Source organism: Apostichopus japonicus, chromosome 3, assembly GCF_037975245.1.
Source record: "Apostichopus japonicus isolate 1M-3 chromosome 3, ASM3797524v1, whole genome shotgun sequence".
Taxonomy (NCBI): Eukaryota; Metazoa; Echinodermata; class Holothuroidea; order Aspidochirotida; family Stichopodidae; genus Apostichopus; species Apostichopus japonicus.
Window position 1 is genome coordinate 20,667,414 of NC_092563.1, and position 72,089 is coordinate 20,739,502.

At 37.3% G+C, this 72,089-nt stretch overlaps 3 protein-coding genes and 2 long non-coding RNA genes across 6 annotated transcripts in view; 2 read left to right on the plus strand and 3 right to left on the minus strand.

Moving 5' to 3' along the window:
• Nucleotides 1-4,129: 4,129 nt before the first annotated feature.
• Nucleotides 4,130-7,437, minus strand: LOC139965409 (uncharacterized). Its single transcript, XR_011792238.1, has 2 exons — nucleotides 7,078-7,437; nucleotides 4,130-5,335 (listed from the first exon to the last, which is right to left on the minus strand). It is a non-coding gene; the product is annotated as an uncharacterized lncRNA (long non-coding RNA).
• Nucleotides 7,438-8,657: 1,220 nt separating this feature from the next.
• LOC139965410 (sacsin-like) lies at nucleotides 8,658-29,457 on the plus strand. 2 transcript variants are annotated; one of them, XM_071967737.1, is made up of 7 exons: nucleotides 8,658-8,773; nucleotides 9,424-9,507; nucleotides 10,165-10,259; nucleotides 11,576-11,686; nucleotides 13,620-13,767; nucleotides 14,830-16,383; nucleotides 17,381-29,457. In XM_071967737.1, exons 2-7 carry the CDS (start codon nucleotides 9,480-9,482, stop codon nucleotides 28,336-28,338), a joined length of 12,894 nt encoding a protein of 4,297 aa, XP_071823838.1. In that variant the 5' UTR covers nucleotides 8,658-8,773; nucleotides 9,424-9,479; the 3' UTR covers nucleotides 28,339-29,457. The 2 variants fall into 2 exon arrangements, with proteins under 2 accessions (XP_071823838.1, XP_071823839.1); XM_071967738.1 differs by having other exon boundaries at nucleotides 10,168-10,259.
• Nucleotides 29,076-41,945, minus strand: LOC139965412 (uncharacterized). Its single transcript, XM_071967739.1, has 5 exons — nucleotides 41,581-41,945; nucleotides 37,611-37,810; nucleotides 35,880-36,096; nucleotides 34,850-34,966; nucleotides 29,076-33,813 (listed from the first exon to the last, which is right to left on the minus strand). The coding sequence occupies exons 1-5, from the start codon at nucleotides 41,834-41,836 to the stop codon at nucleotides 33,236-33,238; spliced, it is 1,368 nt and encodes a 455-aa protein (XP_071823840.1). The 5' UTR covers nucleotides 41,837-41,945; the 3' UTR covers nucleotides 29,076-33,235.
• A 15,713-nt stretch (nucleotides 41,946-57,658) lies between these two features.
• On the minus strand, nucleotides 57,659-66,501 carry LOC139965414 (monocarboxylate transporter 12-like). Its single transcript, XM_071967742.1, has 6 exons — nucleotides 65,500-66,501; nucleotides 63,097-63,393; nucleotides 61,979-62,418; nucleotides 60,386-60,611; nucleotides 59,647-59,790; nucleotides 57,659-59,058 (listed from the first exon to the last, which is right to left on the minus strand). The coding sequence occupies exons 1-6, from the start codon at nucleotides 65,657-65,659 to the stop codon at nucleotides 58,853-58,855; spliced, it is 1,473 nt and encodes a 490-aa protein (XP_071823843.1). The 5' UTR covers nucleotides 65,660-66,501; the 3' UTR covers nucleotides 57,659-58,852.
• A 3,321-nt stretch (nucleotides 66,502-69,822) lies between these two features.
• Nucleotides 69,823-72,089, plus strand: part of LOC139965419 (uncharacterized) — a 4,133-nt gene continuing 1,866 nt past the window's right edge. The window contains exons 1-2 of the long non-coding RNA XR_011792239.1: nucleotides 69,823-70,062; nucleotides 70,820-70,979. This is a non-coding gene — a long non-coding RNA (uncharacterized lncRNA). The remainder of the gene's footprint in view (nucleotides 70,063-70,819; nucleotides 70,980-72,089) is intronic.

Here is a 72,089-nt window from a genome sequence, read left to right on the forward strand (position 1 = left end):
AAGAAAAAAGGAAAAAAGAGGATAAAAAAGAGGAGGAGGAGAGGAAGGAAGGGAAAAGAAAAAGAAGAAAGAGAGAAAAAGGAGAAAAGGAGGGAGTAAAAGAAAAACGCCAAGACACTGGGAAGAGAAAGAGGAACAATGACATCATTACAGCGCTGATCCCTATTATATACACAGGGTAGCCAGTGACGGATCAGGGATTTCGGAAGGGGCGTGTGCCTCACCCTACCCCTTACACCGACAAATCCATTTTTTGGCGTTTCCATTTTTCCTCTCTCACTCATGATCTATATATATACTATATATGGCCTACCATAACGCGTGTGTGTGTATATACGCCTGTATTGTAATTGTAGAATTGTGCTATGAAACCAACTGTGGCTGGTCTCGAACTCGACCGTGTCGTCGGGGAACATGACGCATTTCGGGAGGGGGGGCGATCGCCCCACCCATTTTTTTATGACATTGGTAGTAATTTCAAAATTGAAAGTGCTCAGATGCAACTAACAAGGCCTGGGAAGTGTCATTTCCAGTGATCTGGGAGGGATTTTCGGCCAAACTTTTCTTGAACGCTTCGCGCCAACTTATGGTGGCGCTACGCTTAGATACTTTGCAGAGCCGTATATGATACGGCTCTGATACTTTGCCTACAGGCTTCGCCTCTCCCTTGGCAAATTCCTCGCTATACGCGCCTGTTCGAATTTGTAAAGCAAACAGCAGATATCACATCATATCAGTGAGCATGAAAATGGCGTTCTAGGATGAATAGCCTCAAAACTGTCCGACTTGCCCAAAAAAAACCCCAAAATTTTCGCGCGCGAAGCGCACGTTCAACATGTCAATATCAATATCATATAAGCAAGCATCGGTTATTAGGCCTACATCGCGTGCCATCGTATACCGTACGCTCCGTCAAAGTTGCGCAGTATACCGCGGGATGCTAATGTAAACAACGAAATGTCTTACGTAGATAGAGAAAAAGCATGGAGGTCCAATTATGTCAAAACTATCTTTTACATTAGTCATAAAGAATTAGGGACTGCAGCCCCCCGCCTCCTACGCCTATGTGTGTAGTGTTTGGTTTCGGAAATATCTGCTATTTTTTCATTTCCTTCAACCAAGTTTTACAATAGCCGTTATAAGAGGTTGCAATATTTGTACACCAATAAATTAACTGTGTCGGAATTTTCGAAAATTTCTGACCATCATTCTTCATCACACTTCCCTCTACTCGTGCAATTTCAGCGCTCCCAACTGACCCGCAATTCGCGGGTTGGACCCTCATTCTAACACCAAAACCCGCTGACCCGCGCAAGCTTCCGAAAAACCCGCATTGTAATTGTCAAGTTTAGCCTACATAAAAAAAATGCATTTAATTTTGACTTAGCAACCATCATTTCTTTAGCATTTAGCATAATAGAGTATAAAACCTCCTTTACAGCATCATTTGAACCACAAATTAGCCTATATTTCTTTTCATTGGGGCGAGCAGCGAACCGATTTTCATGCCACGGGAAAGAATGAATTATCACCTATCAATTTATTGATGTTACACAAAAAAAAATGCATATTTTCTCAGAAAATTTTGGGTGACAATAGCCTTTCTAAGTGCCACCAGTTTACATGTAGGCATCACCAGGATTCGCAAAAAAAAAAATCAAAAGGGGAGGGGGACACCCCCTCCCCTTATACCCCTCCCCCAGGACGGCGATCCGTGGCATGGACCAGCATTTGCCTTCTCAAGAGTTGGGAGCTATGCAATTTTGACCGGTCTGTCAGGGGTTGATAGAGGTTTTTCTATATTGGTTGTCCATAGATGAAATTTTGTGTAACATCATGGGTATGTTTTGAAGTGAGTTTATTCACGAGAATGTGAATTTCAAATTCTGAAGAAAAATAATGGGCTTAAAACCTTGAAAAGTGGGGCTGACGGATATTGTGGGCCGCGACGTAGAATCACCTACAAAAGCAATGATCCACAGGTCATGCGATGAGGTCGAACATGATTTGTGACTGGTGATAATCTTCAAAAAGGTTATGGATGGAAAAAAAAAACCAATTGGGAAATACTTGGTTCTCAGGCAAAAAGTGTACATCTGGTTGGTCATTTTCAAGACCGAGAAGTACCATTTCCGGTGATCTGGGTGCATCAAAACCAGAAATTTTCTTGTACGCTGCGCGCCAACCGATGATGGCGCTACGCTTACGCGTAGATTAGCGCCCCCGGGTTAGAAAATCCTGGATACGCCCCTGCCCTCCTCCAAGTTCCTGGTATAATGTTTGTAGTTGTTGGGTATACGTTACAGAACGGGGTATAAGGCAACCTTTGTCATATTTGGTTAATATTCCAATCCCGAAAGAAGTAACTTCATGCGGGGTTCCAACATTAGCAGAAGGAGAGAGAGAGAAAAAGTGGAGCCTGGTGTGGTGTGGGGGGGGGGGTCGAGGGGGTGATTCAGTGTACTCTTTCACCTTTCCATGCTTCTATTTGTCCATCGGGCTTTGAAAACAAGCCATGCTGTCAGGTGGGGAGAGTTTAACTCAGCATCCAGCTAGTTGTTATACAAATGTACTATACAAATTGGGCGGATGCAGACCTTATCAATACATTGGAATTATCCCTGTTTTGCGAAATTTTATACTTGAATAAAGAAGTGTAGCAAGGCGTGACAGTTGGAAGTCTGACCCCGTGACCTCGAAGAATGATCAACGATCACGCATATCATTAAATTTGAATTTGCCCGCATTTAACGTAAAGTCGGTCCTACGTTTCACTCACAGAATTTACAGACATTGATAGTTTACAACTTACCGGAACCTCACAGAATGGATTAAAAGTAATTCCAATGTATGGTAGGGCAAAGATACCCGAGAAAAAATCAACGAAAACCTATGAAACAACGATTGCAATCCAACTTCGTCCTCACACATGTATTCCTAACTGACACAAAATAGGCCAAAACGAACCAACGAAAGAGAGTTACAGCAAAAAAGTTCTCCCATTTGTGGATCTTGTACTCTCCTACATGATGCTGTAAAGTTTCGGTGAAATGGTTGTCTAAGACGGCCAGTCACAAAACGATTACCTCGACTCGGCGATTTTGTTGCTGTCGCCGCCATTTTGAAATTAGGTAGACTTTCGCCAAGCCGTTTTCATGCTATGGGCTACTACCGACAAGACTTCATTCAAATCGTTTTCAATGTAGTGGAACCCATTCCATTAGTGTACGGTCTATTAGGAATGTTAGGTTTTGTGGCGTGAACCAAACAAGTAATTTAAGTTGTGCTAAGGTTTGGAAGAAATTTTGTCCCAAATTCTAATATATGATTAGGTAAAATGTGAAATTACTGAGAGCTGCGTATGGGTGGGGTAAGAGAGACAAAATGGGGGAGGGGGCAAGGGAGATGGTGTTTCCTTTCTAGCTAAATTAATGGTGGTAACTATTAAGGTAACACAAATTTTCCTGAGTCTGTTGTCAAAACTGAAGGGGTCATACCACATTGAATATACAAGGGTAACATGGCCTAGGCCAAACCTTATTTCTAGTTGCTTTCTAAGGAACTTCCAACAATTCCGAATGATTTATACCTACAATACCAAATGATTTATACTTACCCACTTACCATAATTCCACAGTAGCCCTTACTCAGTGAGATTCTGCAAAGCTGGGTACTCATCTGTTGCTTATATTCATCAATAAATATCAGTTAACAGTTTTCCAGTCAATATCAATCCTTGTTTGGTTCATGTATCACACTACATAACTGCTTGCCAATATTGAAGTTAAGTACTGTGGCTTGGGTAGGGGTGTGTTGTTTAGGGGAGGGGTGTGGTGTTTTTAGGGGTTTTGGGGAGGGAATGTGGTGCTTAGCGGATTTGGGGAAGGGTTTGGAGTTTCCCAGCTTTGGGATGGGTGTGGTGTTCACCAGCTTTGGGAAGAGTTAGGGTATTTTGGAGGGATGAGGTGGTTTTGCCACATATGGGGACTTTAATTAAAAGCTGACTTTCAGTACACAGGACGTGTTTGGATACATTACGTTCTATGGATACTCTGACCAAATATTTTGAGTAGGGCTGTTTTCTTTTTCTTTTGCACATGCATAGTAGAACATAAGTCAACAGTGGAAATAGAGTTGCCTGGTCTTTTATTGATTTTATAACTGTAACAATAAGGCACTTTAAGCAACAGAAAAAAGAAAACAAAAAACATTTGTGTGACACTCTCCATGAAAGAACATGTTTTAATGTCCTGTGAAAATATGGGCATGAAATATAAATTACTTCGATCACTTCAAAGTGAAATACTTTGTTCAAATGGAAGGAATAGCTTAACAAAATTTGAATACTTCTTGAAATGAAACACACTTCATACTGTGAAGACTTCATACAATAATGTTGTCTGAATAAAAATCACACACAATGTCAAGTGCATTATGACTGGAAGGGGTATTTCAAGGTGGCATAGTGAAGGCATGACATAGCAAAAACAGTTCAGGTGGCAGGATGGATAGTTTTGTAACTTTGAAATGGTGAGATATACCTGTGACATATAGCATAAGATTAAAATTAAAAGACAAATATATAAAAGTAAAAGGTAAGAGTAGAAAGTAAATAAGTAAGTCCAAACTTGACATATAACTTTAACAACCTGATCTTCTTCAGAAATAGGAGCACCAATAGCAGCCCAACGATCCATACTTCCTTTCATATAATTCAAATTATTTCCAACTGACTTGCCCTCTGCCATTTCAGTTCTGAGGTACTTTTTCTTGAGCTGAATTTTGTTGGTTAGAGAATCCTTTTCGAACAGAGTACGCAAGGCATCCTAAGCATCACTAGGTTTCTCACTTGTTGTAATTAATTCCAGCTGACTAGATGCTATTGCAAGCACAATGGTGAAAAATGCCAGTTGTGTCTTTTTCAAGTTTGCACTCTTCTACTTCTCACATACAGTAACCCCCAACTTTCCTGAGCCATCCTCATAGCCCACAGGCCTTTTGCAAGAAACAAATGTCTCATCTGGAAATTCCATGTCAGCCAGTTCGAGCCATCCATTTTGTTAATTTTCCACGTCATATTTTCTGTTGTTCCAGCCATATTGGTCAGTTGTCACGACTAAATTAACCAATTTAAGTACCGACAATTCCCAAGAAATGGTTCCAAAATCAGCACATAAATTCCAAACAACAATCTATTCTACACAGTTAACTTCCAGTGTATGTGTCTGGGCCAATAACCTGTTCGAGTTAGCTAGAGAATAGGCATGAGACTGCTGAGTATATTACAGCCTGTTGCTGCACACAACTTGTTCTTTCTATAAGAGTATAACAGAAACTGAGGAAAAATGTAAATTACACATATATAGAAAACAAAATTGCTTAAAGGTAGCACACTAATAATACAACCTGATTAAACAAACAATAGTTTGGAGCAGAGTTGTAACAACAGGCACTTAACTGATCCACAGGCTGCATTCCTTCTTACTACGGGTACATATAAGAGAGCTAGGAACTTAAAGATATATAGTATTAAATAGAATGTGAGACTACATTTATTAACAGATTTCTATAAATAAACTCTTATATGAAGACTTCAGATATGAGGATAATAAACATGAGGATGTAATAAACTCTGGAAGCTCTCTGGGCTAATACTTAATACCAGTGGAACTGCATTTTGCAATGTTAGTCATTATACATAACAAAACAAATCTAATAGTGAATGAAACTTTTCTTCTTTTTGGGAATAACTTTTTTTTGGTCATATGTACATGGGAAAGCACCTTAGAGAAATCTGTGTGTGACACACACACACATAGGGAAGACTGTACGTGAATGACTAACTAAGTACTTCTACTACTGTACCTATCATAGAAAACAACATAACAATAAAAAGATCGTAAACTCTCGTTAACAGCAAAACATGTTGTCACAAAATGATCCCTGATATTGTTTTAAGTCACCTGGAATTATAAGTAGCTATGTACAACTACATGGCTCTATGAGGTGCAATTGTTCTCAAGTACCAGCAGTAGGTCTAACTGTAATAGCAATAAGTATAAAGTGTAAGCAGTATAAAGCAAGCTAGTTTTATTTCTGTGTTACGTATCTTGCTCTACATATTAAGCATAGGGAATTGGGCCTAGACTTAAGTCATGGATCTAATACCGGTCTTGAACACTTGTAACAAAGTGACATTGAAATGGATCCCGATCCCAGCATGGCGGAAATTTTCACCCAGTCCAGCTTTAATAAAACTCATCATAAGCCATGATCTTAACTTATACATAGTACAAAGGCAGTCTACTTGTACTACTAATAATTTTTGTAAAATAATAATAATACTAAATTGTATCTTATGCAGTCCAAATCTTTTCAAGAACAGGCCCCTTAGAATTATTACACAAGGACGAGAAGGCGTAGGCTAAGAACTAAAGGTTATAGGCCTTAGTCCATTATTAAAATTGGACTAAACTATGCAGGTATTCTAGTATTACTAAAACTAGGCTAGGGCCTACCTGTAGTAAAAACTTGTCGTAGTATATTACTTTAGTAAATACAAAAGTACTAGGCCTATAGGCTAGCCTAGGCTTGTACTAGGGGCCTAGTACAGTAATATTACTGTCCGCTATGCCCTCGAAATTTTAAATTTTAACTATTTAGTAGCCATAAGTAGTACCGTGACTTATCAACTCCCTGATTTTTCCATATTAACGCAAAAAAATGAAGGGAATCTATGCCGAATAGAAAGATTACGAAAAATACGAGACGTTGCAAATCTAGCACTAGCTACATCATAGTCGACATATAGCGCTAGGCTGCACGTTATAGGATACGGTGCTTTCGTGTATATGTGTATTATGTACGTTAGGATACATGTATTAGGGGCAACCAAAAGCACATAGGAGCACCATTTTCGTTGACCAAAAAATCACACTTTTCGGGGGAGTTACAACTTTTCTGAAAAATATGAGTAAGATTCAAGCTTATATATTACAAAAATGCTATTTTTACGGTTAAAAGTTGTCTAAGACGCGAAAGTCACATAACGATAGACGTCGACTCGATTTGACTTACCTTTATGTTTTTGCGTTGGTCGTCGATAAGAAAATGCACTGTTCTATTGGTAAAATCTTCGTTTCTTTCCGGAAATGATCGTATTTGAGTCTCTAAAGTATCCTTTATCGAGCTACGATACTCGTAAACCCGAATGACATTGGGATGTTTGCGAATTTTACCGATTACATCCATACATGGAAGTAGCGAACCGAAGTCCGTAGAACCGGATTTGCGCGAAACAATTACTTCCGGGTCAAGTAGCTGTGCTCGAAAATTTGCTAGTAACGGTCATATATTGAGGTCAGACTTCCAACTGTGACAAGCAAATAATGAATAAAAATAGATAGCAGCTTTAGACTGCAGATAGTTGGAATTATCCCTCTGTTGCGAAATTCTCACTTTGCATAGACACACATTGCATGTATACATAACATATACGGACGCGTATAAAGAACAATACATGTACGACTGATATACATGTGCACACGTTAAACTGATTAGGAACCTCTAGTTACGTTATTAAACATTTATTGTCGTACAATATAAAATATCTGTTTCAATTCAAGGTCCTCGGATGTGATTTCTAAAGAGTCCCTGTTGTTCTCAGAATAATTCTATTGTTAAGGGGTGTTATTTTAGGGTTAGGGTAGGTGGATTTGAACAATGGAAGAAACATTAATGGGGTCCTCAGTCAGATGTGAAACACACCTGTGTGTGCGGGTGCGAGGGTGTGTGTCTGTAAATTGCCAGTTTGACAAGTTGCATAAATATAAATTGATTTGTAAACTATGAAGTGGATAGTTCACGAAATGTACAAAATGTTTATTTGAGTTGGTATTTGTATCCGATTAGGTCGGTAATTGGTTGATTGTGCCACAGCAATACTGACAACTCTTCGATAATCTTATACTTATTCCTAATGTCATTACAGAGGCTATAAAAAAAGATTGATCCATTCTCACTGATTCTTATTTAAATCCTTAACACACTATTACTAGCAGACTACTGCTAGTACCAATGTGACAGTGCAATATAGGCCTACGATAAGGCCTATTTAAGATGATCCAGCTTGGCTGTATTGAACTACATTGATAGAAATACTGATATAAACATTGGGAAAGTTGTTAGCCAGTCTGCCAGCTATGAGAGTGTCAACGGACGCCATCTAGCCCTTCATTTGTTACCATTTGTTACTTTTTATGCCGCTTATAAAATCTGGCAATACTTTTATTCAGATAAGATTATTACATTTTTTGATACACAGCTGGTACTGGGAAATAAACTATAAATATTGCACCATGCTACATCTATGGGGCTTTATCAAATCTAAAAATTTGTCAAAGGGGAGGGGAAGCACCTTACCTTACACCCCATCCCCCATGTATGTCCCCCCCCCCCGCTTCCAGACATCGAATGCCGATAATATATCTTATGGACTATCATAACTGTTCGTAGTATATGTCTATGAAATTTCTCACACCGACCTTGTATTAAAATGGTTCTTTGTATTCAAATTTATTATTTTACCATTCGTGATGGCGTTTATACGCTTCCGTAGTCTGGAAAAACACCTTCCTGCTGTTTGATCAAACTATATTGTACACTGTATCATTAAGATAACGTGCATTACAACAAGGAAGGTCAGAGTCACCAGGTTCAACTTTCGATAGTACGTGGCTGGGACGATAAAGGCAGGGGAAAATGTCTTGAATAGGTGAGAATTTAATGATTACCTAAGACATATGATTACCTTTGATACATTGTTTACCGTTAAAACCCTCTGGTATTAGTCAAAGTTGTATTTCTTTTACACTTTTAAGTTTTGAGAAATCGTCCATCAAACAGATGAGAAACTATTTTAATTAAGGGAGGGCTGATTGGCGAATAAACAGTGGATACCCTAAACTTTGGGAAACATCGCTATTGTATAAAATTTAGATTCGAGCTTAATGGTTACTTGTTTTGGAGCCAAATTGATTGCAACCACATATATGTTAGTATAGATTGAAGGATATCTAGTTAAGTGCAGTGATAATAGAACACATGGCTTATAATGCTATAGACTAGATAAAGAGTCCCTAAACGTGAGATGCATGCACCCCTTGTGAATACGAGGAAGGACTACAGGGGATGCTAAACTATATATAGGCATAAAACAACAAAGTTCCTGAAGGAGTAGTTCATGCCTGCATGAGGGGTTGCAGAGTACTGTTTAAATAGCAAAGGTCTGCGAGGCGTGGGACAGATTAAGAACACTTACTATGTTAACGTTAATCAACAGAGATTGCATCTTTAAGTTATAATCACAATCGCCATCACTTGCAGTATTTTTTTCTCTCTTTCTCTCCCGCAACTTTTGAATAGATCTGTAATACAAAATCTATCCGAAATTGTGGTACGTGTGAGGTACACACACGTTTATGGCCTTCATGGCGGCCGAAGGAGAGCGTAAGTATTTTTATAGTTCAAATTTAATGCTCACGAGCTTAAGTTTTTACTAAAATATGGCCCGACGTATCATTTTATTTCTTATTCATGAAATAATACAAACTTAACTATGTTCTTTACCATTACTTAAAAATGATCATATAATATTCTTTTGTGTTGATAAATTTGCCATTATAAATAATAAATACAATTTCATAAATATGTTCATATATTAATATATATATATATATATATAAATATACATATATATAAATATAAATATATATATATATAAATATATATATATAAATATATATATATAAATATAAATATATATATATATAAATATATATATATATAAATATATATATATAAATATAAATATATATATATATAAATATATATATATATATATATATATATATATATATATATATATATATATATATAATTATTTATATATATATATAGGGGGTGTTCAAGGATTGTGTGGGGTTGGGAGATAACGTTGAAGTTGCTTATATCAAGAAACTTGTTATTATGATATTAATTTTTAGCTATAATCCTCTCTCCATAACCTTGATGAATTTCTCATTTGAACGTCTAAAAGCAACTGTTCTTATTTGATTTCTGTAAATTATCCGAAAGTAAATCCCTTGTTTCAATTATGATTTATAGTAGGTACCGAACCCAATTTTGGTATTAGAACCCCACCTTTGCTGGAGTACTTACAGGGGATTTTGAGACGTTATTCGGATGGTCAAGTGTTGAAGGTGAGAACTTTGTTTTGTAAGCGATGGTAAGATACATGACTTGGAAATTAGAAGTAAAGTTTTAAGGTAAAGACAAAGACATTTAACTTGTGGCTTGGATGGTGAACATGCAACTCATATATATGCGATGGAATTGAACTAGTATACCTCGGTCAGTAATGGAAAAAGTTATTGAATTTTCCATGTAATTATGACAATATATCTCTTTGGTAGAATTCAAATGGCAAACAAATGTTTCATATATTGGAGATCACTGGTTCGAATCCCGCTAAATCAAATCTTAATGTTAAAATTCAAGTAAAGAAGTAATTACTGTATTGTGTTAAATAGGTAATTGATTAGTGAAAATGCAACACATACAACAGTTTTTTTTCAGTATTTGTGATAAAAGTTGAAACTGCTACTCGAAGGTTGAGCTATGTTCTCTTGCCACAAGTATGTTCATGGTGGCTTAAATAATTGACAATGCAGTCCTGAGATTGGCACACATGTGGGCCACCGTGTCTAATGTATGACAAAACCTTTTTTTCTGACCCATCGAAATTCCATTGCCTCCCAAACATTGGGTCGCGACCCATAGGTTGCGGACCTTCGCAGTATATGCAAGCAGGCACCCCAAAATAAAGTTTTGAACTATATACTTGTTATACTATTGGAAACTATGTGAAACCTTTGCTGCTTCATAATTTAACACCACCAAGATACTGTACACAGTCAAACGAGTTCTTTCCCACTGAATCGGTGCAAAGTTAACACGTGGACAATAGAATAAACAGTATACATAAATTGTATATTAAAGTATTCATAAAATAAAGATATTCATGGATGCAATTCTATCGATTTGTAAGTGATTAATGAATCGATCACAGTAACCGGCAGATAACCGGCAGCGGGCAAATATTAAGCGCTTGTTACAATTTTGCAAGCTATGTTGGGATATACCTCCGAAAATTAATCAAATACTAGCAAAAATCATGAAGGGTCAAGTTTCATCAATATATTAGATTAACAAGAGAATTTTTTTACTAAACAAATAGTTAGTAAGTAAGTAGTTTATTTTAAATGGATTATACCAAAATGTAATTATTATACCCTATAAAGTAGTAAATTGACTTTATTTCTATAGAAAGCAGTTCATTGTTTTGTTACGCAAATTTTTCAGTCACGACAGAGATTCAAAGGTCACGAGTTACACCTCATATTGAAAAGTTAAAAGTTATGCGAACAAAAAGACTTTGCTTTTCCAAAACTGTTCATACTATCTTCAAGCAAGGAAAATATAACTTGTTAATTGGTATTTTTCTTTTGTCAACAAGGAACTACTTCAAAACGCGGAGGATGCTGGTGCCACAGAGGTTAAATTCCTTTATGATGAGAATCAATACGGAGAAGACCGTCTTCTGAATCCACGTCTGAAAGATTTCCAGGTAAGTAATGCATCGGGCTATAATAGTAGCCAGGTTTAGTTATATTAACACATGACATTGTACTTGGATACTCAACTACTTTAACTATATGAGATGCATGTCACTGGTTACAACTACCTGTCTCTCAGTTTCTTGTGTGTGTGTGTGTTTGTATATCCTGTATGTGATGGCCAGCTTGTAAACACCTTATCTCAAGAAGAACAAGTTGATTCAATGTCATGCTGGTAGGAACATGCCCCATGATGTGTAGATGTGCCCTATTGTTTGTGGTACATACCTCGTTAATATGAATGAGTGGGCGGGTCTGAACATAACATACTTATAATGGAATATCTCTTCAACCGCATGTCCGAATTCAATCATACATGGTATGGTGATAACCATATATAGTATGTACATGTTCTTTGCAAATACAACTTTTACCTCATTAATATTCATACATGGGTGGGGCTTACAGTTTTGATTTCTGTGACTTGAATATCAATGAGTGTGCGGGGATTAACATACATTCGTAAAATGTCTATATCTTTTCAACGGTATGTCCGTCATTCTTGGTATGGTGATGCATATTAAGTACATGTTCATTCGACAACAATTTTTATCTCGTTGATATGCATATAAACACGAAATCTCAGCAAATACATATTCCCCATTCGTTTTGGTTCGTATGGTTATCAATGAGTGGGCGTGACTTATCATAAAATTGTTAAAATGTCAATATCCCTGCAACCATGTGTCCGATTTAGTTTATACTTGGTATGCTGATGTAACTACATAATATGTACATGTTCTTTTAATCAAAAATAAGGCCTGCATATTTTTGGGGGACTCTGTGGACCCCCAAAATTGTGGGCGCATTATTCGACGGGTAGGCCCAAATTTTACTTCCACCTCAAATGCTTTGGGATACGTTCTTTGGACCCGAATTTGTGGGCCAATATTTTTGGGACCGTTTCAGCATATTTTGGGAATCGGTTATTAAACTATTAATTGGATTGTATCCAAACTTGGAATACAGTTGGTTGATGTTGGTTAATAGCTAGCACCCGTGGACCCAAACTGTTTAGGCCTATCTGGGCCCAATGTTTTGTAGGGCCCATTTTGGGAACCAAACTTTTTTTGAGATATTTTGAGTCCAAGTCTTTTTGATCCAAGTTTTTCTGAACCGAATTTTGGATAGTGCCATTGGGCTCGTGTGTTAGCTTTACTTTACTATTGGATGGACTGACATATACAACACATTTATTTTCCATAAAGCAAGGAACCACAGTGCCCATTGGACTCTTGTTACACTATGTCACTAAATAGACTGTGTCAACATGATAACTGATTCCTGGTACCTTCTTTTATATGTTGCCGCATTAGTCAATGGATAATCCAGTCTTCATTTTGCTTTGCACATGTTCATGAATATCCACATGAATGGCTTACCACACTATATGTTTAGGCATCGGAACCACTAAATGTTTCGTTTTCTGGTTCTTTAAACGTTCGAGCCTGGGATCGTTATACTGTGTGAAAGCATCGGCTAGGCATACTGAAACTTTTTTGCAACACGCAATTACATGACTTTACGGAAATTAATTAGAGCACTCACCTATAAAAGGGTTATAATTGTAAAATTGAAAACATCCATTCTTCTTGACTCTTTTCTGGAATGATCCTAATTCATTCTAGTTAACTTATTCAAATACTTGTAAAACAAACAATTTCAAACCGATATTGCATATTTTGAAAGAAGCTGAAAGCTCCATGAAATTGATCATTGTTCAGTTTCAGTCTGTCGAGATGGAGTGATGTCTACATGAATTGAATAACTCTTACCGTCATTGTCATCGAAATGGTACATATATAGTAGCAAAATACTGTTCGAAATGCTTATTATGTAAAGGTGTACTCTATCGTTGGTATCCTCTGAATAAACTTCATGTAGGGACCAGCACTGTGTTCCTGGAATAATGCAGTCTTTACAGAACAAGATTGGAAAGGTATACAGACTCCATCTCAGAGTGGGAAGAAAAACGATGTTCTCAAGGTTGGAAGATTTGGGATAGGCTTCAGCTCTGTTTACCATCTGACAGGTAAGTGTAAACCGCCTATCCGTGTTCTTCTAGATTATGTGCAGGTGTAAATATTTCACTTCGTTATGTGGATTTCTAGCTCATTCAAGTCTAATAAGAATCCCGATTTACTATTCACATGTGCACAGTACATGACAATGTTTATCAGACAAATTTGCTCACTTGTTTCTCGCTATACGTATGGTTTATTTGAAACCTAGGAGGGTATCTTACTTTGATTAATCTCTCGTTAATGCATGTGAGCTTGGAAACTCGATATCATAAAGCAATTGAATCAAATAAATTGAATGGTCAAAGGCTAAATTGAGTGTAAAAGGTATCGTCACTTTTAAGTAAATGAAATAAAAAGAGTAAGAAGCACACATTTAAAGATAAGTTCTTTACTAAGAGCGGCATGCATGGTTTAATATGTAAATGATAACAGAGTTATTGCTTAGAACATTGGGATTCATTATACTTGATATTTTTAAACTTAATGAATACAATTAAGTTATAGACTTACCTGAACGAAAACTTCGTGTATTTACACATTCGTGGAGTGAATTCTAATACGCTTTGTCAAAACGAGTGGCACAGAAGACAAATGCCAAACTTTGAACGCATGTTCCCAATAAAGAAACTATATAAGAATGAAAACTGTGAACAAGGAAATGGCTACACGTCATATACTAGGTATATGGATACCAAATTTTGCATTGTACCATCCTATTGGTGAATTCGAAAATATCAAGTGAGGTGAGTAGACATTGAGAAATGTTATGATACGTACAGACAGTCACATTGTTTGATTGGAGGTTTGCAGAGGTGATGGCTAAAGCTTAACATCTTGTACATTTTAACCTCGAGAAGAACAACTAGTAGCAATGTCAGGCATGGCATATAGATATACAGTAATCAAGGAAATTTCAGTTTTTTGAAAGATGTCGACAGTAGTTCAGACTTAATATAAGAATATGCCACTTAAATTTGTTCGATCATTGTACCTATTACGACATCAAAATTAATATATGAATCGTTATATGAATCGTTTCTGCATTTATTGTTTGCATCTTATCCCATCAGATCTTCCATGCATTGTAAGTCAACGTTACATTGCTATGATTGACCCATGCGAGAAATATTTGAAAGACGTCGAAGGTCAAAGAAGTTCGGGTTCTAAATGGAACCTTGGAGATATTCTACACAAAACCAAATACGAAGATCAGCTTCTGCCGATTCGTAAAGCACTGCCAACTGAAACCGGATTTGAACATGAAGAAAGTCTCGATGGAACCCTGTTCCGGTTTCCTCTTCGCAAATTGGCGAGTAAATTGTGTTCTAGTGTTTACACTCAAGAAAAAACTTTTGAGCTGCTGGATGCATTTAAAGAAGATGCCAAGATTGTTCTGCTTTTCCTTCGCAATATTGAGTGCATCCAACTATGTCATCAATTGGACAATTCCAGAGATTCCAAATACTACCTGAAGGTGTCATTTGATTTTAATCAATTGGACACTCTTCGATCTACGCGTGAAACATTTTGTTGTTCCTTGAAAAAGTTAAAGGACACATCTGACGAACCTGTTGACGACATCGTCCTGTCCACCAACTTTGACATCATTACCGAGAATGAAGATACTTCAATTAACGAAAAATGGGTTGTTCATCAAGAGATTGTTTTCAACTGTTCTGACCAGATGAAGAAACTATTCCAAAAGCTTCAGTTCCTACCTTGGATAGGGGTCGCCATACCAATGTTTCAACAAGATGTTTCGATTGGTAGGACATTTTGCTTTCTACCTCTTCCCCCCGGAGAGGAATCTAAGTCAGGTCTTCCAGTTCATGTCCACGGCTTCTTTGGAGTGAGTGATGACAGGCGATCTTTGAAATGGCCTGGTGGTGACCAAATTCAAAATGAAGAAGCGGAATGGAACAAATTTCTTGTAGATGAACTGCTTCCTCAAGCTTACTGTAAAGCATTGGTAGAGGCGACAAAGGTCTCAGTCATAAACAGTATACACCCTGACGTTGTCTATGCAGCTTTTCCAGATACTAGAAAAGACTTAGGCCACTGGAAGACAGCTGTTGAAAGACTGTATCGAGATCTCGTTCACCATCCAGTGGTGTACTGTCATTCAAAGGATGCATGGATGGAACTAAATGAGGTTGTTATACTGCCAGAGAGTTTTCGTAAAACGCCAGATATTAAAGAAGCTGTGATGAAATGTCTTCAACTGCGTGAACATTCTGTTATTGAGACTTTGCCCGACCATGTTAGATGTGCACTCATCAAATATTGGCCTGAAGCAGAGGTTGTATCTGTTGACTTTGTCCTTAATTGTACCCGTCTAATTGCATTGGAAGAGGTTTCCCGGGAAAAGCGACTGCATCTACTACGCTACCTACTTGAAAACGGCTGTGTTGCAAAACATCTCAACGGTCTAGCCCTCATACCTACAGACGACGGGGAATTTGCTCAGTTTGTTGAAAATCCGACTAAATCTGACATTATCTTCATGGGTACTACAACATGTCCACAAGAGCTTCTCCCAAATATGCAGGGCAGTTTCCTACGAAAATGTGAGAATGCAGATCCAGCTGGTCTCTGTGATTGGTACCATACTATGCTCTCTTCAGGTAATTAAACAAATAAGAAAATTCATTTTTGTTTTCAACAAGTATATCTGAAAAGCATACAATTGCACTTCATTTGTAAATACGTCATATTAAGTGCAATACATTTACTGCCTTTGATTAGATCAACTTGACATTAATACGAATACTGATTACATGATTTATAAATACACATACTTCTCTACCCATTTCCACAACAAAACCTAAAAGATCTGCAATTATATTAAACGGTTCGTACAAATACATTCATGCATATACCCGCATGTCTTCATGTTCCAGTGGAGTAACACCTAACTCCACACACGCTCTTGTTTTACAACTTGTGATTAAAGAGAGTTGATCTTTTCCAGATTTTTATGACATGGTTTAACTGAATGACATTAGTATCATGTGTACCAACGTACCATAAGACACCCCATCGAGAATTTTCTAAGATGTAATACATAACTCTCACAACGTAAAAGTGCTAAAACTCATTTTTTCGGTATAAGTCAATGTCAATAAGCTTTATTAATATCAGTGTATTACAGATGTGTGCTGTGTAAAGAATAATTGCAATCTGGCCCTCTTACCAAAGTAACACAAGGTCAAAAATAGAACACCATGTGTTACGTAGGTATCGCAAATTTTGTTATGCAATTTTAGAAAGAGTGAATCGATTTACTGTGTGAGACATTAGTTACAAACAATTATATGTCGCCAAGTATATACTCACAAGAACAACATTTCATGGTTTTAACAATTACACTTTCGTTTTCATCAGTATTTCTGCACTAATTACCTCCGGTCTAAGACCAAATAGTGCTTCGTCTGATCATGCCTTAGCATGGTGCATGTGCACAGGTTTCAACCCAAAAGCTATCACACCCCAACCTCATGGAATGAACCATAAGTAGGTACGTGTGTATCCTCATGGGTGGACTTGTATGCTGGCTATATGTTGATAATATTATGCGGCCAGTGAATCAACAAAGTTTTATCGTTCTTTTCATTGAAACAGATTCGTGGAAACAATTTAGATACCTCAGTGCTGATGACATAACTAGCCTGCTCCAAACAGCGCTTCCGAAATGGTGGTCAGATGATGCTTATGAAGTAGGAGACTGGTCCCCAGCAGCAGAGTGCGAACCAAATGTAGGGTGGCTGCAACTTGTCTGGCAGTTTATATCTACTGAGCAGATAGATTTGCTCCAAATGCAAGGTTTGAAGCTTTTTCCTGTCACTGATATGACGATACAACCTATCAAAATGATGTCTGTCATGGAAAAATCTAAGATAATGCAAGAACCTACTGACGATCAAGAAACTCAAAGTTTTTCTGAAATGCGACATATTTTAGTCACACTTGGTGTCACCGTTTGCAATCTTCCGGAATTCGTATTAAAGTATCACCAAGTTTGGAGAAAGTGTTTTGTACATAATTTTAACCCTTCGGGGGTTCTCGGCATTCTTCATTTGGTTGGGGCTCGATTGATTGATGAAATTTGTAAATCCGATAGGGAAACGCAAAAACTTTTTGTGTCCAAATTGTTGCCCTATTTTGCAGGAATTACACTGTCTACTGCAGATAAAATGTTTCTAAAACAACTACGATTATTTCAAAACTCCGAAGGGAACGGTTATGAAGGTAAAGTTATTTCCCTAGATGAAAGTGATTTGATTATCCTCACTGACACAAAAAGTCGTATGCCAAATATCAGACTTTGCTCCGTATGGATAGAATTACCAAATAATGATGTACATTATATTGTGCAAAAACTTGGTTTTGAAACAATGTCATTTGAAGACTTACTAAAACTCACTTTGAGTAATGCGAAAGAAGGCGAATATTATCGTCATGAACTGGACGTGCTTTTTGAATGGATCAAAACCAATTTTTACCAAATTAAAAACGTAGATCAAGTTTGTCAATTACTTGAAAGTATTAAATTTGTCCCAAATATAAACAACGTACTGAAGAAACCGAACGAATTATTTGATAGTTATGATGAACTGATCAAATTATTGGTAATTGAAAAGGATTTGTTACCTAAAGACACCTTTCTAAGAAGTTGGCGTGACATCCTTAGGGAACTAGGATTGAAGAATCAAAAGGATATCCAAATTGATCAGGTGAGAAAAGCTGCTCAAAGTATTCTTAACCAGAAAAACCAAAAGCGAGCAGATGCCCTTCGGGATTATCTATGTCGCTTTCCCGAGTGCCTTTCAAATGATAACAGTCTGTGCAACTTCATTCGAAGTGTTCCATTCCTTGATTGTATTAAATATCCTCCAGCCTCTTATCCAAGCAGTATTCCTTTCTTCGATGCTAATACGTCGTTGTTAAAACCAAGTGATGTCTGTATCTACTCTGAAGATACATGTCATTTAGTAGGGGCTGTAGTGCCTCTTGTCAACAGCATTTCGGAAGAACGAGTAATTGAATTTCTTGGCATTCAAGTGGTCCCAAACATTTCAGACGTGTTAACACAACTTGAAAAATGTGTGGCTGGTCCAGTAAGTAAAAATCTAGAAAGTACACTGCATCACATTTATGGGTTTCTTAACGATTACGTGCCCACAAACAGGGACATTATTCAAAAATTACCTGAAAAATGGATCTTTATCGATGACCAATTCGTTGAAACGAAAAGTGTTTATCGTGAAGCAGGAATTGGTGGGCTAGACCTTCGGCCATTTCTTTGCGTCATACCCAGGGAAATGATCAAATATGACTCCTTGCTCTCAGCAGCAGGAATTCCACAGAAGGTTGATACAGATGTTAATCTCCTTCTGCGGGTTTTACAAGAACTAAAAGACCCCATTTGCAACTATAACATTGAGCCTGTAAGACAACTGTCCCTTTCCATGGATATTCTGAGAAGGTTGTTTGAACATCCTGATAACATATTGGTGGACGAAGAGATTCAGCAGCAACTGCTGATTCCAAGCAGGTGTGACCCTATTAAACTTTTACCGCCTGATGAGATATGCTATTGTGATATAGATTGGATGAGATATGGATTAAATCCTGAAGACCTACAAGTTGAAGATGATGAAGATCCAATATATATTGTCAATGACATCGTATCTTCAACAATGGCGGAAAGTTTAGGTGCAGTTCCACTAAGTAAGCGTTTGTCAGGTGCAGACGAGATAGGAGGTATAAAGCAAACTGGACAGTACGAAGCATTGACAGTCAGATTAAAGAATATTCTAAGAAATGGATATCAACCAGAAGCAATTCCAAAAGAGATGATCCAAAATGCCGAAGATGCGGGTGCTTCAGAAGTTAAGTTCTTACTTGATCTGAGAACAAACGAAACTAAAATGCAAAGATTGTTAGACCCGGCAATGGAAGCTGTCCAGGGGCCAGCTTTGTGGGTGTATAATGATGCTGTCTTCACGGATGAGGATCTAATTAACATAACGAAACTGGGCGGGGCAACAAAAAGTGAAGATGGCTCTAAAATTGGACAATTTGGACTTGGTTTCAATGCTGTTTATCACATAACAGATGTACCAAGTTTCGTAACGAATGATGTTATCACCATTTTTGATCCGCACAAACGTTATCTAAAGCGACAAATCCGAGGCGAAGGAAGCGGCATCCAGTTGAATTTCTTGTCAAGTCCTTTAAGATTGCGAAGATTTCGAGACCAGTTCTTGCCATACGACGGAATCTTTGGTTGCAAAATCTTGGGAGGTGGTACTGAAACACCCGAAAGATTTAATGGTACACTTTTTAGGCTACCTTTGAGAAATGAGAGCAGTGCACGTATCAGTGACATATGTCCTCAGAGTTATAACGAAGCAAACATGAAACCTCTTATTCGTTCTCTTTGTGAGTCGGCTGCTAAAATGTTACTATTTACTGAAAAGGTTTCTTCCATTTCTGTTTACCTCTGGGAAGACAAAGCAAGTGATACAAATCTTTTATACAGCGCAAATAGAACGACAGTTACAGACACCAATTCCTTTAAAGATGTTGTTCACAGGTCTGTGATGCACAACACAGACCTGCCATTAGACTTGTTAATTGAGATGAAACTTTCCACTTTCTTGAGTGAAAAATGTGTGGACTATCTTGATTTGGATGGAGGAAAAGGCCAGGTAGAAGAGGAATGGATAAAAGTTGCTAGTATTGGAAAAGGCCAGGCTTATGAATTGTGTAAAAGTGAGCTTGGTAAATCGTCGGGTTTGTTGCCTTGTGGAGGTGTTGCCTGGAGTCCAACTTCGAAAATCGCTGGCGATGTATTTTGTTTCCTTCCTCTTACAGTTCCTTCAAGTTTCTTACCTGTCTGCATCAATGGTGCATTTGCTGTCTCTGAAGACCGCAGAAATTTATGGAGGAGCACGGGGGGTTTGCAGAGTTTTATTGCCAACTTTAAATCAAATTGGAATAATGCCCTTTGTGAAGATGTTGTGGTCAGTGCCTATATAACACTTCTTTGTGACATCAACGTTCAAGGATACCGACCATCTAATGGTAGTTCATTCTTTCTGTGGCCAAACCCCGATAATACTTCATCTAAAGGAGACTACGGAAAAGTTGTGACAGGGCTCTTTCAAGCAATAGCTAATGGAAAATGTGGAGAAGACCCACCGAAGGTCTTCTTTAAAGATGGTCTTCCATTTTCCATTAATGAACTGCAATTTGGTGATGAGCTTATTCAGGATGATCAAAATATGTTTCCTGTTTTTGAGAAGGTAGTAGAACAGCTGACTAATAAGATCGTTGTCAAACTTCCATCTTGGGTGAGAAGAGGTTTTTCGGCGGCAGAATGCGTGCATGTGCAAAACCGCACTTACTCGTGGGTTACTTTTTTCTGTGATGTTGTCATTCCAGGTCTTCACCAGTTAATTGATGAAGATGTCAAGACTCTTATCGCATTTGCTCTGTCATGTCGGGATACACGTGTACTCGATTTATTGAAGAAACACCCATGTATACCATGTGCTTCCTCGCGTGGTTTCATCTGCAAAGTACCATCTGCACTATTAGATCCCACGCTGTTCAAAGAAATCTTTTCTGAGTTTGAGGAAGTTTATCCTGATACCTCCTTCCTGCGGCATCTAGACAAGTACCAAATAGAAACCCTGCGCGAAATTGGAGGTATGAGAAAAGAACTAACTTGTGGTGAAATAATTGAACGAGCAAGTTCTGTCAAATCACTCTGGTCAACTGATAAAGAAATGGCCAAGACTCGTGTAAATGGTATTCTCAAATATTTAGATGGTGAACTACAAACTGGTTTTGAGCAGAAATATCAAAGTTTGAAATATGACCTACAAACGACTATATTTCTACCATCAGTCCGAGGGACAGAGGATGAAGTTCTCCAGAGTCCCCAAAACATTTACCATCCTAACAAGAAAGATCTGGTCGGTGAAGTTTGCTTTATTCTTTCCGAAATGACGAGTATTGTAACATTAACAACAGTTTGGAATTTCCTAGATGTAGGTAATAAGCAAGTTAAATTTACAGATATACGAGAAAATGTACATAAACTACAAGGTTTAAACATGACCAGTGATTTGCAAGTTAAATGGACATCAATTTATAGGTACCTTCAAGAACAACTGCATGTACCAGAGGTAGTAGAATTTATACGCAGAGAAAAGTGTTTTCTTATCGACAATTATTTCGTTGAAGCCTATAAGCTTTCCAGAAACAGTGATCCTTTCGCACCTTATCTCTTTCAAGCTCCCCCTACTTTGAAAAAATTTCGCAAATTGTTGAACGCTGCAGGCGTGAAAGACAAATTTGAAGTCAATGATATAATTGTAGCCCTTAATTGTCTGAAAGACGATAATGACGAAAAAGCATTGGACGATGAAATGCTTGGTTCAGTTCTTACGAAGTTAATTAAACCCTTGTTTGACAAAGCAAACAAGATACCCACAGAAATGAGAGCTGATATACCACTTCCAGATTCTACTAACGTTTTGCGAGCCAGTGGAACCCTCAGTTTTTGTGACTTAGAAGAGTTTGAACATCTCGCTCGCAGCAAAAAGTACCATTTGTCACATAGTGAAATACCTTTAAGGCATGCGAAAGCACTAGGAGTAAGAGATGTCCGTGAGCAAATGCTCAAAAGTTATACACACAGTCTACCAGGATTTGGCGAGAGTCTTGGTGAGAACTTTGGACAGCAAGAAGAACTGATTAATCGCATCAAAAGGATCATGGAAGGATATCCTTGTGACTTTGCTATCCTTAAAGAACTTGTTCAAAATGCGGACGATTCAAATGCTACAGTTGTTCATTTTGTCCTAGATTATAGGCAACATCCACATAACCGCCTATTTTATGAAGAAATGAAACACCTACAGGGGCCAGCTTTACTGGCTTACAATGACAGACCATTTTCAGATGAAGATATTAAAGGTATCCAAAAGCTAGGAGAGGGGAGCAAAGGCGACGCCATTCATAAGACAGGCAGATATGGAGTGGGTTTTAATGTTGTTTATCATCTCACTGACTGTCCGATGTTTCTCTCTGAAAAAAATACATTATGTATTTTTGATCCTACATTGAACTTCATTAAAGATGCAACTTCCAACAATCCAGGAAGAATGTTTAGACCCGTTGATGAAGATATGATCGATTCATATGCAGATATTTTTAATTGCTTTTTGTCATTTAGTGAGACTTTTTCTTTAGAGAGAGGGTCTCTGTTTCGTTTTCCATTACGTAAAAACGACTCTGCTTTGGGTAGGCGCAAGACTGTGGAAGACGTGAATTTATTGTTGGATGAATTTCGCAAAGAGATGTTTGATTCATTGCTTTTTTTAAAAAGTGTACGAGAGATTTCTATTTCTGTCAGGAAAGAGTTTGGACCAGTAAACACTCCATACACAGTAAATGCACACTATTTGCACGGCGACGTCCTTGAACGTGAGAAATTCTTCCTTAAAATGTCAGAGCTTGGAATGAACCTGGATTTCGATGTCAACGATCTCCAATATGTGACCACTATAGGGGATAACTGTGGCAACAAGGAAGACTGGTTGGTACATCAACGTTTGGGCTTCAGTAACAAACATGTCGTCCGAGAGTCTGTGAGGCACGCAAATTCCTCCAGCAATTTGAAGCTTATTCCTAAAGGAGGTGTAGCCGCTAGACTGAACTTTACACAACATGCAAGGAAGGTAAATGGAAAGTCTTTCTGCTTTCTACCGCTTCCAGTCCGCACCAATTTACCCGTGCATGTTGATGGGTACTTTGCATTGGGGCATGAAGCACGTCGAAATCTTTGCGAGGCACCTGAAGGAGACGCAAGAAGTGACTGGAATTACTTACTTGCTAAGGACATCATTGCTAGTTCTTATGTTTTAGCTGTTCAGAAACTTAAAGATGACATAATTCGCTCATGCAGGCATCCTTTCGATATAAACATCGTGAACGCCAAACTTTCGCATTATCACTCCATGTTCCCTGTGTTTCCTCGAAATGAGAAAGGTCACCGTAGAAGTGCCTTGGAAGAAATTTGCCACGCTTTTTATAAACAGATTGCCACGAAAGAATCTACATTGTTTCCTGTATGTTTTGGAGATAATATACGGTGGTGTAGTTGTATGCCTCGTGCAAATGAAAAAGGATACTTTTACAGTGTACCTTATTATTCTGAACGAGAACACGATCTTCGGTTACTCTTACTAAAGCTTGGCTTTCCAATACTAGAAACACCGCTGACGATTTGCAAGGCAATGAAAAAAGCACTAACTGGGCAAGAAGAATTCACAGTCCTGGAAATAAGTCCTTATTTCGTAGTAGAATATTTGAAAACAGAAGGGATGAAAATGAATTTGTGCAGTACTCCTATCCGACTGAAAAATACTTTAATTGAAAATACTTATAACTTAAGACTTATTTTCGATTATATTTTACAACAGCAAAACTTCACTTTGAGTGGTCTTCCATTGCTTTTGACAAATGATGGTGTGCTACAAGATTTTAGGAGAGAAAGTCCTGTTTTTCACAGTAATTTTCTTGATCTACTACCAAATTGTTCTGGGGAATTTCTGCACTTTTGCCTTTTGCAAAAACTTTCTGAAGCAGACGATTGTTTTAAAACTCTGCAACTTACGGACGTTGTGGAAAGATTGGAAACTTACCTGCCGAAGACACAGTTTCAGAAAAGTCAATATATAATGCGAAATGAAAAACTACCCACCAATAGGTGGTTGGTACGGCTATGGGATTTCCTACAGAAAACAACACAAGAACTTACAAGCAGTAAGCTGCAAGTACGTACAAGTAGCAAAGAATACCTAATTAACACGTTAGGAAACTGGTGTATTTTCCCCGCACATGACCAAGAACAAAACTTCTTGGTTCCCATGGCGTTGACGAAAACTGTTCTTTCGACTCATCAAAATAACTTTCATAGCGATATGAGTAGGATTTTGAGAGAAATGAATTGTCCATTGGTTGACTACAAGGTATTTGATAAAAATGAGGAACTGGGTCAGTTTTTTATTCAGTTTTCAAGTGTCTTGGATAATATCAGCGACATCCTTGTAGTCTTAGAGAGGTTACTTCGTGTCAACACGCATTGCTTTGATGATTTGCGGGGAAGAGATCATGAGTCCATACTACGTTACTTCAACTCTGGTGTACTCTCCCTACCTAAAGAAAGTATTGATATTATTCGAAACTTACCGTGCTTTGAGAATATTTGCGGGAATCATGAAAAACTTTCAAAGAAGGCATATGTAGTTTCGATGGAAGATATTCCGGAGACAGACCTAAACAAGTGGGTTTCTAGGTGTCGTGTTCTGCTTTTAAAAAAAAGAAAAATCCCAGACAAAATTATTGAAGCTCTGTGTATCAAGGATTTAAGTGACAAAGATCTCTACAAGAAATTTGTGCTGCCATATTTTGCGGAACTTTCCATAGATGCACGATGGGATCATCTTCAAAAGCTAATGCAAATGGTTCGTGCGGACGATGACCCAGACAGTGTGGTACTACATCTTAATTTAAAATCAACCCCTTTAATCACAAATGAAGACGGAAATCTTAAGTTAGCAAACTTTTTCCACGACGATAAAAACCCTGTATTTAAGGAAATGTTGTCTGAGGAGAAATTCCCGCCCAAACATCCTGTACTTGATTTACAATACCTTTGGCTTGACTTTTTGAAAAAGATAGGATTACAAACAGAGGTCAGTGAAAGTCAGTTTGAGAGTTTTCTTAAACAGGTTAGTAATGAGGAGAACAGCACACGTAAAAGAGAAGAGATTCTGGTTAAATATCTGCTTCAGTCTCATCATCTTCATCAGAGTTCATATTTCCAGAACGTTGCCAAAATACCATTCATCACAGCGGCAAAGGTCGATAGTGATCATTCTGAACTACATGAACAATGTACGAAGAACAAGGTGGCATTAGCGGCTATATCAGTGGCACATCATGACCTCGTATGGTCAATAACGCCTGTTCGTCCTGTTTGGGTCAAGTTTCCTCTTTGTGAATCTTGTGGAGATGTTCTTAAACTGAAAATATCTGAGACAGATGAGCCAACTATTACACAAGTCCTTCGACATACACACAAATTGTTTGCAGCTATCAAAGTTTCCAAGAATGTTTCGCACTCGAAACCTCCAGTGACAATAACACATGCGAGTTTAATCAATCGAATTATTACTAAGATACTTGAGTTTCTCACAAAGAACTGTCAGAGAGCAAAAACGTGTGGAAACTGTTCTGCCAAAAATGACTGTTGCGATAACTGCCAAACGATATGCCAATCGTTAGAAGATGTTGCGATAATTCCAGTCGGAGATGGCGTGTTTTTTAAGGCGAAACGTTTGACAAGACGTCTACCCAAGTCCGAAAATGACAAACTATTTCTATTTCTAAAGGAAATCCCCGACTTCCTGGTGCCTCACAACTGTTTACTGTATTGTTTAGGTGCAACACAAAAACCCTCTTTGTCGCAGTATGCTAGTGCTCTACAGTTAATTGCTAAAGAAAAGAAAAACCTTAAGCAAAATCCACCTTTGCGTTTGGCTGCAGAACAGGCTATGAATGGATTTTTCACTTGCCTTTCGGACTCCGACAGTAAAGAGTTGGAGACAGTACGAGTGTTGTTTTTACTGACCACAAACAAGGGTAACCCAATAGTTAAAAGTAATCGTTTGTACTACAATGATGAACGTACATTTGCTCGGCGTCTTGGCAAATTTAAGCATCCACTAATGAAGCAGCTACAATCAGTGGAAGATAAAACTAAATGCAGCTTGACAGAACTACTAAGAAAATTAGGACCAGAGCTTAGGCCACAGTTAATCAGTGAACATGTAAAGGAGACGGCGGTTGCGTCAACGCATCATCCTGATTTTAAATGTTCTTGTGGCCTTTCTGAACAGTTAAGATCCGTTTTCTCCTGGACTTCATTTGTTCGAGCTTTGAAGTACATTTTAGCCAACCAAGGCGTAGAAGATCTTAGTGTTTATGATGAGGCTTTTGAAACCTCATTCGAGGTTTGTTGTTTACCAACCATCCAAACTGAACTGGTATTGGCAAGCGAAGGTGTGGTTGAAGATAGTAAAGCAGACAATGGTGCACTCTTTGAGAGAACTGAGGAAAGACAGGTTCTTTATTTATCTCACAATGCAGTCCCCGCACTTATTCACACTCAGATTGCTGAAGGGTTTTTCCGCTGTTTCCAAATACCTTTTACCAAAACAACTTATTTGGAGGCTATTTTGAAAGCGGAGACGGAAGGGGAAATGTTTGAAAATCTAGCTAGGTTACGGGTAAAGATAGCAGAGAGTGACTTCGAAGAAACCTATCTCCCGCCAGAACTTGGTTCAGACATTGAAGAAGATGTTATCTGCCTGCTTGAAGAGAATCCAATGACTGATTTCAATCCCGAAGAGTACGTTGGCTACAACAAGGCAGAAGATCTTCCAGAACATTTTGTGCACGCAAAAGTAATTCGCAGGGTTCAATCTGGAAATTCAGATCCGTGCCAAAGTTTCTTGCAGTACGGTGTGAGATATGTTATTGACATTGGTGAGGAGAAGGAGGTGGCTGCAATATGGTTATACAACTTTCCGCGTCCTGAGGATCCCGACACCATTGCAGATGTAAACATGTCTGATAGCACAGCAATTGAAGTGTACCAACACGATGGCACTTTCACACGACCACCCAATCGTGCTGATGAATTCAATAATTTAGAGCAAACGAAGCGACAAGTTACAGAGATTATCGAAGCCCTTTGGAAAGAGGAATCCACAATCCGAAGAACGGGGTTGAGAAGACTGATGCGAAAGTGGCACCCAGACAAGCACACTCCAGAACACAGATCGTTTGCGGAGGAAGTGTTTAAGCACATCCAAAGAGAGATAGAAAGGCTTGAGAAAGGCATTCCATCGGGTGTGGACACTGCTGATGATATTACAAAATGGGCCCGAAGTAATAACAGGGAACAAACTCGATATCGGCAAAACTATGAAAGACGATATGGACGTAAACGGTCTGGAAAGAAACGTGGAAAACCTCGTGGTTGGCGTCAATGGACATCAGGAGCCCAAGGATTTTTCTCTCCTCCATCATTCCGAAAAGATATCGAGGAAGCACGCAGGTGGCAAAAGCAAGCCCAATTCGATTGGGAAGCAGCTTCCTCATTATCTCAAGGGAACTTTTTCTTTCAGTGGACAAGTAGCCTTTGCTTTCATGCCGTAGAAAAATCTGTTAGGGCGGCCCAGATTGTTTGTGGATGCAACATTAATGACAAACATACGATAATGGATGCAGCAATAAAGCTGAAGTGTCATTTGGACATTATTCATCTCATATCAACATTATTACTAGTCGTTGATAAGAAGTCGCACTATCCCAGTAGCTGTCCTGCTCCCAAAGTACCGCATGAAATGTACACTAAAGCTCAAGCAGAGGAAACCAAAAGAATAGCACGTGAAATTCTTCAACAAATCGATGCTTATTTGCAAGGTAGTTAAAATAGTAATCTAAACCTACAAAGCAACCAACGCAGTTATATGTCACGGTGTGGATCGACAGCAAAGTTGTAGCTACACTTTAGTCAGTTCTGCTCTGTAACATTTTAACGTTGTTTCTATGAGCTCGTGTATTGACTTATTTTTGGAAAATAGCATATTGCTAAAAGATTTAAAATATACTGCAAAAATGCTCACATCATTTTAGGTGTTGGCTGATATTACCTAAATATAGTAACTATAGCCGTTGAATATGTACACAGTCACTGCCAGACTTGCCACAGACAAGCATCAGTGGTAATTTAGACGGCTGTTTGTTTGTTTACAATTAAGGAATATTTGCTTGACAAAAAGTTTTACATGTAGGTAGGGTCTTTTTTAACCTTAGTTGTAATCTGATGAACTTGATTTGATAGTTAATGTGTACTATTTGTTATTTGAACTGCATAAATTGAAGTTTTTGCACTGCAAAATTCGGGGGGAAACATAGCTATGTATATATTTAATCACGATGTCATGAAAATCGACTGCAGTACATATCTAGTCCCTGCAGACGATGTCATGAGAATTATTTAAATGAGTTGGTTTGTTACACGGTCTTACCTTACTTTACTTATTAGAAACAAGTCTTGGTTATAGATTTATTGCTTAAGATGAAATGATACAATCTTTAAAAATGTTTCTTCAAACACAGGCAATATTCCTTTGAAAAAAATGTAGTTTGCCCTTTTTTTCTGTTATTATAATTTTTGAAATTGTTTCTGACGTTATTGCGTATGCATACACTGTGAATTCTTTCAGCTGTATAAGTGAAATGTTTCGTCTAGGTTGTTTTTTAGTTTTTCGAAACGAACCTATTTTTTTGTACACTGGTGATTTCGAGGAAGACATTGTTGTGTTTATATTTTCATCACGATGTCATGTAAATTTCTAGCATACATTTTATTTTTCTTATTGATAAGGTCATGAAAAATACTAAAATTGCTTCGTTTGTTGTCCAGTTTACCTATCACTACTGACGAGTCGTTATAGTTTACACAGTTGTGTTGTACATTTATACAAGTCAGTTGAAGACTTAGCGTTGTTCAACTGATGGAAGCTGTGCATATGTTCGATTAAAGTGAGTAAACCATTTATAAATATTTGACCTTTTATTTTATTTTAATTTTATTTGTTTTAGCCTTAGTCTTTTAAATTGTGCATGGCAGTAATGTTTACTATGTTCCATTGATACTGCATAAGTGAGTTATGTTATGTTTAAAGGTTTTACTTTTTTAAGCACGGAAATTTGTGCACAACGAATTAGAGATAAGGGAGTGTTATGTATACATTTCGAAAGTAACTACGTCAAATACCATGATAATTTTAATGAAATGCTTCGTAATGTGTTCGTTGCAGAAGGTTGGTAAAGTTGTTGCCAATACTTATAGTATTTTGTTTTGTTGGTCGTTTTACCTTGTTATAGTAACTACTGTCGAACAATATAATAGTTTCATATTTTATATTTGTGTACAAAATGTAAAGTAGAGTGTTAGAGTAAGCTGTCACATAATGGCAAAACAAAGTTGTATACTTACCAAATTGGTTGTGACAAATAGTATTTCTTCTGTTTTCGTATATCTATTGATCACTTGTATAGTACACATGACCTAGCGTTATTAATTTTCGTATTTTATGTGCCTGGGGAGAAAATGATATAAAAAGAATGCAATCTGTGAGTTGTATCTTGCTATGGCTGTTTTTTTTTTTGATCCTCTCCTCTTTTCATATTTTATTCAGACCGAGATGAAGTTTATAAATAAATGAATTTGAAACATTAATCATTTGCCACTATTCATGAACAGCGTGCGGCGTACCTTTACTTGTAAGATTTGATATTCAGCGATTTGAGAATCCTGTAATATTCATTTTATTTTTAACCTTTTGTTCTCCTTTATGGAAATAACATTTAAAATTCAACATTTAACATTTATTTTCCTCTTGCAAATAGTTTTGTCGAAAGACATTTTAAGATTTTATTCTATCATACTTATTTCAAGTGTATTGCTTGCTCTCTTCATGTATATATTTCATGTAATATATACTCTTATGTTCATATCAAATAACTAAACAAGAATCGTTAAGATTATATAACCAATAGAGGGCGTGCTCCCAAATAGTTTTAGTATGATTTATGTTGCATTGTCATGCAGTAATAGTTCATGTGAATTCCAAGTACACGACTTGTGCAGGCGTTCCTATTGTAGAGCAAATTTCAGAAATTGTTAAAAATCGTTTGATAGACTTTCAATGGATTTAAATTGGAAGACTTCAATTTTCTTTTCGTATTGCTACAAAGAGTTACACAGAGCTATTCAGATTCTTTTTTCCTGTTACTCTTCTTCCTTTTTTTGAAATGTATATAATTAAGAAGCAAATTTAGAGCTAGATACAAAAATAGAAACAAACTCATTACAGGAATTACTATGATCATGTTTGTGCTTTAAGTTGATAACGTTAACCTTTAGTGTATATACAGTTAGTTCAAAATTGGGTGGAAGAGGTGTTTAGGTGTACGGTTGCATTGTGCTTAATACTCTTGGCCGACGGTCATCTTTTAGCCAAAATACTGAAATGCTAGTTGTGTCCGTGTAAGGAGTGAAGAACAATTTACAAGCTTATTACAATCATTATTCTTAGATGATGGTGGTATATTGGTATTGGATTTATTCATGTACAGACTATTTTCCAGTGAACTAAGTAAGTTTGTAAATGTTTATGATCTTGAAAGTGTAAGGCAATGGAAGCAGCTTTTCCTCTAGATAAGTGATCGAGCACTGTATTACGTTTAAATTTCAAACTTCTTTATTGTTGTTCCTTTTGGATTATTCATCCTTTTGATCGTTTTTAATATACCCATGTACTTTTTGGAGTAAAGTTAAATAATTTTATCAATAGATTAGATTGCATCTTATGGAAAAACCTGTATACTTGTCAGGTGTATAACTATTAAGATAAGGAGTTGTTTTTGTTTTAGTTTATCATGTCGCTTATACTGTACCGAGTATAGACAAACCATTTATTCTATTAGCTTGCACTGTATGAAAAGTGTATAAAATCGTGTTGTTCATTGATAGTGTACCCAGTCATTTATCAGTGTACTCACTCGTTTTCAAGTTGTACTCAGTAAAGTTAACAATTTAATCGATAATAAAGCTTGCACCTACAAAAAAACATTGTGTGTGATTGGTATGATTTCTTGTCTTTTTTTAAAAACTTATTTTACTTTATATTTTGCTAAAACTGAACAAGTGTTATTAAATAAGTATAATTACATCCAAAAGTGGGCAGATCTCAATTTTTTAAAGTCCGTACAGATTCGCGATACATAAATCAAAACATGTTGGTAAATTCTAATGATATATAACAAAGGACATATACGCAAAACATTATCAGAAACTAACATGAAAGAAATGGAAAGATTTTTCTAAACATCGTCCTTTTTTTACGTGAACTTTGTTTTTCCTCAGGTTTCCTTATTTTGTGTGGTTGTTTTGGCTTCCTCCTTTGCAAAACGTCTTCATATTCAAAGTTCACAAATACTGAAAGAAATGTTACCCCCACCAAACAAAGAAACAAACAAAGAAAGTGCAGAGACAATACCTGTTAGAATTATGCTTGCACTCTCTCTAACGTTCTTTAACTTTACAAATAGTCTATTCACAGATAGGAAATCTGAGAACGAAAATACTTTCTTCTGTTCGAAAGAGTTGTTTACGGTTTATCAAAAAATATGTTTCATTGTGATAACTGAATGATTTTAAAGATAACTTGATCATCATGATGCAGTGTATCGTGCAGAGGAAGGGGAGGCATGGGTATTACTTATTAGTCCAACCTTTCATCATTCATATGGTTCTACGATAACTTTCTTTCAGTCCCAAAGTAGAAAGGAAAAACGCTGGTAAACTATTAGTTTTTTAACTTATTTTTTATTTATTTATACTTTTCAGATGAATTCGTAACGATATGATGATATTTACAGGTATGAAACACGGTTCTTTCAATTAGTAGTTGCACGGCTCATTCCTTTAAAGCAGTCTTTGATTTGCTACATTGATGTGACTAACAAAGCTAACGCCACATTTCCAACCACAATAGAAAGACAAAGGAAGTAGTGTAACAAAGAAAGAGCTTCTATCTCATCATGCTTTGCATTCCAGAACCACTTGATTCCTTAATGCAAAGCATATGATTCGATAGCATCTAAATCAAACTTCACTTTAAGCTCGTTTAAATTAGAATAGTATGCGGTAAACTATATTACAAAGAGCTTTTCACGTGACCCGCCCAAACCGGAACTCGAACGTCACGGTACTGGGGGATAAAACAGTTTCAAAGAGCACACTATAGTGAAATTTCTACTATTAGCAACGGATTGTCGGCTCATCTCATTGTACTGGAAGGATTAACCGCAATGAAATGACCAATCAGAGATCGGTACAGTTCTCCCATAGGGCCTATGTAGAAAACTTCCGTTCATTGAAAACGGCATGATAATTTTAGTAGCTCTCATCCTACCGAAGAAACGGATCGACCAGACACAAGTTTTCATGTTTTCAAATAATGGAAGAGATCGAGTAATCGACTAACCTATATGATATACAGGCTCAGCTCTCAATATGTCGCAACAAACGATTGGTATTATATAGGCCTAATGTTTGGGTCATGCAAATACAATCTATGAATATTCACATTCGCCCGATTAAACCTACGTTTTATATATGTCAATAAGGGGAAGAAGCTTGATTTAAATTAAGTGACAGGTAAATTTAACAATGTGCGAAGCAAGAGGCTGAAGTTCGTAACTATACGTCTTTTGTAGGCAAGAGAACGTGGCATACAGTCTAAACTTAGGTCGTTAGTTATAGTTTTGTGCTACGGCAACCACGTGGTGGCTGCTACTTGAGCTCCATTGGCCACTGTAACGTCCGCCTTGAAATTGTTCAGCATATGTTTGAGGTGCATTTGACTTAGTGGATCCATGAGGCAAGTTAGGCAAGACAGGCCTGATATAGTTATTTCCCTGCTCATCTATGAATGTCCGTCCGAAGCTTCCGTCCCCTCGACCACGTGGACTTGATGGCATAGTAAAAGCCTCTGAGATTTTGCTGTTTCTGCTCGTATGACCTCTGTTACTATGTTTATCAAATTGAAGGTCCTCATTTTCGATCTGTACTGCTAAAACGTCGTGGACATTTGATGACATTACTTGGCATAGGGATGGTTCATTGTGGCGAGAAATTTTAGAGGGCGTGATTACGACTTCCTGTCTGGCATTGTTATACGGTCTCGGCGATGCTTTGTGGCAGCAAACTGCACAGTTGACAACGATGGAAATGATATAGCAAGAGACGAACACGAAAGCAAAGAGAGTACCTGGCCATGATAACCATCCATATGAGCTTTCCGTAGGTTCATCGGGTGTATGATATCCATCTGCAGCGAGTAAAGAGCAGAAATATTGAGATGTAATGGCCCAAAAGTTGTTTTTTTTTCCACCTGCAGCTATGCTGAATGGGGTGATTGATAAAGTCCTAATTACTAACATAACTACTCAGTCTCAAACTAAAAAAAAATCCGATTGCCTCTTTCAGGAAAGTTTCCACTCAATAAGACTTTTTATTCAATTTAAAAAACACTTTTACAATCCCCGCTCAATATAAGTAAGTATTGTATCAATATGCAATCACGCACACCCTATTCGTTTCATTTCGGTCCATTTGCGAGAAAAAGAAAAACCTGTTTCATTTAATCAAATCTTGTCAGTAATTATCTAACCAAATGTCATCGTTTCTTTTTTATATTAATATTCCTCATGAATATATTTCTTTGTTTATCATTCAATTCAATTTTGGCATGGTTTTGAGTTATTCCGAGAGGTAGATTATCACACACAACACATGTACTGAATAGGATGCAAATTGGGTAGGTGTCCTTAGATCTTTAAGGTAACACTATGTACAGTGGAATACGTGATACCTCAATTAGTCTAGGCTTCCAAGTAAAAAGGACTAGAATGAATTCCTCAAGTTTAAAGCACCTCCAACGATCATAAAGTGAGTTACATACTTTTCATAGAGGTCAGGATAATTTTACTGGTAATGACTCTTATAATCTTTAAGATGGAGTGACCAGTTAACGATAACTGTCATAATATGTGGCATATGTTTGTCGATATATTGAGAAATTAACGGTAGCAGCATCTGGTACATTTTAACTATGGATGAGTGAAGAAGACATACATGTTGGTGGTGGAAGGGGAAGAGGCGAGGGGCGTGAAAGCTAGGAGGGGATTTGAAAAAGGCGGGAAATTTGGTATTCAAGGTATGTGTTTCCAAAAGTAAATATATATATATATACATATATATATATATACATATATATATATATATATATATATATAGTAACAAGAACAGTTATAGAATTACGCATTGAATAAAGTATAAGTATCATGTAAGATTGACAAATTTACCGTAACATATTTCCATGCTTTCATCTGATCCGTCTATGCAATTGGCCAAGCCGTCGCACTCAAGTTGTGGATCAATACACATAGGATCTTCGAAACATTGAAAGCAGTTGTCTCCCTCTAAAGTGAAGGAAAAAAACAAATCCAGTTTACCGTTTGAATGGCATATTTCTTGGTAAATCACATGGCAAAAGGCATAGCCAGTCAGTGGAGCTGTATACGTGTGAATATGTACGTGACGGTGTGTGGGTGTGTGGGTGGGTGGTTTGCGGTGGGGAAGTAGTCAAGTGGTACACAATGAAGAGAAGTTTATACTCCAGTGAGCTTGAAATAAGGTCGATAGTTATTAGCTATATACGTGCTTATGGGTACACGTAGCTGCATATCGGAATATAAAGCTTATTAAGTGAGAAAACAATTCTTGTTAAAATGAAAATAATATATCGAGTAATGGTTTTTTTCCCTGATTATAATATTTTGGTCATCAAGTTTCATTTTTGTACTACATATATTGTCCTGGGCGGCGAGAAACTAGGTTCAATCTGAGGAAGGAGGGGGGGCAGTGATATTACGGGGCAGTGGGACATGTGACTTTGATCTGAGGGGGCCCGTCCTATGTTACCTCCCAACTTTCCGAAACAAACAACAAAACGTATCTTTGCGTTCCTTACCACTAATGCCAGTATTTGAATATTTTTCAAGCCTCCTTTTTTTATAACTACATATTTGCTCAATCTTCCAACAACAGGACCTTTTTTCATTACCATTGTATGCACTTGTTCAACAAAGGTTTTGGAGGGGGGGGGGGGGATTAAGTAACAAAAGGGCACCTTTAAATAACAAAAATAACAAGGGGTACTTCTTATTTATGAAAAGAGGCACTTTTGTGGTTTTCTGCCTTGGGGAACACCATCGACAAAAGTATTTAACCTGTTTTATTTAAGTTCGTGAAGTAGCACTATATAGAAATAAATGGATAAACTACCACAATCAACATTATCAAATCTGTGAAACTAAAAGCATAAAATTTTACCATTCTTCCTGGAAGTTGGGATGAACGCTGTGTAGCTGAGCACGAAACCTGTGTTATCTGTCGGTACACCGTCTGTAATGAATCGAACCGTGACTTCATTACCGGAAGACACCATGTGACGGTATTCTTCGGGTACCGAGCTACCGCAGAGACCGTACAAGCTGCCGCTGAGCTGGGGACTGGAATTCCGACGACCGTCATAAAATATTACTTCGTCCTACAGAATATCAAAACAAAAGGAGAAGGGTAAATGAAGAACAGCCTGATTTCAATTCAATGAATATCGGTTGTAGCAGTTTATACAGGCACAATAATAGTATATAATAGATTACCATAACAACACAGTAAACACACTAGACAGTAGTTTCGGTTCATTTTACATACTGAAAGTGCAAACGTTTCAACTCTTGAAATATTTATATTCGCCATAGACCTCCTACAAACACACACATAGGTTATGCAACCAGCCCACCCACCCCCCCCCCCTCCTCACCGGACCTCAACACACATAAACGCATACCAAACATATATAGGGTTCAACTGATTTTGGGACGTAAATTAAAATGAAACCATTCGACATGGTGAAGATCTCTCATTAAATGAGTCCGTGCAATTTACAAACTAATACGTAAAATAGAATAGGAAATATGATTTTTTTTCTTTTTCTTGTCGCTTAAATGTGCGTGATATAAGTAATTAATCTCCACATGGATCCTCTTTAAGTTAATGTAAAACCAATGCCAACCCCATCACACCTCTCCGTGACAGTCATGTCCGACCAAGTAAATAGAAAACAATATAGACTTATAATTTCGTGGTTTCTCGTGGTTTAATCATACATGTCGAAGGATTTCGCGGAAGTGGGTTAGTTGACAAATAATTCTAGAAAAGAATTAGCAGGTAGTTAAGTAGATCAACAACGCTATAAACCATGCAGTAAACACCAGCACAAAAGACCTCCATAATTACACCCAATCGCAACGGAGTTAATGTCGGGTATTGTATATATCGTCATGGCAACATGGCCATTGTTGCCACGCTTCCAGATCGAGTATAACTCTGATATGTTGTGAAATATTGAGCTGTCAATAGAGGGGATATTACCACAAACAAATCAAGGTATAGGGTCCATTTCAAACAGCTGTTGGTGTAAGTGATATTGTTTCCAAGTGATATTGTTTCCAAAGGATATGATCTTAATGTTGAGCCGATATTGTAAGTGCCATGGTAGTAGCAAACTTTTCCAAGGGATATGATCTCAGTTTAAATGTCAGTCAAGGGAATGTGACTCAACGTTTCCAAGGGGATATATAATGTAAGTTTGAGCATTCATAGAAGTGTAAGGGGAAATATAGACTAATGTTTTCATGTGTATATATGGTCGGAGCTTGAGCCCTTCTTGTAAGGGATATTTGAAAAAGTGATCAAACCGGTCTAAAGTTTTGACAGAATTGGGCAACAATACATATTTAAAAAAAGGCTAAGGGCATGTATAACGATTATGCCAAAATAATTGAAATACGTGCTAACGTGCATGATGGTTCTAATAAATCAATTTACCAGCGAGATCCTCTAGCATTCTTACGGCACGCGCTAAAACAATGGAAACCTCCACAGGAACAGGTCAAACAAACATCTATACCCTTAGTTATCAAAACGATTCCTTTATTCAATAAAAATATAAAAATAAATAAAAATCTTCTATGTGATTTAAAGAAGATGTCACTCTACCTGGTAACAGTTTAATGAATCGGTAATGTCAAAATTCTCAATTTTTATCACGATTCGATTCCCGGGTGGCGCCTTGATGGTGACCTTACAATCAAGCTTGTTGGCGTAACGCCCCCTCGAGGCGTGCGAATAGATACGCCCACCAGTGCTCTCCACAAATTGCCAACACGAGTTAGAACTGATCGCGTTTTGGAGGAAGGCTGGAATAAAGAAAATAAAAAAAAACAGGAAAATAATAAGTAATTTGAATCGGTGAGTATATTACTAAAAGAGGTAACATTGGAAACAAATTATTTATGCTAATATATTCCGGGTGATCCTTTAGGCTAAAGGTATATGACCACCTCTATCACGGATCGGAAGTCTTCTTTTTTTTACATAAGGATGCGTTTGCTCACCCACTGTTCATGGCCTGGATCAGTTTGTACTGTGAATAAGAGACAATTGGTAATCAGTATCAACTGAAGTGTGTTATAACACCGTAACACGTGTTAGACCTGTCAGCAGATGCTATACTGTGGAAAGTTTGCTAACAGACGAATTCATTACAGAAAGGCTGTTTCAATTAATGACTGGTTAGGAGTCTAAAACAACTGTCGCTATGTTTGACTATACTAAGTATACCGTGTCAAGATGGTTCAAATTGCAGATTTTAGGCGTTTTGCAGTAAAGTGTCATCCACCAAGTTCTTTTAAAATGTGGACGAAATTATTAGCGACACCTTTAGAATGGTCTGATTAGTCCAGTAAATTATAATGCATATAGGATTGGGTATTTCGTATTTCTTCAGTAGCCACTGGTCATAAATGTAACACATGTTAAGAAATTATACCACACATCAGGTTTCACTGGTTTACGGGTGCTCACTTTTACCAGTTTTTAGCTGATAAAGCCATGAGCATTGGGTGGTCTGTAAAATATCGATGGGCAAGTGATGGGGTGAGGTGTCAACGAAGTTTTAAAAAGTTCAAACGAAAATTGAAAACAAAAGAATGGAATTTAACTAGAATATGCGTTCACCGCAATTTTCTGTCAATATGTCATGGTTTCCTTTCAAAACTTCGAAGTGAATAGAAGACGCTGCAGCCTGGGCGTCGATATGTATTATATGTAAATAAGTGAAGTATTTCATCGCACCATGAAGAAAATGGTAAAGATAAATTCATTTTCTAAACTTTTTTATAGTTACTATAGAACGTGTCTCCGTTGAGCAAACAATGGTCTAACAGAAACGAACTAACAATTTTTATACCTTACATATACTTCATTCTGTTTCCCCCCTCCCTCCCCCCCCCAAAAAAAAAACATATTTGTAAAGGTAAAATAGGCCTCGCAAGTTAAAGTCAACAACAAACAAAGGCCTGTATATATTCTGTGCAGTAGAATCACCACCACACAAAGCATATCAACCAAATATGATGAACAATTATTATATGCTGAATGCAAACAGGAAACTATTGTTCAAGCCCGAGAAACCAAGGCGCCGTTATAGTTTACTGGGAGGGCGGATTGAGGAATAAAATGGCCAAAATAAAAAAGACATATATTTTATGTGTTCATATAATGTGTAAAATTTCAGAACAAAGATCACAGTAGGAAAGGAAAGAAAAAGCAAGCATACAAGGTTATCTGAAAAACCTCTATTTTAATATATGTCAATATATGACAACATTTACATTATAGTTTATTCTCCTAGAACATCGTCCTTTCTGTTTAACTAACATAATGAGGTTCAGACAATTTACTGGAGGGATAGAAAAGATAATAATGCCGTTATAGGAGACCAGACGGCAAGATGTTTTACGAGTCATTACAGATGCAGCAATATGAAAAGTATAGTGAAGAAAAAAAAGTAAAAACTATTATCGCGTGGCGTCCTATAAGTGAACGAAATACGCCCACTCCCCTTCAGCCCGAATATCTGATAGGAAACTATAATAATTATGTATCTGGAAAATAATGCAACAAAATATAGTCGGGAAACAAGAAACACGCTTGGAAGGTAAGACTGATGTATAAACTAACCTATTAATTACACAACGCAATTGTTGAAACTGACATGTGGACACATGCGCAGAACAAAACACACGATCCAAATAAAAAACAAACCAAGGCTTTGATATTTCTACGAAATCGTTCTTTCCTTTAAAATGGGGAAATTATCAAATTCTACTCCAAGAAAGTCTTTTAAATCAACCGCAGAAATTTTGGGTGGAATTTATATCACAACTTCAGTTAATGAACCATATGATTATTTAGTAAGAGTTATTATTAAAATAGTTCGAGATGTTGTATATAGCTATAAGATTAACGATTACTTTTTCTTTCATTGGTATGGAAATGCAGTAACTCTTCTATGCGAAGTCTTATAGGTAAAGCCCGCAGTGAATATACTGTGCATGCTATATATAGTACGCAGACTAATTGCGGCATACAGACATACGCTACTTCCCCATCATTGTGACTAATGAATTGACGGTAACAGTGGTATGGATCAGTTTATACAATATGACTGAACGACAGATCGTTACGGTTTGTTCGGGCTAAAGACAGGTTAAAGCTGAGTGAGGGTCATATGTACTTACACCTTAGTAAAGTAAGCCCTGGTAAGGTAAGTACTTGCAAACATCAGGTATACATAGACTATAACCGTATGGGGGAAAAACGGAACTTCACTGTACTGAACCCATATATGATAGCACACGGTATAAAGTTTGGTTAAAAATTCGTTTATATACTTATAATGTATCTATATATAAATATATATATATAACAATGTACCATATATCATAATAATATATATATATTTATATATAAATATAAATATATATATATATATAAATATATATATAGATATATATATATATATTATATAAATATATATATATATATATATATATATATATATATATGTATATTTATATATATATATACACATATATATATATATATATATATATATATATTATAACTATACACTATAGAATATATATATATATATATATATATATATATATATATATATACATATATATATATATATATATAGATAGGCTATATATATATTTGTATATATATATATATATATGTATTGTAACTATACACTATAGAACAGGGAGTTGCGTGACATGTGTGACACTGCACATATACGAGAAACGCAAAGATATGACTATGTGATTATATCCCCGGAGATCAAACCCTAGCCCAACCCCTCCCACCTAGTTGTCATGTTATTGATCTTCTCATTCTCCGTCCACCTTCATTAGAGGATTTATGAGTAGCATATGACTATATCGGGCAAGGATGTAGTGAACCGCGTTGTTCTGGCCGTCCATCACGGTACATTCGTCCCCCTCCCCCCCCCCCCGCTCCACCTCTCACTGCACACCCATTCTTTAGAGAAGGAAAAAATGGGTTCCTCTAAATTGGATATTTCATAAATGTTACAGTATAGGCAATGCTGCCAACTCGTAAAAGTATTGTATCCCGTTGTTATGATGCCATACTAACATAAAATAGACATTTTCTGCAATTAATTTTAATGTAACTAAATATAGGCTGGCAGATAAAATCACACATCAACATATAGTGCACTAGATTGAAATATAGTCTAGTATTGTAAAACGCAAACCAAGAATACACATACTATTGCGAACATTTTGTAGGCGGGGGTTGGGGGAAGCATGTTACAATTAGTTTAATATGTATGCGACGATGAAATAAAAGTGTTGTATAAACAAAATGCTATTCACTAAATTAAATTAATTATTTTCATCATTTAACTTCTACGTCTCCCTCACAAGATTATTCAAGATTTGACTAATTTAAATTAACGTTAAACTGTTACTTTTCGAATATTTTAGTGCGTAATTAGTACTACTGCAATCTGACATATGTGTCATACGAAAATGTGTATATACGAAAATAAAAAAAAATAAAAATACGATATGGACGAAACGGTCAAACTTACTGATATTTGATGCAGCTTTTGTGATGGTGAGATTCAGAGGAATTAAAAGAATCACGAATAATAACCTTGCTGGAATGGCCATAACGGTGACTATGATGATATAAACTGTATCCTGACAAAAATTGAGATGTATAAGAATCCACAGAAAATGATACAGATCGTTATATAAAACGTATGCTATTTCAAACTGATCGAATTGACTGTTCGAAAAGCCAACATTGGACTGGTAGAAGGTAAGATTCTTAGTGTTTCCCATATAGTGAGAAATATAAACACTGAATGAAAATGTCTGCTAAAGTTGCCCTATTAACAAAAAGTGATCACGCAAACCCAACACCAGTCATTCATTCAAGCGTTTCAACGTGTATAGTCGTAGTAAAGCCTTTAATTTCTATAGAGAGAGGAGGGGGAGAACCTATTGTACAGGTTAAAGCGCTTTGACGGACAGCTGCCAATCGCTCTTGATTAGTGGGTTGTTAAGAGGTACTCAATACGCACGGGGCACAAATCTTAGTCAATCCTTTAGTAATGAGAGGGCTAAGCTGAATGGAAGCAGAAATGAGGACAATGCGTACTCCAATAATGAAGTGTCAGTTAGGGTGAGAAGAATAGAGTAAGGAGGGGTCCTAGTTATAGGTGATACCACAATAAGAACCTTACTAGAGACCGTTGAATATACACGTTATTTGGTTTTACCCCTTGAATGGAGAGACCTTAAGTTTCTCAGTGGGTTTCCTGGGTCCAAGTAAGCCATTGTTAAAAAAAATACACTCACGCCACGGGAACCCTACTTGTCCTCGTAATGACTAACAGAGTACAATGGAAACTGATTGTTCATCAAATGCCAGCCTTGGAGGGGGAAACTGAAGGTCCATACGAGAGCCCTCAGCAGGCCAGGTGAATTAAAGTTTTGGATTAAAATGGTTAGCAGGAATTCATGCCGAGTGTATGTGTAGTCTCGGGCCGCAGTACCGGAAATAATCTACGACATATACATAACAAGAGTGGCGGTGATACAGGACTAGAGTGGATGAATTTAACATAAAAGAAGAAGATATAATTCCTCCTCAGCATGTCATCAGCCGTATGACTGACATGTATGATTAAGTTAATGATGGAAGCATATATATATATATATATATATATATATATATAGGGAAACTATATATAGGGAAACTATATATAGGGAAACTGAGTGAAAGTTTATTTTTTTCTTTAACCCCAAAATGAATAAGTTAATTAAAAAACAAAGGGTAGAAAGAAGGAGATGCATACCAAAACTATTTCAAAAGAATTTTTCCCTTTTGTAATTTGTATTTTTATGCAAATCGCTATGAATTAACACGAAAATGAGTAAAATACTGCAGATTCCGGTCCCCTTCCCCCCTTTACAACACCCATAAAAGTGCATTCCCCAACCAAACACACCTACGTCTTTGTGTCTGCAACATTTCCATCGGACAACGTATTATGTAAGGGAGGGAGGGAGGAAGGGAGGGTATTGTCTCCAACTTTAGTATCATGCTAAAATCATATATTCCACGTTTCAACAGTATGGGCGGTTGGCAGGGAGGGGAGCCAAAACCTGCTATTTGAAGCGAAAATGGCCACTCACAAATAACGGCCAAAAATAATTTTGCTCCAAATCATACTTACTTTTTACTAAATGTTTGCTTATATAGCTCTATTAATTTCGGTATTAATAGAAGGCGTGCCGTCCTCCCCCCTCCCCCCCCCCCCTCCTTCCCTAACTTTTCCGGGTCTCCTTTTCCGACAAATTCTGCATCTATCACCACTGAACAGTACAATTTTCGCAAAGATTCTGCATGATTTACTAAATGCTACCAGAGCGATGGGAAGGATTTTTTTTTTCTCATTGAGAGATTTTCTTTTGCATGAGACAGTACACTGCTTGACTGGATTGTGAACATGGGCGACAAAATATTTCTAAAATTCGCAACACATTTGGGTACAACACTGATGGATTTTTAAGGTCATTGTCCATGAAAATGAAAGTGTTAGTTATAGAGAAATGATAATTATTTGCTATGGATCAGAACTGATGATATCAACACAAACTAAATTCGAGAAAATGTACTATGTTGATGGAAGATCGGGTTACATATGGATTTCCATCTATATATTTTGTAACGCTCCTTTGACCTCTGGCTGTTTTGATGTTCATATAGCCTGTTTGTGCATTGTCTGTACCTCTATCCGATCACTGATGTTGTAAGACTGGTTCGTTGCCTCCCAAAAATTACGTTAGACAATGAAAAACAGTTGGAAATATTTACATAAGAATGGTAATTGACTGATTGTTCGTGTAACCATGGAGCTATAAACAAAGCTCCATGGTGTAACCTAAAAAGAAAAAAAAACGAATTAAACAAGCTCCATTCCAATTATCCAAATATTGATGGTAACCTCGGATATGTTATATTGTTATAGTTTAAGATTTAGACGAATAAACAACCTTGTAATTATCTTATTTTTACTATTGTTTCAGTTTTAAATGAGTCTTGTTTTCATCATTCAGGGGTGTTCAATTAATGGGTACCAAAATATGTGAGGAAGGGAGATTCAACAGATTGTTCAATATAATGTATATTACTAACTATTTAGACCCATACAGATGTTGCTATTAAACATAAATGTAATTTTCATTACATTCAAAGTGGTTGAACAAAATTATAGAAAAATGTTAATGCAATCATAATTAATTTCTTGGTCAATGTTGGTATTTGTTTGCTAAAGTCCCTTATAGAGAGCTGCGAATTGAGTTTACATGTCAGCAACATTGGTACATTTAAATATGACGTCAGTCTAGAGATATTTCATTTCAACGACACAATGGCGCATGCGCATGTATGCCACTTGACTGTTCTAACCGCAAAACGTTGGACATCCATGATAAAGGTGTTACTCTGTGTAATGTGAAACTAATCGGGGGAAGGGTCAGGGGGCAGTTCGTGGAGACTTCTCCTGCCTTTTTAATTTATCTTAGACCTTTGTTAATTTGCTCTTCTTGAATTTGCCCAAGTTTTGGGTAAAATACAGAGTAATCGCATCATTGTGTGTGTGAAAAGACCTGCCGAGAGGGTCGGTGACTACGTAGGGGCCAAAGTGAACAAGGAGCATACATTAAATCCAGCCACCAGTCTTGTTAGTTGTGTTATTATTGAGATATGAAAATTTGCAGCATATTTATTTTATCTGGATGAAGGCATTGTGCAATAATCGATCAGGTCATAATTGGGCTACACCAACAACTATCGAAGCATTAACGTGCCGCCAAAATGTTAAGACCCTTCTGTAAATAGAAGCAGCAAAATTGCAACAAAAATGACAAATCCCTTGAATCGATATTAAGTGAGAATTTCACCATTGTGATGCAAAATGACTATTTTATCAAATTCCATAAATTTAACGATTCGCAAGAAAATGATAAAATTGACCACTTAAGTGTAATTTACCAATTCGATATTTTGCAACAAAATAATGATATAGGCCTACTCTCAGAAAATCATCATTTCAACCATGTTTAGCAAATGATAAATTGATCACTTCATAAGTAATCTCATAAAATCAACAAGTTGCCTAAAACAAAAGAAGATAAATTACGCTCGTACCTAGAATGTCATTATTTCAACATTTTGAATCAAAATGACGATTTGCAACCAAATTTCAGTGACAAATGTTAACGTTTTGACGCCACCTTCAATTTTCCATAAAAGAAACTACTTCTGTTTTTCCTTGATACTTAAAAATATTGTCATTAGAATACATTCCACGCAAAGATATCTCAGCAACGTCACAAGGCATCAAGAAGATAGAACGAGTTGGGCCAACTCGTTTATTATGACTTGCTGTGGGTGGGAATAACTTAGAAAACAGGAAGGGATTTCTTTTTTTCTTCTCAGTTAAGGATACAATCAACTCTAGACCGAAAAATCCAACACATATTCTGGTTCCCGTAATGTTAACAATCAAAATCCCGAATCTAAAAATCGAACAATCCAAGGCCATCTATGTAGCTTAATGACGTGTAGGTCGAATATGTGTCTAATTAGAATTGCCAGAATCAATACGCGCCTACTGCTGAGATAAAGGTCTAATACTGTTAATTCTGATACCATAGCGATCGTGCATATTAATTGTGCCACCTTCAGTGACATAACTGTCACCATTGGGCCGGTGGCGTTAAGTTACAAGAGGCGTAAGCATACTAACATCGAACCTTTTCCCCCCGGCCTTTCAAACTAATGTTCCCATTGGTGTTATAACTTAAATGTAACTGAAACCAGATCATGCATGCATGGGTATAAAATGGCGTTACCGTGCATTGATTCAACATGGGCCGTGTATGGCAAGCCATATGGGACAAACACTGCATAATATATCCGCGTAATTAATTGGAATTTATACGCGTATTAATTGGAATATATACGCGTATATATTATTAGCCAATCATATGGCTTAAATATATCCGCGTATTAATTCGAATATATACACGTATTAATTCGAATATATACACGTATTAAATAAAATACATATGTGGATTTGATTTGATTTGATTTGATTTGATTTGATTTATTTTGTTTTTTCACGTGCAAATATACAATGTGAAAGGAAGTCTTCTATAAAGCATACAATAGCTTAACAATGTAGAAGACTCCCTGAAGAAAGAAAAGAGAAGAAAAAATTAAAAACCAAATTAAATCCAATATATGCACGGATTAAATCCAATATATGCACGGATTAATTAGAATATATACGAAAAAACATTTCCGCTCTTGCTGTGTACATATACCAACGATAAATGTTTTGACCGACTCGCGAGATCGCTTCAAAAAGCGAAACTTTACACATGTACAACACATGTATATTCGAATTAATACGCGTATATATTCGAATTAATACGCGGATATATTATGCGGTGTTTGTCCCACATGGCTTGCCATAGCCGTGTGCATGTTTACAGTATAGTCTATATGTGTGTAAGTAAACATCTTTACCGCATGCATCATGGCTATGAGTTGAAGAGGGATAGACGGACTGGGTGGGATATGCTGCCAATATATTCCCCGGAACGACTTGACCAGCTTTAATAATAATCATAATTTATTTTTATGACGGTTAAGCGACCACGAATGTGGGACGAACCCGCAAGGGCTATGGATTACAACTAGCACGTCGGGTGTCTTCCAATTCAACATTTTAACGCAAATTTGGAATATCTGCAGTTTAGTAAGTCATTTCGGATGGGAAAACCGTAGATTGCTCTTGGATGAAAAAAAACCCCCACCTTACTATGACCCGGCCGGGGATCGAACCCCCAACCTCCCGATTGCTTAAGCCTCATTGCATCACATTCCAGAGCCTTTATCCACTCGGCCACAGCACCTGCTATCGTCAAGTCGGTAGGTGCACAACTTAGATGAAATCCGATGACTTTCGCTTTTCAGGTCTATTTATAGTTTGTTTGTTTTATTAATAAGATAGCATTTTGTTAATTACCTTTTCCATGTAGTTTGTCTATAGTTTAAGCCTATGCTATATCTCCCTATAGTATTTCATTTACCATGTACTGACCGAGCTCCGTTCCCGTTTCTTCGATTGTGTACATGGCATCCACCGGCATGTAATTAAAATAAGCATACCCCACTTGTCTGGGATTAAAGGTGTAACTCAGGATCAAGGGAGTACACGGAAAATGGTTTTTAAGCCTGTTTTTACAAAGAAGTAAATCACCTTATACGGAACGAAGAGACCCTCGTAGCTGGATGCAACAGTTGCAACAATGACAACTATATAAACGTATTAGATTCTAATAGCGATATGGTCATGACGGACCAGTTGCTCTTCACATAATTCCAGTCGCCGATTGGAAACGCCGACAGTTTAAAATAGACCAATATCCGGCATTACGACACATTCTCTCAAACGTTTCGACAATTTGAGTAACCGGTGCATTGCGAGGCTTGCCACAGTACGAGGGGGGGGGGGGGTGGGTGAGGGCACGTGCCTCTTGTGCCACCGCCGTCACTGCTCTTGAATAGGCTGAGAGTGAAACGCAATACTGTCCACATGAACATCCAAACAGCCAAACCAAAACAACCTAAATCACGGAGACAAATATCGTCATTACTTCAGAGTAGAAACTAGGGAGGGCCTATTTCGGGTTTAAAATAGTTTCAGTATATATAGTTTTTCAATATATTTTACATAAACGATTAGATATACACTTATTAAGGTTGAGTGAATTTTCAAATTTCTCAAAATTAATTGAGTGGTCGGTTACTGAAATGACTACATATATATATATATATATATATATATATATATATATATATATATATATATATATATATATATATATATATATATGTATATATATATATATATGTATATATATATATGTATATATATATATATATATATATATATATATATATATATATATATATATATGTGTATAAATATATATTTCGAGATCCGGCTTTAGGAATCACAAATGATTTCGTGTTTGTTAGCATCATGTCTGATTTATCGTTATCGTATATAAATCGTTATACCCCGTTATAAAGGTGGTCAAAATAGACTGGAGATCAGAAATGATCTCCATATGAACTCACAGAATATATTCTGATCATGTTATGGAATCACATGCGATTAACACCATTAGTGATTAATCAACTGGGATTAATCAACTTAAAAACTGTAGCAATATTATCACTTTTTTCCTTCCTCCCTTAAAAGAATTTGATAATAATCTCATTGTTAGTAATGCATGTTTTATTTTGGTTATAATAATGATGGAAGCGTTCATGAAGATGTCCTTAAAATTGTAAGATTTCTCTGTAAATATACTTACTGTATTAACAATGTTTAACACAATAATTCATTTTGCACTATGTTAACGATTTAACATCAAATTGATCTGTTCTGTATATACGTTTAGTACAAGTATAATCATCCAGGCACGTAGCCCAAAATAATCGCATTCTCGAAATTTGTGACCGTTTTTGTTTCTAAACGAGAGATGGGACCTGGCAATACATTCATCTTTAATGAAGTGGATCATTAATATTAATATCCTGACACTCCATGCTACACTGACGAAAGAAACACTCTCCCATACTTATGCAATTACAGATCAAAGTACAATTTCCATGGCCGATTAATATATATAATTTGTAAGCCATTTGACCTAAGTACATATAAGACTACGAATTATACAATGAATAAAATTATGTCGCCCTCAACAGCCCTTTTATTGCTTGTAAGGTCTAATGAACGTGCTACTTTTAACTTTGTCAGGTCTATATACCCGCCCCATTTAAAACGAAAAAATGATAGTGTCAAGACTTTTCAGGAAATCTACAGGGGGATCAAGAAAGTACCTGGAAAAGGTACACCAATTGAGAAAGGCTTAATGTCTTAACAATGGTGATCCTACCGATGGGGGTAAGGTCTCTTTGTGACCAAAGATTTAGTAAAAGTTTTAAAACGGGAAAGCTTAGGAGATTAGTTGAGCTTGAACAAAGCAGCCCTTTTATGGGTGAATGTAATACCTAATACTGTCACTGGACCAACAGTCCATTTAAGCCATGAGTGAAAGGCAAATCGGGATTTCTTGTGGCCAGTGGACCCAAGGAAAAGAACTAAGAGTTAGGCCTATCATGGCCATTGGACCCAAGGAAAAGAACTAAGAGTTAGGCCTATCATGGCCAGTGGACCCAAGGAAAAGAACTAAGATTTAGGCCTATCATGGCCAGTGGAAAAAGAGCGAAGACTTAGGCTTATCATATATTTAACTCTGAGGCCGGAAAACCTCTCAAAAGTGTCAAAAAAACATTTTACAGTTTCTTGTAGGGACTCAGAAATGCCTTTAATGAGATGACACTGATTATTTTTTAGACTTCAGACCTCGGCACAAATAATAAAAAGATACAGGCTGTGGGCTTAACCATGCATGGCGTACCCCTCTTTATAGTGATATTGAAATCACTACACAGAAATGCCCTTTGTTTGTGATTCTGTACCCGCTATACTATTGGAATATCAAGTGCTCATACAGTGAAGAAAACTATCGCATTTTTTTTTAATAAAAGCAAGAGATTTCAAGATAAAATTCGACTAGTATCAAAAGCTTTTTCAAAATCTACCAAAAAAAAAGAAGACTGCTTTTCTTGTACAAAGTGCAATAGTCTATTAAATCTAATACAAAACGAATGTTTTCACCAATAAACCGATCCTTGATCAAAATCAGTCTTAATTGGGCTAATAATAGAGTGGATAGTTCGCTTAATTCTATTGGCGATGACTTTTGTACAAATTTTGTAATCATTTTCTTTATAACGATATCGTATATAACTTCTTAACTAAGTTTAAATCTTTACCAGGATTGAGGATTCAAATAATAATAGCACGCCCTTACGCTCTGCAGTCACTACAGTAGAACTATATCCATGGTTTAGTGAATCGACAACAAAGTCTCCAATTAGAGGCCAAAAATGCTTACAAAATTCTGCTATGAGTCCATCGCTACCAGGAGCCTATTTGCCGTTAGGAAAGGAAAATATGGTAGTTTTAAAATCTTCTTACAATATATAAAATATATATATTTGTATATATATATTTGTATATATATATATATATATATATATATATATATATAATATGCATTTCAAGATATATGCTTTCTTTCCCGTTTTCTGCCAAATGAGCCCTAGATCTATAGTAGTTATTCCCTGACGCTAGAGATGATTCAATCTATTTCTGTTATCGTTTAGCCAATCAAGAACGTCTTGTGAACTAGTCTCGGAATATAAGCAGTCAATGCGTGAAAAGTTACCCCGAAGGTCTCTTGTCATGTTTACGTCTTGACTTTGCGAGAACTGTTTGGAATAATTAATGGCAACATACCGGTTCCGATACTTAATCAACTCCCATTTACTAGCCGGACTCGAGCAAAAATCCTCAGTATTAATACTCAAAACAATGTCAGAAATACAATCATTGTACGCCAAGGTCACTTAAAGGCAATTATTAAACTTCCAGCAACCAGGACCCCTCTTCTACAAGAAAACACCAATGAAGTGGTCTGATTGGATATAAGGGGGGAAATAACACTTTGAATTCAAAAGAGACCAATTTTCTGAAAAACAAGTAAAAGTATCGCATGATTTCGATAATTTAAATTTCGATAACACAATGTATTTCGATAACACAATGTAATAACCGGTCAATGCTCTACAAAATATACTACAAAACGTCACATTTCTAAATGAGAGAGTTAAAAGTACATTTTGAGGTGGAAAAAAGAAAGTTGAATTGAGAAGAACGTGAGAAATGAGTACTTCGTCGTATAATTGCAAAAATCAAATTGTGTAGATTTACAAATGTTACAAGTAATTTCCGACACTTTTTACTCCATTATAAAGTAATATAAGTGTGAGTAATTCAAACAATTCAAGTAAATTACTGTTGTTATAATATTGTTTAACCAGGTTTACAAAGGGTGTGAAGACTCGCGCAAAAAGAAACGTCTGATGCCGGTAATCTGACCTAGTTTCGAATGAGGTGTAACAGAAGTGTTAGCCACCACCATCGATCCCAGAAAATACGCACACAGCCTGCTATCTTCGGTAATTAGACAATAGTGTACAGTCAGTACATACAGCTGCGGTCAATACCCACAGCACAGTGTACAAACGAAACAGCGATGGACATCTCAGGTCCAGCTAAAGACAACAAGGTATCACCTTCCATTACTGTCTGCATTTTGTAGCGACAAGCAGAAAACTTCACTTGCACGCAACGGAAAGTTAACTTTTTCAGAGCGCAGCACACGGTTTGGGGCGAGTCTTCAATGCGTTTAAGATTCTAGTGACACCTCATAAAGCTAGGCTAATTTGATGACGCATTTACCGTCATCATACAGAAACGACTGCGGGCTGCTTAACGACGCGAAATCTGTATTGGTTACGTGTATATCACCACTGTGACAATTAAATGTTCATATGACATACACACTATCAGCTCGTCAATTTTTAAGCCCTCTTATGCTTTGATTGACGTATTTGACCTTCATGTCCTATCCCGTATAGCTAATAACTTGGCCTCTCACGGAAATTGCAAATTTCTCATACACTATGAAAGTTCAGATTTTGAAAGAGAAGCGAAGAAAGAAAATTATCGAAAGGTGAGTCCCAACACTTTCCGATTGCTCTCTAGTAGTATACGCTCTAGAGTTTTACCCGAACTTTGTTGTTAATTTGCTTCCAAATAACATCAATAATCTTTATTTTTATAGCTAGATGATGGTATCTGAAAACTTGCCAATCCCATTGTTTTATTATATTTTACGGTCATTCCAGGTTTTTGTCTATTTCTCGACTGTATGTAACCAGGGAGTTGTTCCATAACAACTACATTATCTATAACAGCGGCGTCCTGCAATCAACGTGAACAAGCTTCGTTCGGTTTAGGCGGTGGCGCTCTTTCACAAAGCTATATAAAGCTATACGTAACGTCAATTTTCAGATTTTTGGGCATCATGACGAGCTGTTGTATCACACCAAAACGTCAATTTTCATGTCCCTTCTATGCTTCCGTATCAATCTTTATCCATTTTGACGAGTTAATGCATCTTCGACAAAACGTCAGTTTTCAAGATTTTGGTCACTTTGATGAGTTGTTATGATGTAGGCTATTCAATGCGTCAAATTATCTGATTTTTTGCCATTTTGACGAATTAATACATCACGCCAAAATGTCAGTTTCAGATTTTTGTAAATTTTATTAGTTGTTATTGGTCGACAAAATGTCAATTTTCAGATTCTTGTCACTTTGACGAATTGTTGCATCTCATCAAAACGTTAATTGACATGTCCCTTCTACGCTTCCGTACATACGGCACATGCACGATGCAAAACGAGAGTTGTCAGTTCTTCATCTCTAAATAATGATTAATCACCATTGTACACCATTGCAACTTTGTGATACGCTTCTATTTTGTTCAGTCAGTGTTGGCAACGACACGTTTGGGTAAAATTAGCGATAAGGAGGGCGACAACCAGAAATAAAACTTGACTGCTATTCTACTTTTGGCATCAAAATTTGACCTTAACGTGTTTGCTTTAAAAACGTAATCTATACCCATGCAGCGATATTGCAAATGCATTTCAACACACGAAACTACCAATCACATTATTATTTTTTTTCACCTTTAAATTGTCTTGACACGGAATGATGTGCCCACGCACGATATGATACATCTTTGAAACATCCCTGAAAGTCCGATAATAATTTCGTAGTTTATTCTCTGTCGGAAATGTATTAAACATAGATAGATGTCCTTATAGACAGGGCACACTTGAAATCTCTTTTGGCGATTGGAAGAACCCCATCGTAAGCTTTGAGTGTTCCATCTCAATCAAACAGTTTCTACCTAAAGCACCGAATGAAATAACACTAGTGTTGATGTCACATTTGTAATATAATTCGGACCGTTTCCATCAGAATATTAAACCACCAAAGTTCATCGCAAAACGCGTACTGTGTAAGTGATAAACTCTTTGTCTGAACTTGAGAGAATTCAAATAGGTCTTTATGTTTGAAGTAGAAGTACGCTATACCATTACCTCTGTGATGGTGAGCGTCAGCTACAGAACTTACTTATTAAACTGCTGGGGGGGGGGGGGTGGGCAGGTGGGCAGGGGAGGGAGATGCTTGGTAAATGAAATGTTTAAAACACATACAAATATTATCTTTCGCATTTTCATCATCGTCTTTTTACAGTTTACTATCTGGCATTATAACACGCATAGTTAGAATATCGGAATCTAATTTATTAAATAATCGTAATAAATACCGGATTTGTATGCACCGAGGTTGGTGGATGCTATTGGTTCCATACTGCTACTGAGTTCTCTGACCAGTTAGTTCCCTGGCCCACTTGCCAAACGAACTGGTCAATCCACCCCTCATGCTGTACCTGCATTGCTCTTTACTTTTAGCAAATTGCTTAAATATTGCTAGGTGATATTTTCCCAGATGAATCTACCTTTATGCTCGTGGATGTAGAGAGAAGATATATGGATGAATCTGATTCAATGTATCTCTGGAGTGCGGAGAATCTACGACGGCAATGTTAAAACTAGTGTATAAGAATTTACAAGACCTGACCAATTTTGCTAGTTGCTAGTAAATCTCGGGTCAGTAATAATAGCCGTTTTAACACTGAATACGAACTTTAGGTATGTATGATTAAATGTTTATCCTTGTACAACTAGAAGCTTGTTTTTGCTCGCAAATATGCGATATGGCCTACACGGGTAAGGGAGTTTATGATGTATATGGTGCAGTGCCTATACAGGCTACCGAGTCCTGTGTGATTTCAGGATAACATTCGTTATGAGCGGAGCTCTATCTGTCGTACGATTCGAATATAATACAAATATTTACATTTGACGATATTGGCACCCAAATGAGGCACATAATACCACCATTTCACGTGAATTAGGTCAACTTTATCACTTTAGTTGTGTCAAAGACGTAGTGTTTGTATTACGCACCGGTACTTTTTTTTTGCCGTACAAGCAAAGCGCCACCAGTTGGATGAGTGCCTTCAGTATATGCCGCATGAGGTCATTCTTCGTACTTCAGTTTCTATGATATATATATATATATATATATATATATATATATATATATATATATATATATATATACATAGACGTGAAACTTCTAATATGTGCCGGGTAGGGGTCTATAGAACAGAAAGCAGTATAGAATATATTGGTAATTTATGGCTGAAATTTTCATTCATTCTTTATCATACCCACAACTATATGCGCACATACGAAGGAAAAAAACGTAGTCCCTGCTAAGCCCAACTTGCCGTTTCTATTTTTAAAACAAACGAACCAGCATGTTTTGTTTTTTAGGAAATCAGGCGTGACGATTGTAAAAGGCTCTACTTTAGGTTTTTGTTCATATTGGTCTGTAGAATCTAATGCCGTTGTTTGTAAGTAATATAAACTTTCCCACGTATATTTGCATACCTCCTCAGACATGCAGCTTCGTGTACAAACATGTACTGATTGTATAGGCTTAACGCTTTATATATCACTATTATAACTAAGTACAACCTCAACGCACGAATGGACAACGGTCAACTCATATTAGTTGTTGTGTTAGGGAACGCTCTCCTGTTTAAACAGACACACGATGCAGGTGGCTTTGTCTATTTGTACTAATTTGCAGAGGATTAGATAAAAAACAATATATATATTTCTTCTTTCATCTATCATTATGGTTGCCCTTTGCGCTACCATGACTACTGTATACTGATGACGACACAACAGTGTTTGTTTTAAAATATCATTGTTTCTTTTGATATCAAGGTGATGATTATCACCAGAGAAATAACACTTTCTTGTTTGAATAGTTCACGTACGTGCTGCACAGCGTACAGAAAACCAAAAACCTGTTGACGACTGTTTAAAAAAAAAACAGATTGAGAGCTCCATGCGTCTGGGAATATGTCTATATACGAATGGTTTTTATCACTGTACATGCCTGTATACATCTTACGAAACAGTAAGAACAGGTGGAGGAAGAAAAGCATCCCTCCCCCTATACGCCCCTCTTCCCTTCCCATTTCCAAAGTGAGGGTAGGTCACTTTTGTTACTAGGATTCAATCCACAGCATTGTTCCATCCGGGCAATCGCATGATCAAGTTTTAGTTATCAAGCATGCCACCATTTCCATAAATAGTCGGAACAATATTCCAGTGAACAACTGCACTGGCAAATAAAGCTGCTGCCTTAAGGGGCGGGTAAACGGTTATGGCAGGAACTCCGAGGGAGCACATAACCCCACTGCCCACCCCAGCTGGCTAGGTCACGTAGCCCCCCCCCCCACCCTCTGTTGCCAAATGTTCTATATATATAACTGTTGTATTCTTGTTCAAAAAAGAAATATTAAGGCTAAGGCTTGGATCATACAAGTGAGCAGGCCATTGTCTGTAAACAGTTCCATGGCTCCGTAAGTAATATGGCTACATGTGTCCTCCTTATCTCTCTCGTGGAATAGAAAGGTCGGTGTACGCATGCGGCTCTGGCAAGGGCGTAGGAACCGGAGGGGCTGGGGGCGCCAGCCCCCCCCCCAGTGAAAAATGTGGAGGGGCGGAAGTATCATTCCGCCCCCCGCTTCGCAAGTCAGAAAACCCCTTTTTCATTTCCAAATGAGAAAAAAATCTCATTTGGAGCACCAAATTGCATCTAAGGCCAGGTGAAAATACAAAATTAAGTTTACAAAATGGAGTGGGTGTTGAAGTGTGCTATATTGCACCAATTTGCACATAAGGGACACCCCCTCCCCTTAGACCCCTCCCCCAGGCCGGCCATCAGTCTTCAGCCCCCCCCCCACTCAAAAGTACCTTCCTACGCCACTGGCTCTGGTACACTCACTAGTCATGGATCCCCCCCTTTCTTTTCCAACCCTTACCAAACACTTTCAAATGAACTAATTCAGTCTTACAAGAGACAGTTTTCATTTAAAGTTAGTGGAAACCACTCGCTATACACATTTACCAACTAAGTTGTATGTAATTTACATTTACATGCATGCCGGCATGTTTCTTGTAGCAGTCTGTTCAACATCTAAATACATTATGAATATATGGACTTCTTTAAATAATAATACTCCTGTTTTGCATTAGTAGTGCACAGTTTTCTTGACAATGAAATAGAATCTACTGGTAGGTTCTGCCGTACGCGTATGGATGCATCACGACAAAACTGCACTATAAATGGTGGTGTGTTGTTAGGCAGCTTAACTGTATGCCGATTATGTCGTTACAACGTAAACCTGTAGAAGTTTCGAATATTTTCGATTCAATGAATTTACGGTAAGCAAAAATATCAACAAAAAACTGGCTAAAACTGGCATACATAAAAGCTACCCATTTCTCCCAGGTCCCTCTTAAGATGTTGAAATAAATGTGTGAGTGAGCAGAAAAATGGAGAGGAATTCGTTCCCCGCGCTCCATAGTTAGTTGGCTTGTAATTAGGGGTTAACTAATTAAAGGCTAAAATAAGAAATATTCATGAGCGCAACACTCCACGTCATAGTCTGCACATACTATTAATGAGATTCCCAAATTTATCAAAAACTTCAAATGTGCATGTATAGCTTGGAAACGAAAAGAACTTTACGAAAAATGTTAACAGATTTTGAATGAGATTATCACACACATCAAATGTACTGAATATGGGGCAAATTGGCTAGGTGTCCGTATGGTACTTTAATATAAGTATTTTTCTTTTGAATGTGATCTTTATTCGAATTAACTATTCCGAGAACACTGTTTCAGAGATAACTGATTAAGAATTTATGTTGACTGATTAATATTTGCATGATTTGCACACAAAAACTAACATGGTTGATTGTATGAATGTAATGTGACAAACCTAATGTCAAGGACGAATAACATGGAACATTTGGTTCTTGTCCTATTTGATGAAAATTCATGGCATCAAGTTGGAGACGTCATGAAGATGTAACTATGTACTAACATCACCATACTAGTATGAACCAAGTTTAACGTTAAGCCCCGCCAATTTATCAATATTTATATGAGATGAGAACCAAGAACAATAGGGCACATCTACTCATCATGTGGCATCTAGCTACCAAGTATCACATTGATTCAACCTGTGTTTGTTGAGATATCGTGTTGGCAAGCTGGTTTTGACGATTCCCCCCAAAAACCCACCCACCATGAACATCTATGGGAGGAAATTGTTGTTACAAAGACTATGCACTTAATGTGTACTTACATCACCATACCGAGTAAGAACTAAATCGGACATACGGTTGCTGATAGATTAAAATTTTAAGAATTTTATGTTGTCTACTCATTGATATTCTTGAGATAGGAACTACAACCATTAGGGCACATTTACAAATCATGGGGAATGTACTTACCAAGTATGACATTAATTTAGCATGTGGTAGTGGAGATATCTGGTTAACAAGTTAGCCATCACATACACTGACACGCACACACACCCCTACACGCACGCACACGCACGCCAGCACGATTGCAAATCTTATTGAGCCTTGTGTTTTAGCATTATTCTTATTTTTTGTTAATTTTCAGTTGACCATTTGGGAGTTTAGGTCAAGGTTCTATAAATAGAGATGGTGAATCTACACACTAAGTACACATTGAAAACCACACCGTAAACAACACATTGGCAGCAGTTGTATTTGAAGCAAACAATCTATTAAGTATCTTCTATAACTATCCAACTATAGATATAAGCTATCAGCGAGCCTCTTTGTACTTTAACTTGTTTACAATATCAAATTTAACAAGGAATACGTTTTGGTCCAAGACACTCAGACCTGCAGTCTCAACAGCTAGAAAAGGAATCCGTCTCGGTGATTCTTCATAGATACAACAATGGTTATTCAACCGGAGAACAGACACGTGACAGAAACCTGGTTTAAGAAACCCTCTGTAACTTCACGATTTTTCAAGACATACGCCGACATAGGCAAATGCTTTACTATAGATTCATTGTGGCAACTTGGAGTCGAAACCATAGCGTAATTTTACACCCAATTTAACTCAAGATAGGTAGGACAAACCCATGTATAAACAATTGTAGTACTGTTGACCCTGTTTTCTAGGTATTGCCTATAATTGTATAGATTATAGGAGAGTTCAGGCTAACAACAATATCTTGCTTCGCCGATTACGTGTGTTCACATATAGGCGCTTCTTATAAGAAAAATATGTTGAAATTGATATGCGCGACACACAGTTGCTACTATTTAAGGACAGTAGTTGAGGCGTAGCGACTGATGGATGGGGAAATAGGGTCGGGGATAAAATATCATTTTTTCCATATAATAGATTGGAGTCCCTAAACCCCCAAGACTACACGGAAGGGAGGAACGATCTTCATTCAAACTAATTTGATGAATCGGATTATCTTATTATAGATATATTACACATTTCTACAACGAAATATGTTAAATTTTTATTATTCAGTATAGTAATGCAAATCACTAAAGAGTATTTTTCTTTACGATTACTGACAAGGAAATACTGACTACGGTATATCTTTAGTTCCATAACATATGTCATCACTAGTCATGCCATTGTTCGGCTTATCCCAGGAGATGAATATCTAGATGATCTCCACACGTTCTGGAATATACTTATCATCTTGTGTCTTTGGTTTACTACACAGATGTTTCGGTAGACACACGTAGGTACAAACTCTTCTTCGATTCGTTACATTGACGCGGTCCTGTTGATACTTCAGAGCGTCTTCTCACAAATTTCTGACGCAGGAGGACCATCGACAACGACAGAGCAGAAACAAGTGATGTGGTTGCTACGATAAGGAATGAAACCCTATATGACCCAAACTTATCGTAGATAGCACCTGCAAATGAGAGCGAAACGATGGATTAGCTCGTTGAATCGGCGAATATTGCATTATTAAAGGTTTCATGGTGAATTTGCTACAACCTGGTGGTAAGCTGAAGGGAAAAGACCAGCCACATGGAAACATAATCACCTACTTTACCCACCACACGCTGGGCCAGAAATGTTTTGCCCACATTTATAGGATTATCATAACAACATATACCTGTTGGATAACAACTATTCTGTATTTCTTGCCTGTGAATGATTGGATATACCTTTTAATTACACCTGCGAGCTATCCGATATAGAGAAATATTATATCACTTGGTGTTCAGAATGACACAAAAAAAGAATAACCCCGATGCAATACGTATAGCTTTAAATGAATTTATATGGAAGTTGGGAAGACAAAGGTCATTTGGACGATACACCCGCTACTCACTTCGCATAAACAATAAACCAGAGATAAAGAAGAACAAATGAAATATTAGGAATTACAATTTTACTAAGTTATTTTTCAAAGCAAGTAATACTTAAAGCCACAAGCACAGCCAGTCCAATAACTTTGAGAAAGTGCAGACTGAGTGGAGTAACTTTTATTTACCAGCTGGGATGGTTCCTGTAAGAAATCCTATTCCTCTGGATATTGATGTTAAAGTTATCACCTCATCGCTGCAACTCTGTCCTAGGGTTTCAATACTACAAGGCCACAAAAGAACGTTAAAGGCCGCACGAAGAATACCGGTCACTGCAAGAAATAAGATTCATATACTTGTTCATTTGGTTTCACATTCCCATTCAGTAGTACTGTTCACGAGAAGGGAAATGCATGTTATATCTTCACACACTCTTTGGCTTCGATATTTTAACACATGTGTATGTCATTCGAGAACATTTCTCATTGCATCAACACATAATGTAGTACTGACATGCATGACCACAGTGACAGTACGAATGGTATTAACGAGTTAATATTATTCTAGTGACAGTGCATGGCTTGCAAAGGATTTCAAAGGTGAGGGGTGGGGGTGGGGGGGGAGAGATGAGTTGTTAATTTTCCCTGATTGATTTAGGTAGCGGCAGGGGTTTTCTTTCTTGTTCTCTTTGAGTCTTTGAACTCAACGCACACAGACTATATGATCTGGCCTACACTGGAATAGACGCCAACATATTCCCGTGTCATACTTATCCTTTGTAAAAGATTCAGAAATCGATAATATCCTTATATCGGGAAGACAATGTCTTAAAAACATTACGTCCTTGTCTAATTCGCTATAGTACACATACGATAACGCTATGCGAATTAGTTGAAAGTATATGAAAATTGTGTAACTGAAACTTACCACAACTCAATACGACGAACTGTGGAAAGGTGGTCGCGACAACCATTGCCAATGAAAGCCCAATCATCCCGATGACCTTAGTCAACAGAAGGTACGTTTTCTTGAACGGGAACCTCTCTCCAATTACAACAAGTGCTACCTTGGTAACCATTTCAAACGTGGCGGTAATTGTCAAAAGCATAGCACCTTGATGTGAAGTTATACCGACACTCTCATAGTAACTCATCTGGAAGATACAGAAGTCAAAAGTATAGAAGGGAATTAGTTTACCCAAAACAAAGTTATATATATCGTCCGTGCCCTCAAACAGTCTGAGAGAGAGAGAGAGGTGGAGAGAGAGGTGGGTGGAGAGAGAGGCTTCCCTTACAGACAGGTTGTAAGAATTTCACGGCCTTCGTTTAGTATCCCACCATGCAGCCAGGAGATGTCAGATTCTCGCCTCTCCGTTGCTTCCTATCATGGTGTTTCTCTGATGGAAGCTTGTGGTCGCATGAAGTGTCCAACCAAACGTCATAGAAGAACTATGCCAAAATCAACCTTTTGATGCTCATGTTTTGCAAAATAGCAGATTTCGTCAATTTCATTTTCAAGATTCAAAATTTTAGCACGGCATTTGCAAGCAACAGGTTGCAAATGCTGGAATTACTATCGCAAACATTCCATGCACGTGAAGAGATCTCTCCACGTTGAACAAGCAATTTAACGAAAATTCTTTAACCACATCTTGCAATTTTTGTTAGATTGACCCGTCAGTTGTTTTATCCAATAGACGGGAATCTTTCAAACCTGCATCAATCGCCTTCTATAGGTACCGTAACTCGGTCAAGTTTCCTTCTGTGATTTGCCAATTGGTACCATCGACTTCTAATACCACCGTCACGTGACTGACGCAGATGCGCGAATATCTCGCTAGTTGCGCAGACGGTAGTTCCTATATACACATACCTTGTTCATCGGAACCTGCCACGGTCGATTGAGTAAACACATATTTGCTTCATTGCATGGTGGTTGTATCTGCATTTCATGTCATATCCTTGTTCTCTAGAAGTAAAATTTAAGATGAATCTACCCGGTTAGAGCCAGTAACTTCAGTACCAAATAACTTATGAGTATATGAAAGAATATGTAAAGCTGGAAATATGAACTAAATGACATATGATCGATGACTTTTACAATGATAGCAGGAAATGAAATGTCCTCCACCAAACTGTACAAAAAATGGTACTTGTTGCGACGATACTATTGTATCACTACAATGAGATTGCGACTTGTGTTGCATTGTGTTTGTGGGTGCAGGGAAGATGGGAGGGGCGGTGGGAAGTTGTTATTCTTTTCAAACAACACAATAAGAAAAAAAAAACTTATCAAGTAGACGATGCGAGTTTTCACCGCCAGTTTCAGCAATCTTTCCAGTCCGATTCGTTCACTTTTTCATCTCGAAATCTAACTTTGCTCTTTTGAGAAGGCAACAGTGGCAAAGTGTAAATAGCATATTACAATTCGGTAAGACAAATGGCGATGTAACAAAGATGGACATGCCACACAAATATATATATACATATAAAATACAAATAAGCTTTCTTTCGAACTTACTATGTTTATGAAGAAGACAGCCCATAGCATAGCACACGTTACGGTAAAGATACTATAGAGACACGCATCGACACATATAACCTTCTTCCACTTCTCTAAACGCGTAGCCGTTGTCTTGGTTGTGGTCACAACATCTCCTCTGTCCACTTTCGACTTCTCGTTTTCCCGCCTGCCGCAGTCATTTTGATGCAGATTAGTTTCTCTTGAGGTACAAACCTTCTGTTGGTGTATTCGAATATCCGATGTGCTTCCTGATATCGCCTCTTTGTTATCTTCAAAGTCCCTTCGTGGTGATTCATAAACTCTGTCTTTTGGAGGGAACATCAAAACAGCTGGTGGTAACGACAGAATAAGTGTGAAAGCACCGATGAATTGCAGGGTTCTTCTCCACCCAAAGGCCTCTACGCTCATATTTACTGGTTCACTACAGACAAGTATAGCTGTGATGGTCGGGAAGAGAAACAGCAACAATAAAAAATCGTACAATGAAATCAATCAATCAACCAATCAATTTACTAGACGCACTTGCAATTCCTGCTTCCTTTCTATTTTTGAAGAGACTCAGAAGAATAACAATGGTTGTAATAAACTATTTTTAATATTTTTATGTGTTTCTTTAAGTCAGTCTGATGGTTGTTTTCTGTAACACTGACACATTTACAAGTTACAATCATGATGCAAGCCATAAACATTATCTTTTGTCATATCATGTTCTGGTAGTTTGATAACTGTTTTCTTAACACTTTTAACATTTCGAGGAAGTGAGATCTGTTTTTTTGCGCTTACCTTGAAGCGTCTACCATAAGACCAATTCCCAATGTTTGATCCACGTCTTGTGTACAGATACCACGCGAATACGCAATTAATGTTGAGGATACGTTTCATAACATTATCATTAAATAAGCTAACGTTTCTTCTATTCTGTCACTTTCGTCTCCTATAGCCACCTTTTGCATCGACCATTAATCAAACGACAATCAATAATATTGTGGAACAATGGAGAAAGCATCGTAAAAGGCCATTCACACCATTTCACATTTAAAGATATTGATGATTTGCATCATTTAGAACATGTGTACATGGATAGAATGTCCTAAAAATCAGTAAATTTTGCTCACCAATTGTTCCTCCCAACGTGGCAAAAAATATAGCACGAACTGTATTCTTGGCAGGATAGTATTGAACTATCACGCACAGCATGATGAACCAAGATGTCCCTAGGGCGAGACCATAAATGGCGCCCAAGGTTACAAAGAGTTGTTGGACCGATTGCGCAAATGATGACACGAATATTGCAGCAGACGCTACGATGATGACGAGGATAAGAGCTGGACGGTGTGTGAAACAGGATTCCAGAAATGTTCCCAGCGGAGATGAGAACATCTGAACACCCCATATGACTGACCCTATCCAACCTGTCGAATTTGGAGCAATATGATTGAAGGGATGATATACAGCGACGGCTGAAGTTGTTTTGCTTAACGAAAATGTTGGAGATTTCCTGCATCTTAGGGTCAATAATCACTTCTATATAGCATTTTGTAGTATGGTAAAGTATGGAGGTTTTAAATTTTACAAATACTTAAAATAATGCAGCTTGCAACAGTCAAGAGTGAACCGTTAGTGACGTCATCACCCAATTCAACAGGATATGTTTTTGATTTTCCTGACAATGTCAACTCACTTATTCAGAGAAAGCTCGCGTCCGCCGGACGCAAGCAATCGAAGGTTTTGCGATCCAGTATTGGATCAACTTGACATAACCTGTTGATTCCTTCAGCCAATTTTTCACCATTTGAGATAACATGTTGACCCCTTGAAGCTCAGAGGGTGACAACTAATAGGACACCTTGTGAGTGGCTTAAAGCAGGACTATCAACTGTTTGAAATAGATTTGTTTTCCTGTAAGACTATTTTATATTTTAATTGAGGGTGACCCGATAAGCCAGAGCTTATCTTGTTGTTGCAAAGAATATAGGAAAGAAGTTGCAAAGAATATAGGAATATTATCGAAATTGAAACACTACCTGCCACAACACATATTAAAGACCCTTTATCAAACTTCAGTGGTCCCACATTTTTCTTATTACTCGATAATTTGGTCTGGTACACGTGATACTAATCTTAAGCCACAATTATATTACAAAAGAAAGCTGTCCGCCACATATCACATGCTGCACCACGTGATCACACCAACCTTCTATTCAAGGATCTGAATGCATTGAAAATTAATGACATAATACGTGTAAATCTTGCCACCTGCACTTATAAGGCTTGGAATGGATTCCTACCTAATGCATTTCATAATTATTTAATCAGTAATTCGGATATACATCACCACAACACAAGACACGCAAATCATGCGCATTATCACAACACGAATACCTCAACAGGAATGTTAAGCCTCTGTCAGAAATCGAGCAATAAAAACCTGGAATTCTATTACTGACATTATTAAAAATAAATTATCGTGTAGAACATTAAGAAAATGTTATATTAAAGAAATAATTGCATCATATTAATTAAAATATCATATAATTGATTTATTGTCGAGACGTTTAATTTGATCTTTAATTTTTTCTTCTCTTTTCTTTCTTCAGGGAGTCTTCTACATTGTTAAGCTATTGTATGCTTTATAGAAGACTTCCTTTCACCTTGTTTATTTGCACGTGAAAAAAACAAAATAAATCAAATCAAATCAAATCTTACCCAAGGCCCTCATTTTTAAAGACAAATAAAAAAGAATTTTGAGTAAAAATCAAATTAATACGTTAAGATACACCAATAAAAGAAGCAAATGAAATATATTTAAAAGGGCAGGTAGAAATACAGACAATAAGAGAAATAAAGAAACTAAAGAGAAATGAGAAACCACGTTAAATTGTATGAATACTACCAACGGTAAACAATCGCGTCTAAAGCCGCTTTGATTTAAGCACCTCCAACTTTTAAATTACAAATGAGATCTTTTTTCTTCTTCTTCTTCTTTTGGTAAAATGCTTCAAAGTATATTTGAACTAATGGAGCTGCAGCCTCAGAATGAGTCGCTGACATCTCTTCGAATGATTTTTATCACAATCTATAAACACATAAAGCGAAATCAACTTTCAGCTTATATTCGCCTTTGTCGCTCCCCTTGTAGCCCTTGGTTACCCTCTCTTCTATCATGAGACCAGCCATCTACCGCACTTCCACATCCCCATGGTAAAGTATTGATTCATTATTTTACTTGCGTTGATATTAGTCATACTTGCCATGAATCTCAAAATCAAATAGATGACTGAATATGCTAACGAAAAAGGATAAAGAACATATATATATATATATATATATATATATATATATATATATATATATATATATAGCATAAAAAGCGGGAGGCCCGGGTTCGAATCCCGTGGAGGCTGGAAGTTTTTTCACTATTCTGGATTTTCCAACTTACTACGATATCAATTATATATATATTTATTTATTTATATATATATATATATAATATACCGGTAACAAAACGGAAAATTTACCTGTTTCCACTGCGGTCGCGTTTAAGTCTCGCTGAATGTCTACAAAAAGAAGACTAAATGAGTAGGCTAGCGAATATATCCCCACATGAATGAAGAACGATGCACCACATACCACCCATCCCCACCTACACTTGATCCATTCTTCCATGCGGCGATGCATGATCTACAACGGCGAAGTAAAAATTAGTAAAGCATTTGAACTGTATAATCCTGACAGTGCATATGATTGCGTACAAACCATAGCAGGCTTGGTAATGGAATGATTAGGATTTTACACTTCGTATTGATATTGCACTTGATTCGAACAAGAGCACACGACCTTCATAACATCGGTTACAATGCACAAGCAACAAACAAATATCTTTGTCCTTAACCGTTGTCGAGGTTTATTTTGACAGAGATTTTGACAAAGGTCCCTCGGTGATAACCTTTGACCTACAATCATCGCGCCCCAACAAATGAATTGTGCCGTCGTTCAAGTGTGTGCGTATAGGCTTACTTACTGGGTTCCTACTAAAAAGTACAATTGTATCCCCCTCTGACTTGTTCAACCTTACTCCATGTAACAAGCAATGCAAATTTATCAATTCTATCCTGCGCGAGAACATAACAGGAAATATGACTACTTTGCACTCGTTGCCAGTATCAATAAAGTATGATGCAACCCGATGACAGGGTTGCGTTATTCATATATCCGATCGTATCCGGCATATACGTAGCAGGCTAGTAGTAATAAGTTGAGTCTCGTCTATCCGACATGCTCAGTGATTTACCTCCGCCACATATCACGATCTTGTGCAAGGTTCATTGCTTCCTCGAAATTGTTAATGTTAACGTCTTTAAATTGCGACTATATTTTTCCTAGCAAGGTAGACACGGGCCTTCCTACTGGTTTAGCAGTATATATGTCTCAATGCTTCTCTTAATGCAACCTTTACTGGAGCGTCCTCCTGGAGTCCTGCTACATGACCGAAAAATCATATACGGCTGTGTGGTTATTCCATAGTCTAGCGTTATGTAGCCGATTTATGGAACGCCAAGGAAACAAAACTTTGTTCTGCTATAGTGTAGGATACTGCTCTGTGGGAAATATTGCATTTATCTGGAATTGATAGCATACCGTCTGTTTTGTTATTCCATAGTCAAGCGTTATGTAGTCGATTTATTTATTATTATTTTTGTTATTATGATGATGATGATGATGATGATGATGATGATGATGATGATGATGATGATGATGATGATGATGATGATGATGATGATGATGATGATGATGATGATGATGATGATGATGATGATGATGATGATGATGATGATGATGATGATGATGATGATGATGATGATGATGATGATGATGATGATGATGATGATGATGATGATGATGATGATGATGATGATGATGATGATTATTGTTATAATTAAGGTGAGCAATCACAAAAAAAGCAGGCCTCTACCCAGACCTTGACAAATGCTTGATTAGACTTGGACTTTGATACGGTAGAATGCGCCATGATGTTTTGCATCTTTGAACTTCTCCACCTCAGGGTAGATAATGACATGTAAATCAGTTTCGCCCACCAAACTAAGCTCCACCTAGTGGATAAAAGCGATACGGAAGCTTCGTATGGACTTTAATATAATGACAATCGTTATTGGTGTTTGTTTCTGGTAAGAGGTAAAGAGTCTATAAAAATGACAATGTATTTTTCAGAGTCTGTTGAAAAACTTTGTATTTATTTCAGCCAAGTTTAAGGACAATAAGAATTTTGTTCGATGTTAAAACTCTGCTCCACCATTGAGTAGCAGATCAGTAATCGATTGATTGTGGAACTTTTATAGTTTCGATTTTCGATCGAAGTAAAAAATCAGGACTATAAGGGTCATAAGTTATCGATATGTGATTTTTTTTAAATCGATTTTTGACCCAATTTCAGACTTTTTATAACAACATTGCGATAACTTTTTACTCTAATAGACCTATTAATTTAGTGTAGATTATGTTAAGAACCCTATATGTATCAATTTCAGCCACATTTATAGACAATTAGGGTGTTTCTCGGGGTGGATACATTAATTCAATTCAATATCAGACATTTATCAAATTAGAGTAAGTTAGGATATAGCAGAAGTTCGATGCCTTTTGCATGGTGGTGCTGAAGCCCAGCCTCCTTGCATAAACCATATGAGACAATAGAACATTTTTGATATATTAATTCAATTAAATCTCCGACATTTATTCAAATTAGAGTAAGTTAGCATATAGGATAGGTTTGATGCACTCTACAGGGTGGTGGGTGAAGCCCAGCTTGGTTGCATATATGATTGTGATTGTGATCATCGGTCAGGTGTGTATTAGAGTTGAGCTACAAGGGGGATATAATGGTACATATGATCTTAGGTAGAATCCCGAGAAGCGTTGCTGTATAGAATCTCAGCCGAAATGCCATGATAGGTACTTTTTAAGAAAAGTCACCAGGAAAGAACCTGGGCACGAATACCTAAATACTGAACGACTGATCCGCTCTCTAACCCAGTCCCCTTGCATCGAGACTGTGACGGCTCGATCATCGTTTGGTGTGTATCACTATCAGATACTACACATGATTTTAGTCAAAAGGCCGAGAAGCGATGATAGGTAGTTGCTCAGGCAAGAAAGAAGGATTGAGCTATTGTAAGTGAAAATTCAGTTAGCACAGTCGCGGAAATGTTGACATTGGCGTTAAGGCAGTTTATCTCCGCAAGAATCTTATAAAAGAAAACGTGCCGTGTGGAAAATTGTTTGAGGTATTGTTAACTTCAGTTAGCACAGTTGTCGGATATGTTGCTATTGGCGTTAAGGCAGCTTAATTCACAAGAAGCTTATGAAAATAGTTGTTCGAGTAAAAAGTAATCCAAAATAAGAGGCAAAGTGTTGTTTATTAAGAGTTAACTTGGTTACTAAGTGAAATGGACATATTAAAGATAGCTTTGGTTTGATTTCAGTATTATATGTATAGTTTATTCAAGCCAAAAAACCATTCAGGTTTCTTTTTGAAAGTAGAAGGGAATGTTTATGTTGATGTGCATCGAATCAAACTACTCGATTTTACATTACCTTACGCCTTGTATTCTTATTCTTAAACACTTGCTTCGATATCTCATGTAAGACTAAGATTTACATGTGTAGTGTAATTGTGAGGCAGAATCCTTAATTAACCTAGCCTAAGGGGCGATAGTTGATAGTGATTCTACATGACACATCACACAAAGGAGGGATTACATGTCCTTCCGTTTGGTTCAGAGTTTTCTGCTGTAAGTTCTCCGTGCCCTGGATGATCTTGTTTACTTAATCCTTTGTTGGTGAAGTGGTCACTCATAAGTCTTTAAAAACTAAAAAGTCAGCTTTGCAGTCTCATGTAATCCCTCACTTGTGTGATGATGTATCGGTAGAATCCCATTCAACAATCATCCCTTTGGCTCTGGCTAATTTAGGGATTAATACTATACGATTTTAAATAAGGGCGCGCTTAAGGAATATGTACATGGATTTTCCTCGAACATTGACATTTTGGGGGCAACTTTGTATGGAACGCGAAAAGGACCACAACATATGATGATGTTAATGATGATCTAATTTTATACGATCATGTACTGAAAACTTATGATCATGTACTAAAAATACACGATCATGTACTAAAAATTTACGATCATGTACCAAACATATACGATCATGTACTAAAAGTATACGATCATGTACTACAAACGTACGATGCACATCAAAACAAATACGATCATGTACTAATAAAGTGATGTTCAAAAAAGTGGCGTCTGCATACGCGTATGTATATTCATATGTGGCGTCTGCATACGCGTATGAATATTCAGTATAAACTCATTAAGAACCAGGGCTTCGATATCAACTTTGATATTCCTAGAGGTACGGTACTTTGTAATCAACGGGTACCGGTAGCATACTATATTATTAATTTGCAGTGTGTGATATTCACTGAGGATTGGCTGTAATAATACTTAATAGCTATGTGTATGAATATTTAGCAGACCGCGTTGTTTTGGCATTTGAACGTACGTACGTTTGGAACGTATACAGTATACTACATACGAATGTACGAATGTACACTAAGTAACAAATAGTATTAAAGGCAAAGCACATTAAAGCAGCAATTTGCGTTGATTCTCGAGAATTTCCAATACTAGGATACTATACCGATGACGTAAACTAAGCTTACTGTAAAGTTTCAACTCAAACTATTCCCGAAAAGTGCAAAAATATGACATTTTCTGGTTTTCGTATTTTGAAACTTCCAGTGACTTCGATAGACTCCTCCCAATCAAGGAACCTTGTGAATATGTATAACGGAAAAGGTACTTTGAATAGCAAGGTAAACAGTAAACAAAAATCAGCTGAGGAGATGTACGTATTGCGCGAAGGGACAGTTACGGCATATCTCATTGCATACGATGCCCTAAAAACCCAAGAAAATTCGTCGCTCCGTGAAAATAAAACCTGCTTTGTAGCAAGGATACATAAGAGAGAAAGTCATTGAACCAGCAAGAACTCGATCGGTACGTAACATTCTCTAGGACGATATTGTATCACTCTACTCGGTGTTACAGGCTAGTTACTGCAGTACAATCAAACCTGTTAGTGATCGATTATGAGTGACTTACACTGGTCAGGCCTGAATAACGTTGTGTACACGCTGTGAATTGTGCACTAAAAGCAATGTAGCTATGAGTGTAGCGCAATGGAGGCCGTTAGTTTCCGGATCCGTTAGTTTCCTCCCTTGAAAAACGTTAGCTTCCTCCTCTAACAACATGGGAGACAAAAACGTTTTTCAGGAGAGCAAAGTAACGTTTCCCATAAGGGAATGCTATAAGGCATACTGGCTAGGCCATGTGGAGATTTAGGTAGTGCTTTGTAGCAAGTGCTTTGCAAAACTGTAGTAATTGCAATTGATGATTTAGGCGATTTTTATGATTATGTGTGAGTGTAGTAAGTAACATTTTTTTTTAAGTTTCATTCAACAAGCATATTAGTTTCCTAACCTGAATGCCATACTTTACTACCTTGATGTTGGGGAGGAAAGTAACGTTTTTAGGAGAGGAAACTAACATTTTCAGGGGAGGAACTAACAGGTCGGGAAACTGAAACCTAGGGCAACATGCAATGTCTGCTGTTCTATAAATGTTATAGTAAAGTGTACAACCATTCCATGAAAGTGATATATAGCATGTAGTCATATGTCACCAGTAAATGAGAGCAATAAATTTTAGCAGCTGATCCAAAGACATAATTTGTAACCTTTTGCTACCTTCTTAGCAACCATCTGGTGAGGAAACACCATGGAGGGCTGGCAAAAGTAGAGGACGGAGAGGTTAGCTCAGGTAACACCAGACAAAGGGACAACCCGGCTAACAGCAGCTGCAGCTAGGAGGCAGGTATAGAAGAACACCAACAGGAGCGAATGGGAAATATAAGGGTACGTTTCAATATGCATAATTGTGGGATTTGGTGCAAAGTAACAGCTGGTAATTCTTTAAACATTAAAATCAGTGTACAGGAGCGTATCCATTTTCTAACCCGGGGGGGGGGGGGGCGCGAATGACTATCTAAGCGGAGCGTCACCATCGGTTGGCGCGCAGCGTACAAGAAAATTTCTGGTTTTGACACCCCCCAGATCACCGGAAATGACACATATCGGGCTTGAAAATGACCAACTAGATGTTCACTTTTGCCTGAGTAAACCAAGTATTTTCCCAATCTTATTTATCCATCCATAACCTTCTTGAAGATTTTCACCAGTCACACATCATGTTCGACCTCATCGCATCTCCTGTGGATCATTGCTTTTGTAGGTGATTCTACGTCGCGGCCCACAATACCCGTCAGCCCTACTTTTCAAGGTTTTAAGCCCATTATTCGTTCAGAATTTGAAAATTCACACTTCTTGTGAAATAAATTCACTTCAAAACATACCAATGTTGCACAAAATTTCATCTATGGACAGCCACAGAAAAACCTCCTTCAACCCCTACAGACCGGTCAAAATTGCACGAGAAGAGGGAAGATGTGTTAGGAATGTTGGTCAGGGAAATTTCGAAAAACAGACACAGTTAATTTTTTGGTGCATGGGCACATATCAGTCTTGGATAATGGTGTTGACGCGTGTCTGTTCTCTGATATTATCTAAGCGGAGCGCGACCATGGGTTCGCGCGTAGCGTACAAGAAAATTTTGGCAAATATACCTCCCAGATCACCGGAAATAACACTTCTCAGACGAAATGATGCTCAATTCTCAAATCGCATGCGAAATTTTTATTTTTAGATTCATCGTATGAGTTACGGTTCTAGGGGTGGGGTAACGATTAGCATTCAGTTCGCGTTGTACAACGCATGACAGTGTTGACAGTGTTGCATGACAGTGTTGCATCGAAGGACATAAGTTATGTCTAGTGCGCAGTTTGCATGTAGATCCTGGGCTAATACCAAAATGCGTCATGTTTCCCGACGACTCGGTCGAGTTCAAGACCAGCCACAGTTGCTTTCATAGCACACTTTTATAAGTTCTCTTATGTTCCCTCCTTTTTC

Bases quoted from the DNA above. Each gene is read 5' to 3' on its own strand.
- LOC139965410 (XM_071967737.1), top strand. From the start codon at position 9,480: ATGGCCTTCATGGCGGCCGAAGGAGAGC. The intron at 9,508-10,164 runs GTAAGTATTTTT...TATGATTTATAG, and splicing joins CATGGCGGCCGAAGGAGAGC to TAGGTACCGAACCCAATTTT. The intron at 11,687-13,619 runs GTAAGTAATGCA...AACTTCATGTAG, and splicing joins CACGTCTGAAAGATTTCCAG to GGACCAGCACTGTGTTCCTG.
- LOC139965412 (XM_071967739.1), bottom strand. From the start codon at position 41,836: ATGGGAAACACTAAGAATCTTACCTTCTACCAGTCCAATGTTGGCTTT. The intron at 37,811-41,580 runs GTAAGTTTGACC...TCTTTATTCCAG, and splicing joins AAAAGCTGCATCAAATATCA to CCTTCCTCCAAAACGCGATC. The intron at 33,814-34,849 runs GTAAATTTGTCA...TACTCGCTGCAG, and splicing joins AAGCATGGAAATATGTTACG to ATGGATATCATACACCCGAT.
- LOC139965414 (XM_071967742.1), bottom strand. From the start codon at position 65,659: ATGCATCGCCGCATGGAAGAATGGATCAAGTGTAGGTGGGGATGGGTG. The intron at 62,419-63,096 runs GTGAGCAAAATT...CGACCATCACAG, and splicing joins CACGTTGGGAGGAACAATTG to CTATACTTGTCTGTAGTGAA. The intron at 59,791-60,385 runs GTAAGTTTCAGT...TATTTCTTGCAG, and splicing joins GTTCGTCGTATTGAGTTGTG to TGACCGGTATTCTTCGTGCG.